Raw genomic sequence first — 72,089 nt, 5'->3', positions numbered from 1 at the left:
AATGTCCTCACCACTGTTCCGCTCTTTTGTTATCAAGTACTGGCTGACCCACAGTGTAATCCAGTCCATTTGTAGTTAATTATCTCTACATTTCTCTGTTCTAAAAGTGGTTAGTCACCGATTAATTCTTGTTCCGTAACTCGCTGAATAGATTAAATCTCTTATTAATCATCGATCAATTCAATTAATTTTCAATCAATTCTTGTTCCACCGATTAAGTTTGATTCCCGCTTTTTACAATACTGCTACATTTTTGTTAATGCTTACAGTTAAATATTCAAACATATTAAGCTCATAGAATTTATTGAATTCGATGATTATTGCATCATACTCATCGTAAACGATAATAATGGAAAATCATGAAAGATCAGTTTCGATATTATTAGTTTGCACTTAAGGGAGAAATTTTTAAATTTTACTTTTCCACGCTTATTATGAGTATTATGTAACAATCATAGATTCGATCCCGACTAGTAAAACCAAAAATCCAAAAAATTTATAAATGGTAAAACATATGTGCAGCTGTTGGTTTCAATAACCTCAACTTGTAAATACAAAAAAAGCCTTTGTTCGTCCAAACAAGTTAAATGTAACCTAAACGTCAAAAATCAAAATGATCCTTTGACGCACAAAAAAATCGAAATCCCCACAAAGCAAATCCATAATCGTAACTTATCGACTCATTTTCATATCTAGAAAAGTGATGCCGATAGCTTATTGAAAGGGTCAAATACACTTCCCCAAGTTTTCACCGCGGACCCGAAACACAGACCATGTGGGCTGGTCCGTTGGGATGGGCAAACCCAAAAGCGTAAGCAAACAGCATCAGGATTCACAAGTTTGCAAGTTTCTCTCAACTGTGTGTTTCTCATTACAGGACTATACGAATACGAACACGTCTCCTCTACGATACTCCTGTCTATTTTTGTTTTGCTTTTGGTACAGTACCTTCCTTGTACGATTTTACTATACGTATCCCACGCCGCGGCCTCACCGTCTCGCCAAAGCGTATCTCGTGATACCCATTTCGTATCTTATGATACTCCTCTCGAATGTAAAATTATGACGATAAGTAAATTAGTTATTGCCTCTCTTCGGACAACGGAAGTTGGTTCTGTCTTTATTGATCTGTTTGTGCAAAGATGTTAGAATTTTTTAAAAAGTCGCGAAAAAAAAGTAAAAAGTGCTAGTTTTTATTTACAACTTCTCCTTCTTTCCAAATATTTCATAATTATTAGGTTACCTTTCACTTCTATTTCATTTCTTTTAACCTTAAGTAAAAAGTCACTTTTTCAAACTAATTTGATCCCATTGTAAGTATTTGAAATTAAATTAAGAGGAATTGTTCTGATTAAAATATTTTTGGTATATTAATGAATTACGAGGTGTAAGTCACTGTCGGATCTACGTAGAACGGCAGCGTTTTATATGTGATTTGTTACGTGTGGTAAGATATGTTTAATAAATTAGTTAGCTAGCGTGAGTGAGTACCTCTACATGCAAATTATAGGCTAATGCTAAAAATAGAAAAACAAAACAGCATAGGACGGCGCTTACGGCTACGGCTTACGTGAATCTGGTGGTCTATGTATATTACCAGCAGTTCGACCAGCGGCGTCACTGTTGCAGTAGCTTTTAATCAATGGTCGCTTTTAAGAGATTCCTGATTTATCGAAATTTTTTGATAAAATTTTAGTTAAATTTTGAAAAATATTTTATCAACTTATCAATTATATTGAAATTCTGATAAATTCTAAATCGATAGGTTAACCGATTAGTTCCGGTTTTCGATTATTACAATCATGTCTCTAATTAAAAAATGCTATACTAAGTTCTTATAACTTAAAATAAATATGATAATTACTGCATGACCAGAACAATTTTTAAACTTAAATTAGTTATTTATTTTAAAAAATTTGAAGAGAATATAAAAGTATTTCACATAATGTGACAGAAAAAATATACTCCTTCTGTCCCTCTCATCTCTTTACGTTATTTTTTGGCACGTTTTTTCATACTCTTTTAAAGTATAGTTACATAAAATATTTTTCGAATATTCTTTCTCTGAATAAAAGTTTAATGTTTAAAATTTTATTATAAAAAAAATATTAAAAAAATTATGAAACTATATTTTACAAAAAACTGAAAATGCATGCAAATGAACGTAAACAACCACGACGAACGGATAGAGTATATTCTGAGCGGTTGGAAGTGAATGTTGCATGTTGCGGCAGTTCTCAATCAAAACGCCTAATTAATAGGAAGAAAGAGGCGTTGAGGTTAATTAAGTAATTGGCGTTGCGTTTAAACATGGATTTCGTAATTAATTACATCCGACTGGTAATATCATAGATAGGTTGCCTTGGCCTGAAGCAAGGTACTAGTAGCTTTTTTCCCTTTATTTTTATTGTCAGAAAAGGAACAACTACTACTCTCCCTTTTATTTAAGTCTTTACGGTCGGGTTGACATTTCTGCAATGATGCGTACATTTTTGTACAAGATAAAGACGCCCTGTTACTATTAAATATAGTAATATTTTATTTTTTTAATTATGCTTGTTATTTTAATTACTATAAGCTGCTATGATTATCTCTCGTTTTATCTTGTAATTATAATAAGCTGTCTTTTTAATGATTTAAGAATAATATTCTGGTCAACTTGGAACCCCATGCTTACTTTTTGCTTTCCTTTCGTATTCTAGAAATCTTTTTCTTTACTCAACTATTTGGAGGTGTGATATAATTGAATATATTTTAGAAATGACATGGTTAGATTCCCAGGTGACTCCTCCAACTAACATAATATTACGGATATAATATTAATATAATTACTTATTTTTATTAATTTTGAATAACTTTTTTTTGTTTTGCAAATTTTAGAATAGTTTTAAAAAGCTAATAAAATAATAATAAAATTTTATATAAAAATTAGAAGTAAAAACCGTCTCGAAAATGATTGCATGACTGGTCCCTGAATATATATATCGGACTGGTCCCTGAATATATATATAAGGTCGTGGTAGTGTAGACGCCACTTAGAAGTCGAGCATATTAAAATGATGGCATGGAAAAACAATGGGGGCATAATGCTTAAATCATTGACAGATGCATTTCTTCTCTTTTATGATTTTTTAAATACCAGAATTAGGGCGCATTATTCCTTTATGTTTATTATGAAATGCTAGAAAACACATGATATCTGGTGCTTAGATAATTATTAATTTGCACAGTTGTGGAATCTAACACATAATCCTGAAAAGGTGAGCATATATGCTTTCATGATATGTACCCAGTATTTTGACTATTTTCTCTTAAAAATGTTCATAATTTCCATCAAAGCTTACCAATTATCATTTTCATATTCAGAGAGTGTCGCCGGCAATAACTAAATTCGAAGAAAGTGTATAAAATAAATTATTAATACATGTCTAGACACGATTTATTTTATTTAAAATAAATATTAAAATACTCATAATCATGTCCGAGTGTCGAGAATATTTTTTTAATAAAAATGTCGGATTTCGACATAATGGGGGTGTTTGTCAACAGCTTTTAATCCCGGCTTCTCGGTTTATAAGTTAGAAGCACTTATTTGTACTGTTTGCGTAAGAAGTCAAGAAGTATTTAAAAGAAGTTAAAATTACTAGCTTTTGTTTCAGAACTTCTGCTTATTTTCCAAACAGTTTAATCACCTATGAGTTTCAACTTGCTTCTGACTTCTAGTCCACTTTTTTACTTTAAGCAAAAACATTTATTTTAAGCTCACTCAAACGGTCCCAATATTCGAGAGATAAAATGAACAGTAATATTGTCATCATAATAAGTTTTTGCAGCGCATGTGTTTGTCTGACCTCCTTGGATCCAAATTGAAGAATCGGGAGGGAATGAGAGAAGGGGTGCATAAAGGTTGGAGAATTAAAAGAGAGAAGTTTGTGAAGATGATAAAATAATGAAGAAGAGGAAGAAAGACATGTTCAAGTGAACAACATATTTTACTCAAACAAACAATAATTGCAGCCTTTGACGTTTCTATCTTTCTCTTTAACACCCACACGCAACCTCTTTGACTATCTTTCCCGTCTACTTCCTCCTTTCATTATTTTTTATTACACCATTTAGCTTTTTATTCCGACTATGTTTCGGCTGAAAACGATTTTTGACAACTATTTCGTATTAATTTTTTTTTATTCAATCGCTTTTCATTTCAAGTTGTTCTTGTGAGTGTAATATTCTCATATCAAACATCGCTTTTTAATTACTTATCATGAATGTCCATCCATTGTTAACACATACCATCTTTTTATTAAATTATTAATTTATATTTTATTAAATATTTAATTATTATTATTATCAGCAACAACAATACCAAACATATCCTAGGCTTGAATGCCCACAAACACAACAACATTACAACTTGTCCTTGGACACTGCTCAAGTGGGCGTTGCCAGCCGATAAGAAAGCACTTCGTTGCTTGTGGGAATCTCTTCTTCCATTATTATTGCATTTCTATTTTGATTGTGATATATATTATATACATTTTAGATTATCATTCATAATTTTCTTCTTTATAACCCGTACGAAGAACGAACGATGATCAGCCGATCCTTGATATGTCGCATGAACTTTAATATCGATTGCGCTTCTTTGGTTAAGCATGAACTCAAACGAAAGAATTAAACAAACAGAAACTTTAGAAAAATAAAACAAGGAGGGGCAGCGAGGTCATAATCGAAAAATAAATGAGAAAGGCGGAGAAGGAAAGAATAGAAAAGAGGAATCCCTTCTCCCCACGAAAGGTGATAATGCAGTTGCAGGCTTCTTACAATGTCAATGTTTGAGGCTCCCGTTTAACTAAATCTCAACCGTCCCACGTTATACCCCACCTCTAGATTTTGTTCCATTTCCGTCCCGCTTTTGCCCTCTCCTTTCTATTGTCATTATAATTCATCATCACTTGGTTTACATATTAATTTTGATATTTTATAAATGATACTATTTCTCTTCTTTTATTTTTTAACACGATTAATAAATTTCGTATAAAATTATTAATTTAAATTGTTTTAATCTCAGCGACGGAACTAAAAAGTAAGAACCTAGCATCAGAGTAAGTTCATATCCTTAAAGAAATTTTAATTTTAAAATATTTAAAAATTGCAAAAGTTTAAAACAAATTTAAATCGGTCCATCTTAATATTTTTCAGATATTTCCATATCAAAATCCAGATTCGCACCTGTACCCGGACCAAAAGAGGGAAGGTATGCACGTAAGTGTTAAAATTATGAGGGACCCCAAAATTTGTCCCCAAATTATTTTCCCAAACGACGTGGCAAACACATGGCGGAATTTGGTTGGGTGGTTTATGTGCATACAGGGGGTCCCATTATTTATTAGTACTAGTTGATAACCCGTGCCAAGCACGGGTTTAAATAAAATTTTTAAATTTGTTATTTATTGAAAGAATAATATCTTTTTTAGTTACATTATGATATTTTTATAATAAAACCTATTTAAATTATTGTTTTTAAATGATATTTAAATTATTGTTATTTAATATAAAACTTTCTATATATATTAAAATTTGATCTTTAAATTTATTTCATAACAATATGGGTCCATGTTCTATGGAGTCCACAAAATAAGAGTATTGGCGTCCAAAATTATTTAAAAATAATCTACTCGTTTCAATTTTAATTTTTTTAGGCTACAATATTTGTAAACATCTGACAATTTGCAGGTTATGTTCTACAATATAATCGTTGCAATCAAAAGATAAAACAATTATATTATAAATCACTAAACACTATATATATTTTAAAATATAACTCATAAGTAGAACAATGATCTTAATGATTGTAAATGTTGAAAGATGTTAATGATTAATTGATAATTATATATTTAAAACTACTTAAAGATGGTAAATTATATATAAAATTTGAATAATTAAAGATATTATTTATGATTAAACTAAAAGATTATGACTGGTACTTACTGCGTACTTTATGGAACTTAACTCTAACAATATAGTTTATTTTAGTAAAATTACTATGTTGTTTGATGATTTTTAAATTGTGAAAATAATATTCACGATCAACACATATAAGTTCGTTTACAACGTCTTTAATCTCGAACAAAAATTCAAAAATTTTAAGTCACAATTATTTTATTCATTTAATAGGCAAACATTATATATAATTCTAGTTGGAGTTTTTGTGTAGTTGTTTGATAAACTGATATTGTAGTTTGACAAAATTAATTAATTTTCCAAAAGTAATTTAATATCAAATATTTTGACGTGTGTGTAGAGTTTTGGTTCTTTTATTATATGTTGCAATATGGATAATGACTTCATTTTCTTTGAGTTTCTATTTGTTAAGTCGGTGTTACCACCGCCTTATTCGTCTTTATCGCAATCTTCTAAAAAAACTCAATGATAACAATTATTATTATTAAAAAAATATGACCGAGTTTTTTGGTACTTTGGTATCAATATTGAATCTTGTTTGAGTTTCTATTTGTCAAGTCAGTGTTACCACCGTCTTATTCGTCTTTATCGCAATATTCTGAAAAACACTGATTGATAACAATTGTTATTATTAAAAAAATATGACCGAGTTTTTTGGTACTTTGGTATCAATATTGAATCTTGTTTATTTTAATTCTGAAATATGATAGAAATTTTATAGATTTGTTTCGTAAATTAAATTGTATGAGTTTTAAAAATTAAACGAATATTTGATGTATGTCTAGAGTTTCGGTTCTTTTATTATATGTTGCAATATGGACAATGACTTCATTTTTTTTTGAGTTTCCATTTGTCAAGTTAGTGTTACCACCGCCTTATTCGTCTTTATCGTAATTTTACGAAAAACACTAAATGATAATGATTATTATTATTAAAAAAATATATGATCAAGTTTTTTGATACTTTGGTATCAATATTGAATCTTGTTTATTTTAATTCTGAAATATGATAGAAGTTTTATAAATTTATTTCATAAATTAAATTGTATGAGTTTTAAAAATTAAAACGAATAATTTTGTTGACATTATTATTCTATTGATAGGATATTATATTAATATCAATATGAACTCCTTATTTATTTGAACTCTGAAGCATGATAAAAGATTTATAGAGTTGTTCCGTATATTAAATTATTTGAGTTTTAAAAAATTAAAACAAATAATTTTGTTGGTAATATATTTTTATTAGTGAGATAATTGTTATAATACAAAATCTTGTCAAATATAGAAGTTTTTTGATAATAGTAATAATTGTTAAATAAAAAATAATATGATGATAGCCAAATTTTGATATGAATTTTATAGAACTGTTTCATAAGTTAAATTGTTAGCGATGTAACTGTGCGAATAGGATAAATGTTAGATTAAGAAGTCCTAAACACCATGGAAGTCTTTTTATAGTAGGATAATAATCTTAATCAATATTGAAATTTTTAATAATAAAATCCGAATCAATATAAAATTCCTTTCGTAATTGTATAATAATAATTACAAAATCATAAAAATGTATAATAATAAGTATAAAATCCTAACAATATGAAAATCTTTTCATAATTCTATAATGATTATTGTTATTAAATAAAAAATTTATATAATATTGTCCTAATCAATATTGAAATTTTTAATAATAAAATTCTAATCAATACAGAAGTTTTTCACTGTCCTAATGAATATTGAGGTCTTTAATAATAAAATTTTATTCAATATAGAAGTCTTTTGATAATAATATAATAATGACTATAAAATCCTAATCAATATGAAAGTGACCGAATTTTGGTACTTTGGTACCGATGTTCCACCGAAACGTGGTTTCGCTTATTAATAAAGGGTATTGATGAGTATAACCAATCACAACTTGCCACATAAATTTGGGAACAAAATTTGGGGTACTTAGCATTTTCCTAAAATTATATATTTTGTCTTTCCTTTTGTTTAGTTTATTTGGGTGCGTGTATGGTAGTGCACCAGTGACATGGGATCCAATCAGGCAATCACTCGGTAAGCTTATAGTAGTTTTATATATGGCACGTTCGATTATTAAGTTTATTTAAATAATTACTTTTAACTCATTTTATACGAGTTACTCTTTTATGCGTTATTAGCATCTATGAACGAGGTTTTTGTAAGTAATATTATTTTGTATAACATATTTCAACGGATTACAATGTGTTTTAAAATTAGAAGTTCACTCGATAGAGACAAACTAATTAATTTCAAAACGGACTCATACTCAATTAATTATAAAACTGATAAACAGGGACGAAGCTACGTAGGGGTCATGGCCTCCCTAGGGTTTCCGTTATACTATAATTTGTATTATATAATTTTGAAAAAGTTTATATTTTCTCTTTATATTTATATAAATATAAAAATTTGGCCCTTCAAAAAAATATTTGTTCACTCTTAAGAGATAATTAACATTATAAGATGAATTGTTAATTTTTAGATTTCTCTAATTTATGTATTAGACCAAATTTATAAATAAAAATAAACAAATATATATATATAATTATAATATTTAAGAAAAAGATTTATGTGATAAAGGTAAACGTCAATATAATTCTTTTACAAAAATAAGAATTTTTGGTGGAGGACTTTCTTATCCGAGAAACTTATACCCCACTTATTCATTTTCGTAGAATAAAGTTAGTTTTTGTGCATTATCAGTTTTTTAATTAATTTTAATATTTTTCTACTCATCGTCAATTCAAATTTCATCATCCAGGTAATATTTTTACTTGTTTAAACTATAGTTTGTCATCTTGTAAATAAGTATAATATTTTTTTTAAGGTTAATAAGCATAATATTTGGTTTTTGAGATATTGTAAAAATTTTACTTACTCTTGTTTAAAATACAATATCATTTTTTTGAAGTATAATTTCATTTAATGTGTGTTACTTGCTAATTAAAGATTATCGTATAATTTAGAGTTATTATGATGAGTTTCCTCATATTTTATACTCTTATATATCTAAAGACAAATAGCTAAATATTTTAATTGACACAATTATATATTTGATTTCCTGGTTTAAAAGAAGGCAAGGTTCTACTATAATTTTTTTACTAGTATTTTTGTATTTATTTTATATTGAATATTTTACTGTGTTGAGGAAAAATTTCATTGTGTTGAAGAAATTTTTTTGATCGTTTTATGGATATTTGTTGGCTTTGTCCCTGCTGATAAAGAAAGAATATGATCTAAATTATGTCTCTTACTCGAAAATTGTTGAATTTGACAGAATGGGTTACTTGATACATATCAGTTATCACTGGTTCTGAAAAATTTGTAATATTTCTCGTTCATTAATATCACTAGCTATCTATAGATCAAGATTTCCATTTCATAATTGAAAAATTGATCGAATACTAAATAAAAACAACAAATCATTCAATAATCCATATTTCAATTTATATACAGATTTTTCAAATAAATCAATATAATTTGAATTTTTACCTAAGATTTTGAAAAACGATCACTTTAGAGCAAGTCCAATACTAAAGTTAAAATAGATGTAGGTATTGATATAATATAAAATCAAAAAATATATTTTGATGCTAAAATAACTTTCATATTTCAATGCATGATTTTAAAATAGAACAAAAAAATGTAAAACATGAATACAAGTACGAAAAGTTAAATCAAAATTGATTATTTATTCATTTATCTCTAAATTCTCACTTGCATTGTCCATGTGACAATTATAACTATATCTATATATTTTTTTTGGAAACTAATAACTACATCTATACTTTTTTTTTTATATAAAAAGGAATCAATTCATTAATTAAAAGTCATGTGACATTTACAAAAACAATCGAAATTAGACATGACATCTATAGACTATACTTGATTCTATATTTACAATCGAATGTAATATTTTTTTTATTTTAACATCATATATAATATTACATTGGAGCGCTAAATTCTAAGCGATATTATATTATGAGAATACCATCTCCTAAAACATTGCATTGGACTTACTTTATAAACACTCAATAATATGTCAAATTTGAAGTTGCTAATACAAGGAACATCTCAATTGCAACTTATTTATAAATGTAACGTAGAATAAGCAGAGTTGTCGTAGGGTGAATCTGTAATTTCAATAACGTAAGAGGAAAAATATTCTTCCAGATTTGTGAACTGAATGATACTTTGATGATAGAGTTTTTGTTCGTTTTCCCGTCACAATTCAATTGCATTGGTAGTGCTCGTCGTTTGGAAGCATGTAGGTCCCAAAACCTTTATTTCCTTCACCCACCATTTCTATTATTCCTTCTCACTTCTCGGTAAGCCCACGAAATGATACTACTGTCCCTTCACCAAATAAAGAAATCTTACATTTGTGGTTCGTTTTGTAAATTTTAAATCTATTACAAATATTAAAATGTGATATTTATTTATATAAAGATGAGTATAACTACTTTTCAAACATTAACTATATAATTTACGCTTGATAATTTGTCTAAATTTATGAATATTGGTGGATCATAATAATTCAATATTAAGAATATGATACATTATAGAGTGTATTTTATATATATTCTATATGATTTTATTCTCATATTTAATTATATTTCGCATTGATTTGAATATTTATAAGTTTTAATATTTTGTTGTAGAGTGTAACGAATTCCTAAAGGTGAAAACATTTTAAAAAGAAAGTTAAATCGGACTCAAATTTAGATGAAAATTCGGATTTACTAGACTACACATACTATTACGTTGTTTGGGCCGTATTTATAATTCTATACATCAGAACTTACAGCCCACACAGAGCTAGATTATTTTTCTAATTCATCAAATGGTCCGGTATCCGAAATCCAACTGGAACAACCCAGAAATTGGGGAGAAAATAGAGTTATGAATTTTAATTTTAGAATCATATTCAGTTTCGAAAAATGTCCTGTATATTCATTAAAACATTAGATACCACTTATTCAAGGAGATCAATTAGTTTTTGATGAGAGATATATGCATACAGAGAGATAAGAGAAAGACTTTCACTTTTCTTCTTGTCCAAGGATTGAAGATTGAATGTTGTTTCTTTATTATAAATAATAGTTTAGTTAATTATGTGTTTTTGTTATATCCAGTGTTTTGTTAGACTAATTATGAGTGAATAAGTGAGTAGGTTTATAATTTGGGATTAAGTTAAACCCTAGCTATGATAGACGAATGATTCCCCAACCCCAATTTGATTATGTCAATTACTCTATTTTTTTATATATAAAAGGGAATCAATTCATTAATCAAAAGCCATACGACATCTACAAACATAATCGGAATTGGACAGACGCTGAATTATATTGCTGTTGAATCCTTCTTGAAGAGGCAACTAAGCAATTTGAAGATAATTTGAATATACGTACTCGTTTTTACCTGATTGGTTTTCACTTGATTGGTTTTCACCCGATTGGCTTTCACTCGATTGGCTTTCACCTGACTGTTCTGAACAATCGACCATAGATGTGATTCTATAATAATCTTCAAACCTGAATCAAACCCATGAAAATCATGCCGATCTATAAACTCGATCATGGAGAACATCAAAACACACCAAAACAAAAGCCAACTTTCACAAGAAGGAGAGACTAACAAAACCCAAATGAATTGAGAACTTATTGAAAGGAAAACAAGATTTCAAACAAACGGAAAAAGAAATCGGGGCTTTCCACCGGTGAAAACTGATGGAAGCCCCCTCCAAAATCTTTAATGGAGACTAGGGTTTGAGAGGGGGAGAGAGAGATGATGGAGATGTTTGGCGGAACTTAAAAGAAGTTGCTTATTACTTAAAGTTGAGAAGTGAATTATAAGTGATAAGTAGTAAAGATATTATAAGTGTTTGAAGTGTTTGGATAATTTGACTTATAAGTTAGTAGAGTGTTTAATAATTTATATTATAAGTTAATACTTTTAAATAAAAACTAATTTATATAAGTATAAATTTAATATATGAAATTTAAATTACATTTAATTTATTTAAATATAAATTTAAAACATCACATGCTAGTTACTTTACAATATAGCGGAGACTTGCAAAAAATAAATTGAGGAAGAAGCTACACTTCCTAACTTCTGGATTCTGAACTTAAATCAGCAAAGAAGTCATGTGGACTTCTGCACTCAAACAGACAACAAAAATCATAAGCCAGCTTATAATAAAAAGAAGTGCTTAATTTAGTGAGCCAAACACCCACGATATGTGCAGCTTGCTTATTGAGTTGTGTTAATTAACAATTACATATTAGACATAATGATGATGATGATGATGTGTATTGTTTGAAACGATATCTATTTATCAACGAAGATTGGATTTAGATGACTGTGAAATCTACAATAAGGATATGAATTTTTTTCATGAAAAAGATAATAATTTTATAATATATAATACACTTTCTAATAAAACAAACAAACTATTAACTCGTAATATACTAATAAAATGATATTATCCCATATTTTTAACATCAAATCATATTAAAATTGATTTATTATATAAATAAATGATAATTTTAAAATTATTAAATAATATTTTACAATATAATAATAATCGATCAATAAAAATAAAGATTATTTTTTAAATTTTAATAATATTATAAAAGATATCTATTTTTTTGAAGGAAAAAAATATCTATTTTTAATAATATATTTAGTATAATATATATAAATATATTATTATTTACATATATAATCGGGATCGGGGATCAGGATCGAGGAGACACGAATCCCCACCCCCGTCGCGATCACCCAATTTTTTATAAAATTTTCCCATCCCTATTCGCTGGACCTATGATCCAGACGTGTGTTAGGACCAAGAGATCGATTCGAGACTTTAGCATTTAGGGCAGCATTCCGATAAATAGTACCATCATCCGATTACTATTGTTTTTATTTTTTCTCTTACTATTAGAGCAAGTCCAATGATGATGTTAAAATAGATGTAGTTATTTTCATAATTTGAAATTAAAAAGTGATTTTTATACTAAAATAGAATTTATGATCCAATGATAAATGTAAAATAGAACCAAACATATTCAAATAAAACTATATTCTCATTACATAATCTTAAAGTACATAACTATATTTGTCACTATTACTTTATTAATGTAATTTGTCACTTGCATACTTATGTGGCAATTATAACACCATCTATACTTGGTTCTAAGGTTCTATATTTAAGACTAAGTATAGCATTTTGCTATTTTACATTCAAGTTTAGCATCCCATTGGAATTGAGTTTTGTGCTTGGGTGCTATATTATAGCAATAGCACCTACTTTAACACCTCCATTGGAATTGCTCTTATGATACAATTTAACACTGTGTAGTTTTATACAAAAAAGTCTAAATTAAATTAAAATATAATATAATATTCGAGTAAAGTTCCTTGTAGACCACAGTTTTTATTGTAATATTGTTGAACAACATCTTAGCCATTCATTATTTTTAATCTGACGGTCTTATTATCCTCCTTTTATTATTTTTAAAATTATGTTTAGTGGGTGAATGCTAGATATATATTATACATACCACTGATTATAATCACGAACATTAGTTATGATTTTGTATTTTTATGTATTTCTCCGTACTATACAATAGTTTTGCGCATCTATGTAATTATTTGTCCACTTTATTCATCATCGATTATCGTTTTTCTTCTCCATCTTCAAGTCAACAATCTCCATTGTACTGCACTTTTATTGCATCTGGTTAATTTTTGTTTTTAAACATAGGTGAAGAGAATGATGGAATTACAGCGATCGTTCTGCAACTACAATGGATTGTTCTGCAGGACGATGATGACAATGGATTATTGTCATCATCGTCTTGCATTTTCATTGTAATTGCCATCATCCTCTTTAATTATGTTTAAAAACAAAAATTAATCAGATCTAATGAAGGTGCATCACGACAGAGGTTGTTAATTTCAAGATGGAGAAAAAAACGATAATCGATAATGAATGAAGTGTACAAACAATAACATAGATGTGCAGAACTATTACATTGTACAGAGAGATACATAAAATACAAAATCATAATTGATGCCCATGATTATAGCTGGTGGTCCGTATTTTATACTGTATATCGAACATTCACCCACTAAACATAATTTAAAATAATAAAAGATAAGTAATAAGGATCGTTAGATTAAATATATTGAATGACTAAGATTTTGGTCTAAAATACTACTCCCTCCGTCCCCTTTTACATGTCCATTTTGACTTTTGACCAGTCAAATTGACTATATTTTGACTGAAATTTACATGTATCAAATAATTGAGAAAAATAATAAAAATTATGTTGGAAAAAAATAACAGTGAATATCACAGCAACAATGTGTAGAGCAGTTATATTATATAAGCAAGAACAAGCAAACAAAATCACAACTATATAGCATGCACGAAGATCATATACACAATTAATCAGCGACTGATAATTAACAAGAAAAGACAAGAAAGGCGTACCTTACACCGACGCTCGAAAAAGAGCACTGAACAGCTAAGTCACCTAGCCCTTAGACCGTCGCTCGAAAAAGAGCACTGAACAGCTGAGTCACCTAGCCCTTCGATGAAGACTAGGATGTTCTTGAAGTGATTATTGCCCCACTCCGCTGTGATGGGTGTCGCAATATCGCTCCCAGGATAAAACAGCACAGACCGAACCGCTCACAGACACGGAAACGATCAACAACGACTAGCACCTCAATTCGCCCAAAAAATCTATGCAACTCATATACGTTTGCAAGATAGGCACTTAGAGATCCTACTTAGAAAATTCTCAATTTGCCCAAAAAATCTTTGCAACTAATTCACGTTTGCAAGATAGGCACTTAGAGAATTCTCCCTTAAAAAAAATCTCAAGTGTCCTTCTCTTTATATAGGGACAAGTAGTTGCTCTCTTACTATTTTACTCAATGTGGGACCAAGTCACAAAATAGTAAAAACAAAACAAAACAGGTTTTGTTCATTATTTATATTGTTCAAATTACTTAATATTAATATTTTATAATATATTCAGAGTCTGATTATTTAAAATAATCTCGACTCAATATATTTAATATTAATAATAAAATAATCTATATAAATAAACGTGAAAAAGATATAGAAGTTTTTACTAGCACTAGGCCACACAAGCATTCCACTTGTATTAGTAGTTGTAAACACACTTATACAAGATGTTATATAAACTCCATAATATCCTTTTACAAAATCAATGTGGGACTAAATCCACATAACCCATTTCAACTGAGCAACTTTGCCTCAATATATTTATGGATTTCACTAAGAAAATATCTTAGATCCAAGTACGAAAGTTTAAGTCCTCATAGCAAGGAACAACCTCCAACTATTAGCTTCCGGAAATTACATCAAGAACATATATAAAATATGACTCAAACTTTTCCATTTTCTAACAAATTATACCATTAGAAAGTATATTTAGTCTACTTTAATATGCAACTTTCAGATTTTAAAAATAATAAGTAGATAATTTGTAATATTTAGTCAAAAATTGGTCAATTTGACTCCTCAAAAAGCAAAATGGACATGTAAAAGAGGACGGAGGGAGTACAATAAAAATGTAATTTACAAAAAACTTTACTCTATAATATTCAGATATATTGTTTGAATTTGCTGAAGCTCGTTTGTCCAAGTATATTTTCACTTGCTTTTCTAATATGGATATCAAGATTAACCTTTGACGCATTACCAAGCACGACAACATCCGACGCAACAACACTCTGTCATTTCTAACTCTAAGTCCTCACCGCATCTATCACCCACAGAATAATACCTCATATAAAAAGAAAAAAAAAAAATAAAACCCAAATTCCAAACTCGACTAGACTAGATTCGTAACATAAAACAGTACCGAATTCGACTCGACTAGCGGGGGTGTATTCGATTGAGATTTTAATGCATTGTTTTTAGTCTATGAATTTTAATGGATTGTATGTGATTTTGATTTTTTGCGGATTCTTGATGAAATGTCGCAGAGTTGATAGGATTTAGCTACAATGCTTCAAAATCCCATTGAATTTGGTGGGATTTCAAAAAACTTTGGTGGGATTTCAAAAAACTTAAAATACACTGAAGAATGCCACAAAATCCATCATTTTATGAAATGAAAAAAAATCCATCAGCATTTGAATACCATCAGATTTTAATGGATTTTAAACAATCCCAATTGAATACCATCGGATTTTAAAGCATAATTTAAAATCCCAATTGAATACCACTAGATTTTGTAGCATAGTTTAAAATCCCAATTGAATACCTCAAGATTTTAATGGATTTCAAACAATCCCAATCGAATACCCTCGGATTTCATGAATGCAAAAAAATGCTTTAAAATCTCAATCCAATACACCCCTCTAGGTTCGTAACACAAGCCAGTAGTGTGAAATCTAAAATACAGAAAGATAACAAAAGAAAACGTCTGTCCTAAGTTTTAACACCCACGGTTAGTCTGAAAAGCTTAGTTACATATGCTGGGAAATGAAGTGGTAGTGAAAAAGACAAGAAAGGTGATCCGACTTTTAAACCTTTGGTTAATACAAATGGAGAAGCACAAAAAGTAAAAAAACACAGCCGATTGAGTCTCGTTTACGCCAACTGCCTTGCTTCAATTCCTCTTCGTCCAACTCTTTCTTTCTTCAATATTCTATTCTCTCGACACACTATAAAGATGCAGCCCCCTTTCTATTCTCTCTTCGTGCGCCCCTCTCCTCATCCTACTCTGTTTCTTCTTTGCAAGCTTCACTCAACCATTAAAACATATCCTACCATGTTTAGCTTCCTTTAAGTTTTCAACTTCTCAACTTCAGCTTCAGATTTTTCATTTCATTACATTAAGATTTATGGAGAAGGTGAATTTTATGAAGAATGGTGTGCTGAGATTGTTGCCGGGGTTCAGGTTCCACCCCACTGATCAAGAGCTTGTCCTCGATTACTTGAAGCGCAAAGTGTTCTCGTTTCCTTTGCCGGCTTCCATTATTCCTGAGGTTGATCTCTGCAAATCTGACCCCTGGGATTTGCCAGGTATTTAACTGACTAGTTCTCCTAAAATCTCGAGACGTTATTATTGGTAAGTAATTTGGGCTGATCATTTTTGTTATGAAACAGGGGATATGGAGCAGGAAAGGTACTTTTTTACGACACGAGAGGTTAAGTACCCGAATGGCAACAGGTCGAACAGGGCCACGGCTTCCGGGTACTGGAAGGCCACTGGACTCGACAAGAAAATTGCGAGCAGCAAAGGAAACCAGGTTGTTGGAATGAAAAAAACCTTGGTTTTTTACCGGGGGAAGCCTCCGAGTGGCTCAAGAACTGACTGGATCATGCACGAGTATCGTCTCGCCCCAATTCAATCTCAGCAGGTAATAATCCCAACAACAAACAATGCATCAAGGCCCGATAATTTACAGGAACAATTGCTGAATTCCATTTTGTGTTATGATCATTCTCAGGGACAAATGGAGAATTGGGTTCTTTGCCGAATATTTCTCAAAAAGAGAGGCAGTGCCAAGAATGAAGATAACGAAGTTACTCAGCCTCAACCGAAGCTACAATCCCAGAACATTAACATAGCACCAGCAGAAGCAGTAGCAGGTCCAGCTCCGAGTTCACGGAAGAAGAACAATAGTCCAGTTTTTTACGATTTCATGACCAAGCAGAGGACTACTGATTTGAATCTTGCCCCGGCCTTATCATCTTCCGGTTCCAGCGGGATCACGGAGGCCTCTTCCAATCAGTCCGGGGAGGATCACGAAGAAAGCAGTAGCTGCAATACTACTAGTCTATCCAATTTTTTGAGCAAACGTTTGCCTTAGTACTACGACTACTACCACTACTACTACTACGACCCCTCGATTTATTTAATTAGTGCCTTGCCATAGCTATTGAGTTCTTTTCAATATCATCCATCCATCCAATCCCTCTGGAATAACTAGTTAGGAACCTGAAGTTTGCTTCGGCTGCAACTGTCTCTCCGCGATTTCGAACCAGAGACAGAACTAGTAGTAGAAGGGCAAATTAAACATCAATGTGTTTAAGTTGTTGTTAACAGATGGTTGCTGTGTTATGTACTCAGGAGGATGATTCCTCAATTTACTTTCAGTTTAGTGAAGATGAATATTTATTAATCCTTGTTAGCCTTGATGAATCAGATTAAGAGCTGTGTGATTAACGTTAATTGGTATCACTATCGAAGATGTTTGAAAAGGAGTTTGATTTTTAGGGGGAATAATAATAGTGAAAGAGGACTTTTGATAAAGAAGAGGAAGCAAAACATGTGGCACACAAACGTAAGAGCTTTGTCAAAAGATAAGAGAATCCTTGTGGGAAGCACAAGAACAAGGAACATAATCTTCCCAAAGATCACCTTCCTAGTAGTATGAGGTTCCTTTTGTTGGACCTTGTTTGCAACTTGTAAAACTAACCTACTTTCTTTTTCTTACTTTGCTACCGTAACAATAGACTAAATACATAAAACTACGTATACTCCAACAGAACCCATACGTGACAACTTATTTCTTATTTCGTACGTAAGCACTCGATTTATCTCGTGTTTGGTCTAAATCGGGTAAATCATACACTCCGGAGTCTAACTTGCCGGAGAAATTGTGAAGATTCGGTGTTAAAACAAAAAGGGGAAATCATTTAATCAATCCCTGTTTAAAAAATGGGCAATCATTAAAGGCAGTGGGAAGCCACTATTTATTTGTGGAACAAAGTGGGTTTTGTCAAAGATGCCTAAAGTTGTGCAGGGGAATTTGTTCAGATATGAAAACAAGGGATTTTGTAAATACGAAAGTACTATTACACTGTACTGTATGCTGAAAATGCAAGTTAAGATGTGTATTTTCCTCAGTATACGATTACTTAATACTTAATACAGTACAGTGTTGAAAATTGACAGGGGAGAGGGCAGAGCTTTGGAGCAATGCCAAGTGTAGACCGGGGAAATCAGGGACGGCGTATACAAAGCCGAGCTTACGTGACTGTTTGTTTACACAAATAATTAAACGTACTGCCCCATGCAACAAGAAGAAATACACAAAAAAATACGTAGTTTTTGCATAAACTTAACCATCCACTAGTCTAATTGGAAGTGACATGATGATATAAAAATTGCCGACCACAGTTTCTTCTCGCACTGGCCTATATTAATATAAGCTAGAGCTGTTTTAGTTCTTCACGTCTCCCCCTCTCTTATAGACCTGGCAAATCGTTCGTGTCGTGTATAAACGTGTCGTGTACTTTCGTGTTTCGTGTATTTGGTGGGTATACACGAACACGACACGAATTCAATTCGTGTACACGATTGTAAACACGAACACGACACGATTTAGAAACAGGTAAAAACGACACGAACTGTAGTACACGAATTTTTTCATGCACACGAAAACGACACGATACGAAATAGTACATGAAAACACGAAAACACGAAATATACACGAAAAAATACACGAAACTGGTAACGAATTAGTACACGAAATATTAATATTTTACAAATATTGTCCAAATTCAGGCTTAAACATAAGCAAAGTTACATAAAATAAAGGATAATTGGGAAACTTTGAATTTGTCCGCGACCAACTCTTAATCTGAAGGGTAAATATATATATATATATATATATATATATATATATATATATATATATATAAATATAAATATAAATATATAAATATATATATAAATATATAAATATATATATATATATATAAATATAAATATATAAATATATATATATATATTTATTTCGTGTACCTCGTGTCGTGTCGTGTACCCGAAGGGTAAACACAAAACCGACACGACTTCTCAGTCGTGTATTTCGTGTCGTGTACCTTTTCGTGTCGTGTACCCAAAATGCAAACACAAACATTAAATTTTCGTGTCGTTTTCGTGTCGTGTATTCGTGTCGTGTGAAAATTTGCCGGGTCTACTCTCTTATACTAATTCTAAACATTTCACAGCTAGTCTCTGAAAAGATGTCATATATATCACAATCCAAACAAGTACCGACTATATTCTAAAAAGTAAAAAATATCTCGTGAAATCAGCATATATAAGAGGTTCGACAAATATAACATCGAGATTCGACATATATAACACCGTAGACGCACTCGATACAGTATCTCGAACAAATATTCAAGACCGCGATGTTTTGGACTCAGGCTTGAAGAAAGAGCAATATGAGGGATTACTGGAACTGTGGTTGGGGCTTTCATATATTAAATCACGTGGGCACTTTAAAAGCCTCGCAACTCATTAGGTCAATCACAGATATAGAAAGGAAAAACCCCACAGCTTGTCCTACCAAGAGCCGTATAAGGGCGTCCATGTATAATAAAGAGGTGAATTATTTGGTTGCACAGATAAACAGAAGGCAAGATGATTGCCCAGGGGACAGGGAAAGTGAATGGCTTATCAATTTACATGAAAGTTGACCACTTCCAACACCAACCACTTCTAATTCAGGTTTGTTTAACCAAAATTGAGTTTATGGGGTTGCTTAATATCTCTGCAACAATGACCTCTCCGGTTGATTCAAGCTGTGTTTACGGGTTCTAATCAAGTTTAAAAATGTAAACTTGCCAAATAAGAATAAATGTCGACCGGTCCCATGATCCTCAAACAAGTCATTTGGCAAACTCTATCCTGCACCAACCATCACATGCGAAATACCAGAGAGTTACGCAACAGACCATAACCAAATTTCCTCCTGCATCCTTCAACACCATATTTATTATGTCAAATGCCCAGCAAAACTAAAATAGAAATACTGAACCTAATGGTAATAAACAAGTAGCCCCTAACTTGAACTCTGGTGGCCCAATTACTTGGGGGTAAGTAATTGAGTTTGAGTGTGTGTGTGTTGGGGGGGTTTGTTTGTTCAGAGTTATCAGCAAGTCTTTTATATTGTGCAAAAATTTGGATCGCTGAGCTCACTAAACAGAGGAGGTATATGGATTCATAACAACCTCCATAATGATCCATGAAGTCTACAATATCTGCATGACACAACCCAACGAGGAGAACAAGTAAAGGAGGCATATGGAATCGCAACAACCTCCATTATGATCAGTAGAGTCTACGCTATCAACAAGACACAGCATGAATTATGATCAAATACAGTCTACAATATTAACAGGACATAATCCAACAACGAAAACATATTGTACATTTATCAATAATGAATGTGCGGCCAAGTGACGTTCATAGGAAATATAATGTGCTGAAAGGATCCCAACACTCCCAAAATATTGGCAAATTGGATGTCAACAGGATTTTCCAAACTTTAAATCCAGTAAATCCAGCACAAATACCAGAGAACCCATACCATAACTGTTCCTTTAGCGGAAACACCTGTCATAGACAGTAGAATATGATAATTCTTAGATACAAGGTGAAAGGTATTCAAAATATTTTTCATCTAAATTCATTGGCATCGAATAGTGGTGCAGTCAAGATAGGACATGAGAATTTCCCCTTTCAGGGAATTCCATGGCCACATACATATACACATAAAATTCCTGTTTTCTCTACAATTAAGAGTGGACCACGCTATGCTATCAGCAATTTTGGTAGAATCCTTCCCCGCTGTATTGAAAGTTTAAAACATCCTTTACAAAATCCCAGAAATTTACCTCTCTTTTTCACTTAGGAGCTCATGAGTGATACCAGGGCAGTGGGAATAAGACTTGGAAAATAAAGTCAATACTGCTAAAGGAGATCCAATTTTTAAGATCAAGTCAAATTTTAGTTCTGAAACGGCTATAGTTATTGGCTTATTGCTATAGTTCAACAACAGATATTGACTTTACGACTTAAAACAGAACCATTCCGATGCTTGATTCCAAAATAGAATTATCTAGTTTTTAATTAAACCAACCTTTTACCTGAGTCTTTAAATCATCCATAGGTTATAGATGCAGAAAAGATAGTATAACTATCTTCGTTTTTATCTTTAAAACAAATCAACCATTTGTGCTATTTCCCATTCAATAATAGACAAGCATTGGATTGATCGTATCACGAATCTAGTATCATATTTAGGCTATATAACCAACTATAGCTCTACATTAGACTTGCTCCTACAGCATCTTCAGCATAACCTGATAACCCTTTTGTGAGGTTGAGGGTTTGGTCTAGTGATAAGGCAATCTTCCTCCACGAGACAGCTCATGTGTTCATTTCCTCACTCCATCCCCCTCCTCAATCCTCATACATATTTATATAAATTATTATATAATATAAACAATTACTCATGCATATGCAGTAGACCAAAAATATGGCGAATTAAAGAAATGCAATTTTTTTTGCAAGTTCCAAACCAGAAATTAAGCGTGAATTCAGAAGGGGCAAAAAGGCCAGTTCCATTGAGCTTTTTGATCGTTATAGGGGAAGAATAGGATTGGAGGACCAAAAGATCAAGGTAACCAATTCTGAAGCATGCTGATGTCAAGTGACCTATTTCTAGTATGTTTAAGATGATGCGACATGCTATTGTACTGTTAACTACTTGTACTAGGATTTTTTAATTTTTTTTTGAAAGTGTGTGTTCACGCGTGCATTTTCAGAATAATTTTCACTAGATCTGCTTGTAGACTTTTTTTTTTCAAAGGGCATGTTCAACCGTATTTGTGAGTCGCGCACGAATCAACTCCTGTGCTTTCTGTGAGTTTGCGTCTTTCTGATTCAATTTTACACATATATATTTTATAGTCAACCACCTTATACAAATACAAATACTAGTAATAAGCAAATAAAATTTTCTTCATAGCCTGATTTAAGGTTCCATATTTACTAATTCATTAGTAAATTGTTTCTGCTACATAAAATAGCCACACAATAACTTCTCAGATCCCACCCTATTAGCAATAAGGTTAAAGGAAGGGATACCATTAGCTTAGTGCCTTTTGGTTTCGCTCCAATTGTTGATTACTACAAAATACATTTTATAGTAGACCTATTTTACATGTCTAGCCAACGTAAAAAGGCCATCCATATTGCCTAGCAAAAGATAACACCATACTTCTAACTGGGAATTCAATTAAAAAAAAAAACAAAGTTCAGCATCATAACAATAAGATGAAACTGAAAAGATATTAATTATGGTACTAATCAAGGTGTAACACTCGGTTCAGGCTTGTTTAGCATTCTTACAACTTATTGGCTAATCCTGGCTGTTCAATCTTTCTTTAACTGTGATCCCTCAGCGTCCATCTGTGCAGTTTTCTGAAGAGGTGGCTCAGCACATGCCTTTAGAACCGCGTCATTCTACAAAACAGATGTTTCCAAAGTGGACATCAACGTGGTCAGCAAATAATGATGATATGCACAATTATATATAGAAAATTTTTGTAAGCTACTCAAGCATCACATGAATCGAAAACTTATTTTAGCATGAAAAGTGTACAGCAGAACATAAGTGATCATCGACCTCTTACAAGTTCAAAGGAAAGGTGAAACAACTATTCTAGAGATCAAGGAAATAAGAAACTGATAGGGTACAGTAGAAGCAGCAACAGTAAATTCTTTTGTGTGTCTATCCTGATATCTAATATCTGCTTCACAGATTTTATTGCATCTGAATCTATGTCTAGCAGCTGATTAGTCCAGCTTAACTTTGGCTTTATTATACTGATGATAGGTGGGATTTAATCAAGAACCGGAGAACTGGGAAACCAAATGTTCTGCCTTCAATACCAAAGTGCAAAACAGTACATTACAACATAGATAAAAGAACAGAACTTTTAAGTTCTGCATACTCATTTGAACCAGAACCTATCAATAATAATTCTCATATTAGAAAACAAACCCCAACAAGTCCCACCAGATACCATGTAAGGCCAACGCCATCAAGGGGACTGAAACACACAACACGCTCCTATATATAGTACCTTGGCTATTAAGAAGTTTCAAGAAAGAACTAAGGCCGGGCACAAAAAGAAGCAGCAACGTACAGAAAGTGGACTAAGCCATAGAAACCAGAGAAATGACCAAGAATATAAGAGCTTGACCAATGCGGGTTTAACTATACCAATTTAATGATAAATGATGATTAAGCATTATTACGGAACAGGTCTGACAAGACCTCAAAATACCATTTTCCACAAAGGCCTCACCAGAGTGCACAAGACCCCAACTACATACCGCAAATAGAAACCACCAAAAAATAAGAACTCGAAAGGATCATGGGTCAAACAATAGCATGTGACAGCAAAATATCTTTTTAAACAGGGGAGACATTATATGATCGCAACAACACACACACTCAATTGGACTAAAGAAGAATGAGGATAATGGAATAAACAAAAGGAGGCAAGAGGAACACAATCAATATGAGTAGAATAAAGGGCAGAGCTCAGGAGTCCGTCTTCACAGGTACAGGTATTAAAAGGATAATAAATAAATTACACAAAAAACAATGAATCAATCAAACTCAGCCCCAGAATGACAGTCCTCTACCATTTCACAACTCTTGTATTTTCAATATTATACTATAACAGCTAACAGCCCGAGTTTGTTGCTTGTATCACGCATACCACAGACCCGATACTGACAGGTTCCTAGTGCTGCAAGTAACCCATGAACGGATGACATTATAAAAAGGGTTTATCTGTTCCTCAATAAGTATGCTTGCAATTTCTAACCTATTACAAATTACATCAATCTTTATGTACTTATCAATTTAGATTCACAAAGAGTAAAATGCAAAACAAAATAAGTATCCCATACAAAAGGAGGTCTTAAAACATGGGTTTAAAATAAGAGTAAGAGCAACATGATGTTCTTAGCCCTAGTAAGCAGCATCCCCATACAAATTAACATAAGGCACAGTAGATTAGGCAAAAAAAGATGAAAACTTTATAACAGTACATTGAGGTAATGAGAAGAAGCACAAATCTTGTAGTGTAAAGTGTACCTGCCAGACACGAAGTATGCGCTTCTTGGCGTTGGCTTTGCGAGTGGTAGTGAGCTTAATTCTCTTCCACAGAAGCCCAGACGAGTCGTGCTTCTTTACGATCTCCATCACTCTGCTCCCCCAAAATGCACCCATCTTTCTCCTCTCTCCTCCCTCTCTCTCTCTCTCTCTCTCTCTCTCTCTCTCTCGTTGATCTCTCTGACTTCGTCTGCTCCGAGCCTCCGACTGCCTGCTGCTAAACCTTTTCTGACTGGACTGGACTTACCGCTCTTTCCCAAAGGCCCATTATGAACCAGGATAATCAGTGTTCCTCAATTTCACTTGGCCCATCTTCACAATAAAGCTGACACTATTCAATATCCAGTTGGGCCTCAAATAGAAAATAGAGACATGAGGATGAGGTTTTCAAATCCAGTTAACTTGAATTTTCACAATTGATTTTGTGAACAAATGTATTTGATATCCTATGACAAAAAAAAATGCATTTGATATCCGTTCTCCCGAAAGAGTTGATGTAATAATTTATTAAAAAAAATTTAAAGATGTTAAATCAAATTTTTTGACATAAATAAAGGATGTTACAATATTTATCAGCGAGAAATTGGCTTGTTTTAAAAAAAGTTTGACATTTTCTATCACAATTTCAAGCAATATGGGCTCAAATATGATATCGTGGAAAAAAGTCTCAAATATCACCTCATCTAGTATTTTTATTCAAATTGAATTTTCAGCTCAAAACGTAATTTTAAATTAAGTTTCTAGTTAAAAATTTAAATTTTGCGCTATGGTCAATTTTTATAAAATAATATATACGATGAGAATTTTTATATGTAGTGAAAAAATTGACCTGCCATGTCTCTTGTATTCGGATATGCAGTTGTTAGATTTGGCTAAAAAGTGAGTTGGCATATTTAAAATAAAACAATTTAGCCAACAGTTCCAAAAACTCAACTCCAACCATGCTCACCTGTTGTCTATAAATTTAGCCAACCTCCTATGGATGGCTAAATTTGTCGAACCTCTACACGTCTGCAAGAAAATCTGTAGGAAAATTGGTACATCATTTATTACCATATTGAACTGATATATTCTATTTTAACAATTTAAAATATTAATAACATACTATTTTTAAATTATAGCCAACCAATATAACCATCACCATTGAAGCAAAATGTCTTACAGGTTCAGCAAATTTTACATAATGTCTTACAGGTCCAATTTAGCCAACCATTATAGCCAACGCCGTTGGAGATGCTCTTAAGGGTGTAAATTGCACATAAAATTCCTAGTATGTTCGAGACATGCTTCGAAATAAAATAGTAAAGCACGCGTTAAAATGAAAAGCGGGAAGGCTAAATCGAGCACACATTTCCCATTAAAATCGTGTTTACCCGAAATAAAAAGTAACATCTCTCTGTTGCTTTGCGATAGACCAGAAATGTTGAATTTTAAACGGAGGAGACCGGAGACGAGACCAGAATTTGGCAACTTGAATTTTGATTTTGTTTTCTCACTGGGGATGGATACGATATCTGAATCTGAATAATAATACAAGCACCAAAGATAAATTTAGTAGTTGTAGATGGTCAATATCTGGAGGTGATATTTCGGGAATTAATAATGAAGCAACACACCTAATAAATTCATAACCCACGTTTGCGTTCCATTATTATTCAACTACATGCGACCGTGATAACAGGGACAATCAAACTTTGCATCTTCCCTTTATTCTCATTTCACTATTATATTAGTGAAAATACATTACTTTCGAAGGTGGTGAAGATCTGAAATAACTCTTCATTTTCATTTTATGAGATTATTAGGATTAAGTAGTTTGTATAAATCCATCTCCCTTAATAAACTTGGATTAGAGCTGTAAATCGAGTCGGGCAGCTCGCCCGGCTCGAACTCGTTTAACTGAGGTCGACCCGTTAAACGAGCCGGATTTGGACAAAGGTTCCAGCTCGTTTAATTAAACGAGCCGGTTTCACTCGACTCGTGAAATTAAACAAGCCGAGTTCGAGTAAAGGTTTAAACTCGATTAAGTGTAAAATTATACGAGCTGACTCGCTCGACTGGTTAAAACCGGCTCGTTTAGCTAAACGAGCCGGTTCGACTCGACTCGTGAAATTAAACGAGTCGAGTTCGGATAGAAATTTAGGCTCGATTAGTTAAACGAGCCGGCTCGTCTCGTCTCATATGGATTAAACTTGACTCAAATTATGCTCGGTTCGAAACTCGGTTGTCTCGGTTCGAATTACAGCTTAACTTGGACCTTAATATCATATCATGTATGTTGTTACATAAACAAAAATTTATTAATGTGAAACCTCGTAATTTAAAGTTTTTCTGTCATCAAAGAGGTTGCTTTTTTTTTTTTGAATAAATAAGTTCATTCAATAATAAAAAGTCATACGACATCTACATAAACAGTCGCGTCGAACAAACAAAACACAGAGGTTGTTTGATTACTTGGTTTAAAAAATTTGGGATTAGATATCAGTATAAAATCAACCAAATTCAAAGTCGTGTTTAATTTACCTTTTTTTATTCCTTCCGGTTTTCATATCCAAGTCTTTATTATTGAAAAAGGGAGGTGAGTATGAAATTGTGACATGAATATCATTTTTAATGTTAATTTATATTTTTTAAAAAATATTAATAATAACAAAAAAATATTTATATGTACAAATAAATGTTAGCAATAATTAAAGTCTAATAAAATAATTTAATCATTAACATAATGATATTTAAAATTAAACGGATTCATTTCATCACTAAACCAAACATATAATCAGAAATTGTAATCTCATGCCAATTTAATCTGCCATCCTAATCTCATACAATTTTTACTCGATTTTTTTATTACAATTTCGTATCGTTTCACGAACTAAACGATCTTTATCAATATCTATTTATAATTATAATAAATCATTTTGACATTTATTTCTGTTAATATTCTTTTATTATATTTTCATTCTTTATTTCGATTCTCTCCGTTGTCCTAACTAAACCCGAAGTATCACACGTCAAGAAATTCGAGAAACGGTCGGGTTTCAACCAAATAACGTATGTTGATTTGTTTTCCACCCCAGCGTCACCGAGATGCAATACTAACAATATAAAAATATAGTCCACCGAATAAAAAAGAAAAATAGGGCGGGTTTACATATAAAAAAGAAGAAGAAGAGAATAATGAAATTTCCGGTTTGACTGAGAATAAAAACGGAGGTAGACTTTGATCCATTGAATTGACCCACTCCCTCTTCTTCTTCTTCTCTGTATTTTCTAGGTTTTGCACAATCCAACCAATCCTAACCTGCATTTTGTTCACCCGCTTCTAGTTATAATCCAATTGAAACAACAACGAGCTTCGAATTATTATTATTAATTTATTTAGCAGCAGCCGCAGCGGGGGAAATGAAAAATTCACTCAAGAAATTGAGAGGATTGGCCTCCACTGCGATTCCCAAGCACGGACGTCACCACCACCATCTCCGCCAGCCTCTTTCGAAATTGGATGACGTCACTCAAGCTTCTCAGGTCCTGAAAGATTTCATTTTTATCATCATTTCCATCTTTTTTTTAATTTGTTTGATTGATGATTGATTGTGGCTTCTTCTTTGACTTTGATTATCATGTCATTGTTAATCTACGATTTCGCGTTTTTTACTAGATCTCATTTCTTGTTACTCACTGCTACTGATTATGAATTGCTTGTTTTGCCTGATTTTAGATGCCCTCTGATTTTCTGCTGTTTTTTGCTTACTCGTTTCTCGTGTTTCGGTCTTTGTTGCAACTGATTCCTCGTTAAGTATAGTCGCTATGTGCTGTGTTATACTGGTTATTAATGAAAATGTTAAGTTATTGTTAGCTTTTAGAATTTAGACTACAGAATTGTTATTGTTTAGACTACTAGCTCTTTTTGTGAGTTTGGGACTTCATCTTATCTTAGTGTTCCAAGGCAGTATCGAACCCGATTTTAGATTTGTTTTGTTTTCTTTGTTGCAGGACATGCAAGACATGAGAGATTGCTACGACAGCTTGTTATCTGCTGCTGCAGCCACGGCCAATAGTGCATATGGTTTTTACCTGACTTGCTCTCTATGTTTCAGTTTTTAATATTCATCTCTTTTTTTCTTTTGCATAATATGTGTTCCTCCGAAGCGATATTGCAACTTGCGTTACATATGAATATTTTTATTGCGTCTAAATAGTAGACGCGTGGGGCCTATTTAATGTCATTGATTGTAGGTGGCCTGGTTATGCCAGCTACAAATTAATCAGAGGATGGTTTTTGTAATTGTAAATAATCTGTAAATCCTGTAGTGACTTGTTGAAGATTTGGATATATATAGGTATTGAAGTTTCTGGTCTGTTTTGATTTTGAATGTCACTACTAAGTGGATTGTTTTATAGATATCTCTTTGTCCTCTGTTATTGCTCAAAAGTATGCTAATTCCGGATAATTGCACATTCAGAATTCTCAGAATCACTACGAGAAATGGGAGATTGTCTTCTTGAAAAAACTGCATTAAATGATGACGAGGAAAGTGGTGAGTGAGCAATCAGTTCTTTATTATTTTTATCTTTAAACTTCATTCGGCAAGCTGCAATCGTTTTTGCGATAATGTTGACTTGCTACAAGTTTGTTTCTTTTCTGTGAATTAAATGTGCAACCAACATTGGTTATGGACTACATTGCTGTGGAGATAAAGTAACTTCCATTTGGGTGTTCATTTATTAATCCTTTTTATAAAAGTCAAGTGTTCTTTCTTATATGCAGGTAAAGTGTTGCTGATGCTGGGAAAAGTTCAGTTTATAATCCAGAATCTTGTTGATCGCTATGTGGGTTACATCTATAATATATTGCAGTATATCTTAGATTCCTTAAATATATATGTTTTATTAATAAGTTATTAATATTTTGTTCAGCGCTCCCATATCTTCCAGACGATCACCATCCCGTCAGAGTCCCTTCTTAATGAATTGCGTACTGTTGAGGTTAGTTCCTGTAAAGTAGTTAAATTCACAGGTACATGGGAAATTAGTATAATATGTTCTCTGTACCTATGTTGCTGGTATGCTTTTTAAATCTGGTATACCATATACCCACAGAACCAGTTCCTTGTCTTGTTACAAATTAAAATAAGAAACTGATTAGAAGAGGAATTAATCATCGGAACATATAGTTTTCTTAGGTTTTTTGTTTCTCTGCGTGTTTCTGTGCATGAGGCTGTGAGCCATGTGCGCCGGTAAATATTTAAAGCACATCGTCTGTTAAGTTTAAATCTCCCAATAAAATGACTAGATTTCAACACCAAATTTGGAGAAGTTACCCAGCTACATTTATAATTCTGATCTATAAAATGCATTTATTTATTAAATTACAGGACACCCAATGTTCAAATGGAAGCATGTCTAGCAATCAAAAAATTATCCTCTTGAAATCCTGCGTGGAAACTTTTTTAATTCACATTCCTGTGCTTGTGTTAGTGTAACCTTTTCGCACTACTGTTTAGTGCTTATCTTCAAGTTTTTCAATTAGTACAGATTGCTGCTTTGGATGGATTTTAAACCTTGTTAGATGGTTAGATAGGCATAACACTGCACGGAAATTGTCAAATTGATTTCTATCCCCTCTTATTTGCTCTCCTATTCTTGATGCAGGAGATGAAGAAACAGTGTGATGAAAAAAGGTTCAAGTTCATTCTTATAGTTGATGATATTATGGTTGCAATTATCTGACATTTTTAATAATGAAAGGTCTTATCCTGTATTAATGACTTGCAGAATGATTTATGAAGAGATGATACCAAAAAGCAGAGGGAAAGGGAGGTCAAAAAGCAGCAAGGGAGATGGCTTCTCTGTTCGCGAACTGCAAGCAGCTCAAGATGACTATGATGAGGATGCTAGTATGTTTGTTTTTCGTATGAAATCTCTTAAAGGTGGACAATCCCGAAGTCTTTTAACACAGGCATCTAGGCACCATGCTGCTCAGGTTTTTTAATTCTTTCCGAAAAATTAATCAGTTCTAACATACTGATATAGTGATATAATATAATTATAATCTAGTCACTGTTTAACAATCACATACTTATACTCCATTATTGTCAGCAGATGTCTTTTTTCAGAAAGGCTTCCAAATCTCTTGAAGCAATTGATCCTCAGGTTGAATCCATCACTGCACGGCATCATATTACATACCACTTCGACGGACTCAAAGATGAGGATGATGCTAGTGGTGGTGATGATATTGATGAGGATTATACTGATGACACTGATGATGACTCTGAAAGCTATGATGATAATGAGCTTAGTTTTGATCATGGCCATGCTAATAATGGTCAGGATGATTCTAAAACAAAAGACTCAATGGAGGTAAGTATTACATTGTTCAAGACTTTAAGTGTTCTACTGCTACTGACCAACACATTCTTGTATCTTATATATTGAGTCAATGCGGATCTGCATCTAATACATCATAAACATGGTGCTTTAGTGATGCAAGACAAAACAGCAAAAGCATAGATTGAAATAATTTTTTAATTAAATTGCAACTTAATTGTGATCCCAGTACATCCCCCTAAAATTATCAATCGCAACCAATATTATTCCCAATTAAAGATTGTATGATCCAAGCATACCAAAATTATTTGTGTAATGTGATATGAATACCAGTGCAAAAAGGACTCGATTTACCTGATGTTGGGTCTAGTAGGGTGGTCCCGGGGTTTACTTTTAAAGGTTCCCCGTCAAAATAAATAAATAAAATAAAAATTACCGGAAACAGCCCACTTACCCTAGTGGGCCAATGAACTAAAGCCCAAAACAAATGAAGTGAAATAAGCAATCCAACTAATAATTTAATTGCAACTTAATCACTATCCCAATATGTTTCCCTATAATTATTCAATCATAACAATATTATTCCCACTGATAGAGTGTATGATCCAAGCGTAACAAAACTATTCTTATAAGGTCATTGAATATTGGAAACAACCCTAATGTGCCAATGAAGTAAAGCCCAAAACCAACAGGCCGAAATAACCAATCCAACTAATAATAAACTAGCCTATATATAATATCAAGACTGGGGACTGATCCCCATAATTTAGTTTAGGCATTGAAACTCTTGCAAACTGTGTGCTATGTTGGCCTTGGGTCATATTGTTAGTCGTCCTGTTTGATGCAATTATAAATTTCAACTTGTAGCCTACCACTTAGAATAGTGGCTGCCTTTTCATTAGAAATTATTTGGTTTAAGAGCTATGAACTGGTGGATATAAACTGTGGGATACTACATTAACTTCCTTCATGTCATTGCAGTTGGATGAAGTTGATATTACATTTCCAAAAGCTCCCACGGCTGATGTGAAGGTATGAAAAAGTCATCCTAGCATAATGTTTACCTAGTAACTAATTAGGAAAAACCTGCTGATATTTGAGTGACTATCTAATGATATATTGTACATCGTTTTCTTGATGTAATCCTATATATACTACTATTTTAGTAACTTGCTTCTGTCTACAGGCCAGAGTATTGCATTTTCATTTTTCTAGCTTTTCAAATTGAACTTTCTTATACAATTACTGTTTGTGGAGGCTTTCCTTTCCTTCACATTCTTTTCTGCTTGCTTAATATACTCATAATTTGCATAAATTTCTGTTTCTTTTGCAACAGGAAAATCCAAAGAGGAAACCTGTTGACAGCTCTTTACTTCGTAGAAATCTTGATCCAAGCAGCAAATCAGCTCCACTTTTTATTGGGAAGGATTCTGACCCTGCTGAAAGGTATGTACCCATTCGGCAAGCTTCCTCTCGGAAGTTCTCCACCTATGTGCTGCCCACACCTGATGAGACAAAGTGTCAAGTTTCATCACGATCAGATGCACAAACACCTCAAGGACGTGTAAGTGTGAGCGGAGGTACAAGTAGTCCGTGGCATTCATCCCCTTTGGAGCACAAAAAAGTATTAGGAAATGAGAACTCAAGTCCAGTTTTATCAAATATGCAGTCAGTACTGAAAGATAGCAACAGCAATATTAGACCAAGTCGATCACCACCTCATTTAGCAGAGGGGCTCTCGTCACATATTGATCGTCATGGCGATACCAAAAAAGTTAGAAGGCAAGCTTTCTCTGGTCCGTTGATGGGCAAGTCATGGTCAAGTAGGGCTAATACGTCTGCTAGTGGCCCTATTGCCTCAACAGGAAATGCTCTCCTGTTTTCTGGATCACTAATGCGCACTCCACTACCAAAGCCAACATCGTCCCCAGTATTATCATCAGGTGTCTCGCCAACTTTCACATCGTCCCCGAAAATTAGTGAACTACATGAGCTTCCCAGACCCCCTGCTCATATCAAAACAAAGGGAACTTCAAATATAAGTCATTCTAGTCCCTTGCTTCCTAAAGGTCAGGAGCTCTCTGGCACAAATAAATTGACAGCGACAAATGCATCTACTCTTCCAAAGCCTCCGCAGACCTTCAACCGCAGTTACTCAATACCCTCAAGAGGTCAAAGGGAAAAAGAGTCGCATGCCCCGAAAAATTTGGAATCTCCTAATTTCAAGATGACTGAGGATATCTCTTCGCCTCCTGTTAAACCAATTTCCTTATCAAACACATAGTTGACCACATTTGGTGGTCAATCTGCCACCGCCGCTATCCAGATTAGAGGTATTTTGAAACCCTGCAAGTAGTTCTTTTCCAATTTGACCGATTACAAATAGTGCTCGTATACAAATACAAGTATATATTATCATTTGCATTTGCATAACGTTTGGCCTGTGCATATATTTCTGTTCACTTGTTAAATTGTGTTACATCAGCCTCTTCTTTCTCCCAATGTGTTTGCCGACCTCATCATAAACCGACTTTATACTCGATTTACGAAGAAGAAATTACATTTTATATATTATGAATTTATGAGAAAACAGGAAATGAGGTGTACCTCACCTTCCAGCATGAGGTTTGAACATAATACATGGATAGCATAGAAGTGCTTAGGAGTGAACTTACAACCTTATCCTCTTATTTGTGGCCATCTACCAGTGCATCTTTGATTGCATATCTGAAAAGTCTATTAGCACATGGTTATTTATTGTTCACATAATTGGTTGCTTTCTAGTAACCAAATATATTGGTGGTTAGTGGTTACTTTTTTTAATTGCCGTGGTCCCTAACATGGTATTAGAGCTACAGTTCGACATGATCCTGGACAGAAGTCATCATGGTTACTTGCAATTAGTCAACCTCATCAGGGAAACTTTGCATGTGGATAACTGTAACTTTGGGTCTACAGATTAAGCTGAGTATTGGTCTTGTAGGTCATGACCTGCTTATAATATTAAATTAGATATTATACTAGAAAGATATAGAGACATGAAAGGTAAGAAAGGGCTATGTTAGAATTGAAGTTTCATGGGGAATGCATCAATGCCGAGTAAGAACCAGCTTCATGCCTTGTGAAAATATTAGTCTAATTTACTGCTTTACTGCAGTCCTATCGGAATGGTAGCAAATTGCTTTGTGTACATCACAAGTGTTTGTAAATTCTTGTTGCATTGATATTTGTTTATGTAACTTGAGAATTCATATACCATAAGAATCTAATTAGACATTCAAATTATATGGATCCCTTCATAGGGATTGGTCTGCATCTGTAGCATATGTGACCAAATTTACTTGTTGTGTTATAGCGTTACCTTGCCTTTTTTATGAATTAGTTTTGCTCATTGCAGGCGCAGAATAATTTGATACCAGTTGAGCTAGGACCATTATCTTGGCTGGCGAATGCTCATATCCTTTGTCAGGTGAAAGAACCTTTGTCGAGTGAAGATGTTGTGTACATATATCTATGGTCCTAAATAATTTATCTCCTTGCACGTTCCAGTGAGGGCACAAATGCTTAGGTTCTAACCAAAAATGTTGTTAAATATGAGAAATTTTGTTATATCTTGCATTATGGCAGTGGTACAGACGTTGGAAAAGTTCATTTATGTGTTAGCTCCAGCCTCCAGTTATTCAAAATATGTTGGTGTAGATTTTTTTATTTTTTTGGTCAGAATATGTTGGTGTAGATTACAACGGTTGTTATATATGAATTTTTAATGGAAGAGCCCAACATCCTGACTTTTCAAGTTTTCTCTAAATTGTTTCGGTATTAGTTGATTAACTGAACTGAATCTTCTTTTATAATCTTTGGTCTCTTGTTGTACTCAGAGGACAGGAGGGGGTGTTTAGTTTCTAATTCCAGTTTACTTTATGCATGGAGCTGAGGCTGATATCACTCAATGGCATTGTTGTGTTATATTAAAATTGAAGGGTGTGAAGTGTGAACCTTTGTACTTCTAAGGATCCTGAGTGCAATCGGTTGGCCAACCTCTGTTGCTAGTTGCTACACAGCAAAATTAGTGGGAATTTTGTGCCAGAGCCTAGAGTTCTCAGGGCATCTCCAACCCCAACCTGTACGATCCATAACTAAAATTTATTCATACATATAAAAAATTTACAGAGGTTATGAAAAAAATTCAGACTCCAACGGGATATTATTGTTATTGTGATGTCTGTAACTTTAGCAAAGCTCTCAGTTATATTTTGGCCAATCTTGTTTATAATTTTAGCCAAACTCCTGATGTTAGCTATATTTGACTGACCTTTAGTTATATTTAATCGACCTTGGATACTCATGACAATTGGAGATACTCTTAATAAAAAATCTCAATATTTATTTAGTAATAACATCGTAAATCCTTTTTAGAGTAAAAATAATATATGTATTAGTATATATATATAATCTGTAACATCTTTTTTTTAGGATGAAAACGATTAATAATATCTATAAATGTTCTTAATCTGTACTTGATTTATTTTAGGCAGAGTTTCACAAAATTTTCAGAGTCCCACATGATTTACTTAAATTTTTGACAATTTTTTTTCAAAATTCTTATGGATTTTAGCTTGATTTTATATATTCAAAATCTAAGAAAAGTTCGAACAATGAGCATGTTTATATTTTTCAATTTTAATTGGTCTCCGCAAAATGTTTTAGAATAATTTGAAAATTGATTAAATACTTAAATATCAATAAATATTAGTTTTTGATCCTTATTCAATACACCTGAAATTTAGAAAAAAATTATTCGATGTAATACAACCGAGATATATAACTTTAACTGAAATACTGAACTAATGGCTCTTTTTGAGCTTGGAATACAAGGTCTCCAAAACTACCACCCTGTTGGGGCACCTTTCAGTCAACTAATTACACGCACTTTATATTACATGTCAACCCTCACCATCACCACAAGCTTATAGCTTAAAGCTTACAGCAGCATTAAAACAGTATTTGGTTTACAAAGAGACGCTACATGATTTAGCATGAGACGGGAACTTCAAGCAAAGACAAATGTCGAAATTCAGGAGCCTGGAGCTTCACTGGCCTTGACAAATCTACCCTTTACACGCTTTCTGGTATCAGCTCTGGCCTTTCTCGATTCATACCGGATGTGCTTATCATATCTATACATAAAATATTCCAAAAGGTCGTGATTTTGCATTGTTTTCGGAAGCATATTTAAAAGTATAAAAGGGCAATATATGAATAGCGACTCTACCTCCGTGTTTTCTTCTTCTCCTTGTACCGAAGCATTGCATTATCTCTGTTCTTTGCCATCAACTGTAAATCAGTCTTTATTGTTGCTGGCGCTGTATTTTCACATCTCAGCATCTGCTGCACATAATGAAAATCTTTAGAGCCACACAGTATTTGGGAATACCAAAACCCGAACCTGATGATCCCCTTACCATCGGTAAATTGTTGCTCTCACATGATGTTGGCCCAGCTGCTGGGTTATTTCTGTCATTCTATCATTTTTAAAAAGAGTCAAAAGAGCGTGTCAGTATGTACAATGATACCGGCTGAGAAGAGTGTAAGGGTAACTAATTTCTTAACCATACTAATAAGTAAGTACAAGATTCCTCCCGCATAACCGGTGGATGATGATGACATGCATCAAATTGCATTTGTATTCCAACAGAAACCAATTTAAGTTCAATCAAAAATCAAGGAGATTATTATAATTTTTATTCACCCTATTAAATTGGTTTCATTAATCATAGACCCCGCTATTCCTTTTGAAGGCCTTCATTTGATGTGGTCACTTGGTATTCTTATTTTTATGTCTTTGACTTGGTGCATTATAAAGAAGGGACACTTCAGCTGTCTAGCTACTGTGTAAACAGGCTATCACCTTAAAAGTAACAAGATTCTCAAGTGTCGCAGAACTATTCATTCCGTAAAGTTCTCTTATTCCCTTTGTGTCGTCCAGAGAAGCTTCAGTTAGGAGTTCACTATAACTTCTCACAGTAAACCCTGCATCATTCGCACCTTCACCCAAATCTAGTGGACCTGAACCCCTTAGACATCCCAGATTAAAATCCCAAATCTGCGGAGAACAACCATTTACAGTCAGGTGCAGAACAAATCCATAAGTTCATCCAAAGATACAATAAAATGCTTGTGGAAACGGGTATTAACTAAAAAAACTAACAGATAGGAAAGAATGTTCCAGAAGAAGAATTAATAATAATGGTTCACAAATTGTTCTGCAAATTACAGCACACGGGACTAAGTGGAATTCACAACTATGTAATCTGCCAAATCACCAAAGAGACTAAAAGAGTTAGCAATTAAGTAGCAGAGCTATATACAAACTAATAATTATGTAGTTTTAGGAAGAAAATATTAGCTAGACAAGAGGTAAGTAGGAGAGCTATATACAAAAACTGATGCCTATTTACTGCAAGAGTGGGTCATAAAATTGGTGCCTTGGTGGTTCTAAAAGAGAGTACTAATGAGTAATTGTTAGCGGATTAAAAAAATAGAACACGTCAGCAACGAGAACTTAAGCTGGTTGATATCGATATGAGTATCTAAATCCCAGACTATGCGGTTAACATCCTAACAATGAAACCCCTTGTTAATTCTTAATGAAGAAACTTAGCTGGAGCCTGACATGGAGAGAGTTGGAACTTAGAAAAGAGAAAATCCATCTCACTGTAGAGTGGATTAGCAGGAAGCCCATTTCTTGGTGTAATACTCAACATTAGTGTGTAAACTAAAAATTTAAACACTAAAGAAATCTCATAAAAGTGGCTCTAATAGCAAGGTTAAGTTAAGGTTATTTGGTAAAAGAGCTTAATTGATTGATACATGCCCAAGATTTTAATAATAAAAGAACCATGAGATTATGTAGTAACAAGTTAGTGTGTAAAATTTCAATTGTTTCCAAGCTAGTACAAGTGTGCATCATATTAAGGCCAAGCAGATAATCAAAAGCTGTGAAATGCCGGACTAATAAAAAACATACATATGGTAACAAGAAAAAACAAACAAACAAAAATCGGTTGAATACGAAGCTAGGAGAGAAAACCTGAGTGCCCTGATCAGAGGGATGAGTATTCCACAACATCTGTCCGCTCTCGCCTTGCTCAAAACCACCCTGATCAACCTCATTCATCACATCCAATTGACCAGTACTCGTGCTCGTACTTACCTGTTGCTGCATCAGCAAAGAGGTAAATGGAAGCAATTGCTGCTGCGGAGTTAAAGACTGCGCCAATAACAATGAATGCGCGTCTTTGTCATCATCACCATCTACACTATCCATAAATCCCCTCCTCCTCTCTTGTGCATCCTCCTCCTGCTGCCTAATCTGAAAATGCTCGTCTCCGTCTTGTTGTTGCTGCTGCTGTTGTTGTTGTGTGTGAAAGAGATGAACCAATTGCTTGAGCACCGCGTGCTTCTGGTTCCCCCCAATTAAACCAGCACTCGACGATTCGCCTCGGCCTTTCCTATAAACCTGGCCAAACAAACTACTACTAGGCACCATGAATTGATCATCACCACCCTCCTCGTCATCACACTGGAACCCCTTAATCACCCCAATGTTCACATCACAATGAACCAATTTCATCAAATCATGACCCAAATGCGCCGCGAGCTGAGCCGGAGCCGGACATCCACTAAACCCCTGCACACTCTCCCGCCGATGATTCGTCACCGACGAGTGAGCATCGGAATCACATTCAATACAAAGCATCAGATTATCCGAAACACAGTGAACCGCAACAGGCTGGGAGGCGCAATTATCGCAGATCTGAGATCGAATATGCTTCAAAGAAAGAGGGTTCGCCGAGTGGACATGTTGATCACAAGCCACACAGAGCTTGGCTGAATCGGCTCTGCAATAGAGTATAGCTGTCTCTTGGTTGCAGTGGTCACAGGCCACGCCCATTTCTCTTCTTCTGATGAGCCGTCGTTCTTCCGCCGCCTCGTCGTCGCCGCCGGCAGCCATGGATAGGGGGAGTGATGGTTTTCTCTTGGTTTTATCGAGTCAAAGCAGAGATGTCAAGTGGAGCTGAAGCTTCTCTCTTTGTTTTCTGTTTTGGGGAACCTTGCTGTCTAATAACTCAATTTACTCTCCCTTTTTGTTGTTTTTTAAACAAATGAGGGAAAGCTTGCTCAGCTTAACCGAGGGTTACCACCTAACTAAATTATTAGTGTTGTGTCAGGATCTCACAAAGGATTGTTGCATTATTTTATTTATATCTTACTCCCTCGATTCCCTCCGTTTGTGCACACACATGTATTTTAATATTTGTGTTTTTCATTTATCTTTTATATATTCTTTTCTAAATAAAAATTTAATATTTATTTAGAAAAATAAATTTTATAAGAAGTATGTGCTAAACAGTAAAAAGACATAAAAAATAGAACGTATAGAAATGAGTGGTATCGAGAGAATATGTTTTATGTTTTAAGAATGATCGTAGAAATTGGAAATCAAAAACTAATCGATTAATTTTGGAAATTTCTATGAGGTCTTTCAAAAATAATAATATTTAGTTTTCTTATTTTGATAGTCGACTTTCGTATGAGGGTTTCCGTCATCACTCTCCGCCATCCAGATCTCCATCTCCCTACCAATTAACTAACTTCGCTCTCTCATCTTCTTCTATTATTTTACCAGTTTTTCAATAAAACTCAAATCTAATCTTTTTGGATCAGATCTTATTGAGTACCTCGTTATCAAGGTTATTAATCGTGCTGTTTTTTGAGATGCTAATGTGTGCCCATCTTTCTGGGATGTCAGTGTGTTATGTTTTGTTATTCTTATGTGTTTTGGTATGTCTTTCGGTTATTATTCTGAAAAGGGTTTATATAGTATTTTGAGAGATCTATAAGACTGCGTCGATTTTGAGACGATGGTGATACCGCAAGAGCTCACCATTTATAATAAAAAATTGTTCATGTTTTGGGGACGTTTGCTGCTTTTGGATCAATTGATTTGATTGATAATTCTGGATATTGGACTACATATAATGCTTATGTACAGGTCAATTACGATACTACTAGTTTCATAACTGATGTAGGCTGGATTCACCGAGATATGATTGTAATATTTTTTAGATCAAAGAATATGAATATTCTATGTGTTAAGCGATCTGAAAACAAAACGACTATTTGTTTAGTTCGTTTTTTGTTTCACAATCGGATTGTAGTTGACAGTTCGAGGGTTTGTCCCGGCTGAATTTAATATATATCTTATTAAACGTTTCGTATTAATAAAATCATTTGTTTGTAAAAAAAAGAGTATGATCAACAAATTACAATATGTTTTTTATTAACTACTAAAAATTATTTTAAAATGTTGTGATAAATAAGAAAATTTTAAAACATCATAATCATCTTCATTATATTTATTATAATTATAAACTTTTAGATATTAAATTATTGAATTTTCTATGGTGTGCTCATAGACACACAATAGTCACTAACTTTTTTAAAAATATTAATTTTTAATTGATGGATAGCTAATAAATGTTGATGGCTCTCTGCATTCACACCAATTCCACTTGTAAAAAACCATTTTCACATGAGTTCACGTTAGAAAGACCGTTAAATTATTTCATACTATCTCGATGGGCTCCATTTAATCCCAAAATATCTACTCTTTAAGTCCTTGCCGACGGCCCCGCAAAACAAAATATCTCCGGCCTCATTCTATCGATCCCATCCGTTTCTTTGACCACCGTGTTGCTCGATACAATCTGGTCATTACCAACTTGGCGCTTCACTTTATGATGCGCCCCAATAAATTATTACAAATTTCAAATAATATAAGTAGCTGTGCTGCAATACAACGTGCAAGCAAAACACACCATGAGGCAACAGCAGGAACCAACAGCAGCCAATTATTATCCTCTATCTCATTCTCATCTGCGGAACCTAATACACTGCATTTTAAAAATATCTATTTTCTAGTTTTACTTTTCAAAGAATTTCCAAGCATTTGGTTAATATACTAGCGTGAGAATTATGAAAGACCATCTCGGATACTGAATCATATCCGTAACGATCAATACGGATAATTAATCGAATTTATTTACTAGTTTTCAATATAATTTAGGTCTAATTTTTTATTATTATATATTCTTGAGTATCTTATTGTCAAGATTGTTAGTCGTGATCATATTTTTGAAATGATAGTATGTTATATTTTGATATTTTCATATGTTTTAGTATGAGGTTCGTTAATTTTTTGGAAATGATTTATATAATATTTTGAGAGATTTGTAAGGACTGTAATGGACACCGCGAAAACTCACCCTTTTTAATAAAAAATTGTTTATATTTAAGTGATAATTATGAATACTAGCCTACAAATGATATATATGTGGATGTCGATTCCGATATTACTAATTTTATAGCTAATGTAGGTTGGATTGCTCGAGATATCATTGCAATACTTTTTAAATCATAAATTTTTGAATATTTGATATGTGATAAGAAAACAAAATAATTATTTGTTTAATTCGTTCTCTATTTCACAACAGGTTATAGTTAACTTTTGATACAAGCTATTATATTACTACTTTTTAATAAGAGTTACTCCATCCACCTCCTAGGTAGTTTATCATTGGGCACGAGAGTTTGACACGCATTCGAATGCTCCTAGAAAATATATAACTTATTTTTAAAATTTTTTTTGAATAAAATTTGATGTTGCAATTTTTATAAAAAAAAATCTAAAAAATAAATTACAAGATTATGTTTTACAAAATTTTAAAATATATGTCGAACAGTAAAAAAAACTATAAAAAAATAAAAAAGACAGAGCGAGTATATTTTTTATACTTCGCACAGAACACCTCACGCTTTTGCATCATGGAAAACATGGCCATTGCCCATCTTGTCGTGCTTTGGGCACGGGCTTCAGATATTTAAGTATTTTGAAGGGTACATATATGTCAGCCCATTTCCGCTCAGTGCCGGGACGTTTGGGCTACAAAACACTGAGTTTGTCTCGCCTTTATATATTAATCCATGTGGTCTTGCGCAATATTTACAACTTGCGTTTTTAAAAGGAATTTTTTTTACAGTTTCCATATAAAAGATATTTAATAATATAAATTTCAAAAATATGAAATATAACTTTGAATATTATTGATGTACAATTCATTTACTACAGGCAGTAACTAAAACATAGAAAGTCCATTTCACTTTAATTAGTTTATACGGCCGTTAATTCTTTAGTTAACGAAGCCATGGTACTGAAGGTGCTCAAATGATAAATTTCAATTATCATATTAATTAATAGAAAGTTTATCTACTCCCTTGTACGCAGTTATATCAATTTCTTGTCAATTTTGTGAAATAAATCAACTTTATCAGAAATCTTATCTATCTAAAAAGATAATATATACAATTATAGAGTATATATAATTTGGTCAATTACGTAAAATTAGTTATATTAACGAAATTCTAGAAACTTGCATGAATATTACACATAATCTATTATCATGTTAAAGAATAAAATTTAATTTAATTAGGATGTGATACGTAGAAACCTTTTTCTCTGGAAAACATAATTTCCTTAATATGATCAATGCGAATGCTCTTAATAAGAATGTTCTAAGAATATGTGACAAAATTTGGTTAAATTCGAATACTTTTTATCGTAACTTGCCAATAGAATTATTGTAGAACTTTGGTTGTAGCATACATGCTATAGCGGTAACTATAATCCTTTAGCATGTGACATCACTCTCGGCAGTCGACTAATAGAACCAGTATGGACGCGAAATCGTAATCATTATTCTACAAAACATAAAACAGACACATTCATGTTAATCGGGTTAGTTTTAACTTTTTCCTGAGAATTCAAGTTGCTTGGAATTTTCTTATCGCACAAATACTTGTCAAGTTTTAAATCGTTAAAAATTTGAAGATTGATCACTCGAGTTTTATAAATGAACAAGCTCGAGAATAATTTGTTAATGATATAATTGAACATGATAAATAAAAAATCTAAATCCACTTAACCCAACTAAATAGTATTAGCTTTCACATAGAAGTCAAACATAAGCAACAATCTAAAAAATTTTGTAAAATATTGCAGATTGGAATTGGATATTAGTTTTAAACTTACATGTATCTAATAAAATCAAGATATATCTGATTTTTCTAGAGCTTTCACAAAACGTGTTCAACCGGTATCCAAAAACACATTCTAAGAATAACTCGGTTCATATTCGTTTTACTGACCATATTTTTTTTTCCAAGCTAAACCGACCATATTTTTGTGTTCGAACTCGATTTAAATTTTCAAGATAGCATATTGAACTTCACCCTGAGTCAACCGAGTTTGAACTCGAGTTTGTTCTTATAAATAACGTATAAACATGTAAGCGGAAGATGGGAATATCGCAGCAGCAGCATGCAGCAAGCATGTATATATTGCGAGTAGGAATGAAGATAATGAGGAGATCTAAGGAACAGGTAGAGCCAAAAGAAGAGGAATAAAAAAAAGGCGAACGAACAGCTATATCTATGTACTGGGGACTGCCAAGTTCAGAGAGCGCGGGTTCTGATTAGATTCCACCAGCGTCAGGTTAATTCACCCAATATCCCCTCTTTTTGAAAATTCCAAAACTCTCCTACCATCTCGTGATCATTTCTCATCCACCAAACTCCATCTCATTATCCCCTTGTTTCTATAATCCCCTCTTTATTCACTTCCACGGACCAACATTAACCCATTGAGCTTTCACTATCTAACAAATCTCTTCCAATTGATTATATGCGATCCCTTTTACTTGTGTCTCTTTATTTTGGAATTGGACCGCTGCATGTACTGCTATCCTGTCTTCAACCGCTTGTCTCTTCTGCTTTCTTTATTCACTATCCCATATCCATCCCACATTCTGTGATTTTTGTCATCATCTAAAATCTTAAGGCGAAGTATTAGAAAGAGGATTTACTAAGATCATATTATATTCTAATATTCTCATTTCTGACGGAAAGTTATTTTTGGGTTGAGAGTGGATCACTGACGTCCAGTTTTCGGACACAAGTTTGCCTTCATGTCTATGAATCCGAGCTTTGATATCATTTCAAGAATGGACCATCTAATATCTTATGGTATTTGGAGGAGAGCTTACCAAGATCATATTATATTCTAACAATTTCCACTAATAAACTAAATGATTAGTCTAATTATGCAACTTAGTCACCAATCTCTTACCTTAAGCGGTGTCACTGGCTGGTACAGTTCAACTAATCTGTGACACTTTTTTGATGGACTTTCGAAATTTAAAGGCCTATGATCAGGGGTATGATGTAAATATCAGACACGACCTGAACCCGATCCGAACCGCAACCTGATTTACTGAGACAAAACCTGAAAATAACCCGAAAATCACCCGATTGACACGAAATAAACCTCAAATGACTATGATTATTGTAATGCAAAATGCTACTCCCTCCGTCCCCCTGAGTTATATACATTGAGGGACGGGGACGCGGCACGGACTTTAATGCTCTCGTAAAGTATAGTTCAATAACTGATTTTTAAGATTTTTCTTTTTTGTATAAAAGTTTGAATGTTATATTTTTATTCAGAAAAAAAAATCTAAAAATAAATTATAGAATTATGTTTTATTAGAGTATTAAAGTGTGTGTCGAGCAGTGAAAAAAAAACGTATAGAATTAAATGGGACAGAGGGAGTACAATTTAAAATTATTTCGAAATTCTGATTCCGCGTACCCTAAAATTATTTCGAAATTCTGATTCCGCGTACCCGCGAAACAGTGACAGATGATGGATTACAGGCATCCAAAATTTAATGCAACGCAGATCTTATATATATCAGCCTGCCTCCATGTATATGTCATCCCCCTCTCACGGGCAACCCTAATGGCAATAATTTCAGGTTTTACAAAAAATACTTAGTAAATTTATAGTTGCTTGGTGGGGACTGGGGAACAAGAAGAATAATAGAAATAGTGTTGGCATGAAAAGGAGGCCCGACTAATTTTGTAATGAAAAGAAAAAAGAGAAGAATGAAGAAATGTTGAAGAAAGTTCCAGCATTCTCTTCGGTAAATGAATAATAACAACATGCTTTGTAATGCCTCCCACTATTCTATTCCTTCACATGCATTCCCCGCCTTTTTCAATACAATTAGTCGGAGATCGAACCTACCACTGTCCACTCTCCACTTATTCTCGTTTTCTTTCTATATTTAATTATATTAAATATTTATTTACGAGATTTTCCTTATTTAAAATTTAAGTTTGAAAATAAACTCAGAGGGGTGTATTGGATTGAGATTTTAAAGAATTTTTTTGCATTCATGAAATTTGAGGGTATTCGATTGGGATTGTTTGAAATCTATTAAAATCTTGAGGTATTCAATTGAGATTTTAAATTATGCTACAAAATATAATGGTATTCAATTGTGATTTTAAATTAGGCTACAAAATCCGATGGTATTCAATTGTGATTGTTTAAAATCCATTAAAATCTGATGGTATTCAAATACTGATGGATTTTTTTGGATTTCATAAAATGATGGATTTTGTGGCATTCTTCAGTGCATTAAAAGATTTTTGAAATCCCACCAAAATCAATGAGATTTTGAAGCATTGTATTTAAATTCTATCAACTCTGCGACATTTTATCAAGAATCCGCATAAAATCAAAATTATACACTATCCATTAAAATCCATAGACTAAAAACAATCCATTAAAATCCCAATCCAATACACCCCATCAGATTTGGATATATGTTTGAATACATTATAATATAAATGGAGAAAGATTTCAAAATCACATGATATTGATTATTATATTAACATACAAATAGTTACTTAGCGATTCATTTCATTTATGACTTTTTTTGTCAATATTTTATTTATGTCTTTTGTGTTGATTAATATGTGAAAATAGTACTCAATGCATGTTTATTTGCGTCTCAGCGGATATTACAAGTTGAATACAGAGGAGTATATGACTTGCTTAAAATTTAGGTCGAAGAGTACATGGGCCTCGCACAGGTCTCCTTATAAAATTTAAATACTAATTTCTGAGTCAGACTATGATGATAGATAAATAAAATGATATTACACAAAATTTAGATGAACATTAATTAGGATGTCTTAGTTTTAAAAACAAACATACTTACTTCGATTTTTTGTAGTAAAAGATTTTGATAGCTGATAAGAATATGAAAGTTGAAGAGAAAATAGACTTTTCGAAATGGAAAAGCAATGAAGAAAAGAATTAGTAGAAAGAGTGTATCAATTAATTACATAATTACACATAAACAACAATCTTAGAGAAGTCTGTAAAAAAAGAAAAACAATCTTAGAGAAGAATGAGCCATAAGCACATTAAAAATGATCTATGTCTAACTTGTTATTTAATTTAATTAAAAATTAAATTGGTTGAATAGGTAAATATCATATAATATAGAGTAAATTGTATTTTGTTTACATGCATTTTTAGAGGTAAGTGGTGTCTCGCTTAAAGTGCAGGTACATAAAATCACTATACTCTATAATATATGTCTAAATAATTAAAATTTGTAACTCCTAATTTTCGCTCAAATACACGTAAGTACATATCTTTTCTTATGACAATTTGCAATCCAAATTTTATAATCCTTGCATTTATAATTGAACTCGCTTTTTCATTAAAAATTACAATTAATATTATCAATTTGTATTTTTATGGTCTTGTTTGTGTTACCTTAACTTTGAAATATAAGTCATTTATTTTATAAAAAATATGTATATTTGTTCAAGTTCACCAAACACACTCCGGATAAACGCTTTTCATATTTTTCGAAAATACTTTCTTATTGAATTATTGTTTGGGAGGTGTGTTTGGGTGAACTTGAAAAAAATAGATACAAATTTTCATATTTTTTATAAAAAATTATTTATTTTAAAAAAATGAAATAAGACAAACTGGGTCATAAAAAGACAAATACATAATATTGACAACAACTTCCAACAAAAAAGCGGTTTGGAATTACAAAATGCAGGAATTATAAAATTTAGACTACAAACTGTCACAAGAAAATATGGCAAATACTCATATGTGTTCGGGTTCAAAATGAAAGATTACAAACTGTAATTAACTCAATAATAAATTATTAGAAATACGTAGAAAACAAACCAATAGACATCGTCATAAAAATTGTATATTTTTTAATTATAGTTGGGCATCATAATTAAATAAAAAATGATTATATACTCTAATCATCGTAGAATATCAAAAAAGAAATAGTATTTAATTATGAAACAAGTATTCAGAAATACAACCGATTTTATTAAAAAATGATAATCTTAATTTTAGTGCATGGGAGAATCGGCATTCTCAACATAAGTCACCTGAAAACCAACATTGGAAAAAAAGATATGATTTTACAAATTATGAACATGATGACATAAATATTTATATAAAAATTATAAATTTAAAATACTATTCTTATAATTTAAACAAGTTGTTTAATAAAAACATGATATACATGGGATTCTCATCTTGATACTCAATATTTTTCAAGTTTTGAATAATTTCACGAACTTGAAATTCACGCAAACATGAACATTGTTTCCATGTCGATACATACTTTTGTCACGCGGGTATAATAATACGTCGCTATATAGAATAAGAGTTTGGATTCCACTAAAACTCCCTTTTATTAAAAGGCTACGGCATCATGTCATGGTCTGTTTCATATCCAGCTAAAGTCTAAGCTCACCATTAACTCGGTCATAGTGGAGGAATCGTGGTCATCCCCGTCGTGCTAGCTTTGTATTGGAAGTCAACCACGATATTATCACCCCAAATATTTCGCAATATATTCCACCATCCATTATTCCTTAATTTCAAAATAATTCAGTTAAATAAACCGAATAAAAAATTCAAGTCAGCTTTCATGAAAAGGAGAGAGCATTATCTTATGCAGAGAAACCTGTGTATAATCTAATACCAGCATAGTACAACCACCCCTCAAACAAAGCGTTAGCTACTTTGCTTTTGTTTGAACTCGTCAAATTTAACCCTTTCAAATATTCTTTCTCTCATCAGCCCCTCCCTTCTATATATCCGCCTCTCCATTTATTATGATCCGAATTTACACATTTCCACTTTTATTAATTTCTACTTAGCTGTAGAAATTTATACAATGTCGTCAGCTCCCAACATGGCCACGATCACGGCTTCCCTCGAAAGATCTCTCCAGAACTGCTCCATAAACAACCACCACCAGAGGCCCGGCGCCAACGGTCATGGACGAAGAAGCGGAAGCGCCGCTTCTTCGTTCATGACTAATAACGAACCAGAATCCGCGGAAAATCAAAATCAGAGTCATCGTGACTACGTCTATTCTAATTCGAATAGTTTTTATGCTCACCGCGACGACGACGCTGCCCTGGACCTCAATTCCCATCTCTCTCTTCCTTATCAGTGGGAACAATGCCTCGATCTAAAGGTTAGTGTAGCTTTTATTTTTATTCTTGGATTTTAATGAGTGAATGTTGCATGTGATTTGCATTTACACATAAAGTCTCTTTGATTTGGTGAGATTTACTATGTTGTACTACCTTTGTTTTGTCCTGCGAGATCTCGCTGCTGGATGTATCAGCTTTTGTTATTTCTTGCATATCACAAAAAGTAGCCAAACTTTTGGTTAGATTAGAGATGTCGTTAACTATTAACACTGATTCACTAATCAGAATCACTTGTTTTGATTATGCGAGTTGGAAAAAGATAAATGTAGCTTGGATATAATTTTTCGAAAATTATAATATAGCCGCTTTTCTTGTACCAGCTACGAAGATCGGCTACTTTATAATGCTTCATTCATAAGTCATTTCTTTTATAAAATAAAGTGTATAAAAGGATTGTTTATTATTAATTTATTAAGCCCTAGCTAAGAAGAATATTTGTCTGGCTTTTTGTATTATATTGGTTATGTGTGTTTGTAATTACTTATGTTGGGGTTGTTAATTGATTGATAGAGTGGGGAGATATATTACATAAACTGGAGGACTGGAATGAAGGCTAAGGAGGATCCGCGGACGAGTCACCGAGAAATGATTGGTGATCATCATTATGATAACTACTACACTGATGAAGAAGAGGACGATGATGATGATGATGAAGAAGACGAAGAAGAAGATGATAGCAGCAGCAGCAGCTCGAGTGAAGTGTACTCACCACCGGAAGTAGAAGCAGTATCGGAGTCAGCTTCTTGTTCGTCATCATCATTATTATCGAGAGGCGAGGAGCTGAGGAATAGTAAGGATGAACGAAGCAGGCAAGTACTAGTGGTGGCAGGATGCAAGGTGTGTTTGATGTACTTCATGGTCCCTAAACAGGCCCAGCTTTGCCCCAAATGTACCTCTGCTCAACTTCTTCACTTTTAGTTTTATTCATTCACATGTATCAAACTCTACCTAGCTGGCTAGCTTCTGTTCAATCCATTTCTCTCCCCCTCCCCCTCTTGTTTCATCATTAAATGTCAATGCCTCCTTTTCCTGATTGCTATGTTTTAGAGGTTTCATCTGGTCGTGTACGAATTCATGTTCAATTTAATGTCACTATTAATTACGCAAGAATTAATAGGACGATGATTAATCGATGCCTGTTCTTATTATTACTATTATTATTGTTTCTCTCGTTCTTAATTACTCTTACAGCAGCATTTGCGCACCTCTTTCTCTTGTTTAAGTCTCTCCATATTATTTAGTTTTTGATGCAATTTGAGATGTGCAATAGAGAGCCTCCCTCTTGTTTGTGCCAAGATTCAAATTTGTATACCAGTGCTTAAACTAAGCCCAACATGGCGTGATCATGTAGTAAGTATTAAATATAAATTCTCCATTTACTTACAAGTAGAAGCAGTAGTTTGAATATTTAAATTAAACACATCACATTTTGCTTGTATTTTCTCCGACATGAGATACTGAACTACATGTATATTCCTGGAAAGTGGATTAGCTTAGGAGGCGTTTGGATTGTGAGTGAGAATCGGAATGAGAATGAATGATGAGAATGAGAGGTATGGCAACGGGTATCTCAAGGGGAGGGTTAGGACCAAAGTGTATTGTGGTTCTCCTTCCGTACCACAAAATTGATAATCCGAACATCTACGAATGGTTTTGAGGTCCCAATTCCTGTTAACCGCGAGCTCTTTAATCATGAACCAAATAATTCCTTAATTGATACAAATGTAATGAAGTCTGCTGGGGGATTAGGGTTTCATAAACAAAAGGCAGAAACGTGAGTTGTATAGTAGGGAAGAGAGGGGTCCAGGGTGCCTAGAGAAGAGAGATGGGATAGAATGTGGAATGGCAGGAGGGAGAGAGAGAGAGAGAAAGGGAGAGGGAGCGAGAGAGAGAATGAGAGAGAGAGGGGAATCTGCTTTTGAGTTGTTACTGGAGGAGGACGGGGGAAAAAGGAATCTAAGCAGAGAAAGAAAGGCTTTCTGCACGTCTGCACCAACACTATGTATATACTGCCCCTGCATTCATATATACATTATTGTATGGAATATGTTGTACAGTGAAGAAAAGATAGTTATAACGACATATTATTTTCTCCCCCACAACAAACAAATGTGTCTTTCTCTTCTTTCCTTTTGCAACTGTCCCTTTCTTTCTCGGGTATTCGCCAGATACTCACGTTCATTCACTATGCTTGTTCAAACTCTCCATATAATAAATTATTTATTTACGATAGTACACCATGATATAGTACAGTGGGTATATATTGGACTCGGGATCAAATATCTTGTTTTTCAAAAATTATACCTAGTAATTATTTTTCACATATTATGTTTCAGTTATAATACTTGTATTAAAATTATAAAGGGCTGTTATATAGCCACCGTTGTATAGAGAACCACCAGATCGGGTCGTTGGATGACAAAGACTCCCCGCAATGAAACATTGCGGGTACTTAAGTCCTTGCAATGAAACATTGCGGGGAACTCTGAAATATATTACTTCTCCAAACTATCATTCCACTACTAGTTTTAGTTAATATTTTTACTTTCATTTTAAATTATAAATTATTTTCATTCATTTTGAATATACGATTATCTTCATTAATTCAAGATATATATATATATATATATATATATATATATTAAAATTAAAATTTAAAGATTTTTATTCAAAATAATTATATCACTAGAATGTATAATTATTTTATTATTTGTATATCACAAATAATTTAAAATATTAATTGTTTATAATTTTAAATTACAAAATTAATTTTTCTTACTATTATTTGAAAATTTTAATGTAATACATTATGTTTTTGTTTGATATTATTTTATTATGATTCGAAATCATTTGAAGTTTTAAAAACTTAAATAAAATATTAATTAAATTTTTATGTTTTTTGTTTTGGAATTATTTTATTATAATTCGAGATCATTTGATTTATTATTAAAATAAAATTATATTATTAATTAAAGTATGTTTTTAATTTAATTTTTAATGTTTTGGTATTGTTTTATTATTATTCGAAATCATATGAATTATTATTAAAATTAAAGTATATTATTGATAGGGATTGGGTTTATTAAGTACTACGACCCAATCCAATAAAGGCCCGCATAGCCGGTTTAATCATAAGAAATTCCGTCCTGGCCCAATGACGCTCCGAACCAGATATGTATGGGCCATTAGGAAGACTCGGATGGGCTCGAGGCCCATACAAAGGTCCAGCTACGAAACTAAGTCCTACGATACCACTAACTCTCGTGGATAAACGTCCCGGAGTTCTTGGAGAGATAAGAATTCCGTCCTATCTATTACTCCGAAGCATACTTCGGTACGAAGTCTGGAACGTGGAATCATACTTCCATCCTACTTCTGACTCCGAAGCGCCTATATAAAGGGCTCTACCCCTCATAACTAGAACTACATTTTGGATTTGATTCTTCTCCTAGCAGAGGATACGTAGGCATCTCGCATCGAGACCAGTCCAAAACACGAATCGCTCACCCCCTTCGTTTTCTGTTCCATAACATTTGGCGCCGTCTGTGGGAACCGAAACAACAACCATGACGAACCCAACCGGACCACGTTCTGAAATCCATGTTCCACGCAGCAGAACCACCACCGGAGTCTCGACTGAATCAACCCCTGTAACTACCTCCCTCCCGCTCGGTACGACCATTGCTCAAACTACCGCTCCCCTGACTTTTGGCTCGCTGCCCCCTATAACTCGAGTAATTGCAACCATCACCGACGCCGGCACGCATTACTCAACTGTCACGACAACCACTCGTGGAGGCACGGGTGATGACTATGTGCACGTAACTGATTACGACTCCTCCGAGTCGGAGCAAGAGCGTGATACCCCCCCTCGAAGGAGAAGAGATACCGATCATACTCGACACCGTCGACGCCGCCATAGGCAGGAGGCTAATGAGCCCCGAGGAGCAACGGACCAAGCCTATGAGGATCGAATCCGTGCTTATGAGGAGGAAATTGCACGATTAAAGAGGGACCAGGCAAGGTTACCGCCTCCGGAACCAAGGGATGAAAACCCTCGTCAGACTGTCATGAATCAGATTCACTTGTTACCAGCAGGCGATCCCGATAACCCCGTTCCCCCTTTTACGCAAGAAATCATGGGTGCAAGAATTTCCCAAAAATTCAAGCTCCCAACCATTAAAGCTTACGATGGCACGGGTGATCCCGCTAATCACGTTCGGACCTTCATGAACGCTCTGTTACTCCAACCCGTCACTGAAGCGATCAAGTGTCGTGCTTTTCCTCAAACCTTGAGCGGGATGGCCCAGCATTGGTATAGTCGCCTTCCCCCTAATTCTATCTCTTGTTTTGCCGATTTGAGCAGGGCTTTCATAGGGCAATTTGTTGGAAGCAAAACGCATGCTAAGAGCTCTGCCTCTCTAATGAATTTGCATCAAGGTAAGAATGAATCACTCCGGGAGTATATGAATCGTTTTACCAAAGAAGCCTTGAAGGTCCCGGACCTAGATCAGAAGGTAGCCATGATTGCACTCCAGCAAGGTACCACTGATGACAATTTTCGCCGGTCTCTAGCCAAAAGAGCCCCTGATAATATGAACGACTTACAAGAGAGAGCCGGGAAGTATATTAAGGCAGAGGAAAGCCTAAGGAAATCCCAGAGTAACCAAGGGCCGAACACTAACTTTAAGAAACGTGGGAATGATGCCGAGTATAACGCTGAGAATAAATATGCCAAAAAGGATGATGATGAGAAGTCGCCTGCTAAAAAGAAGGTAGGACCAAGATTCACTGAATATGCTAGGCTCAATGCCCCAAGAAGTCAAATCCTAATGGAGATCGAAAAGGATGAGAGTGTCCGATGGCCGAAGCCCATAAGGACCGACCCCGAGAAACGAAACAAGGATTTGTATTGTCGATTCCACAAAGACACGGGGCATAAAACCGATGATTGTTGGCAGCTGAAAGATGAAATTAAATTCTTGATCCGAAGAGGCAAGTTGTCCAAGTTCACCAAAGATGGAGACAAAAATTATCGGGACAATGACAGCCGTGGAAGAGACAATGATGATAAGAGAACCCAGCCTCGAGGGCCTGTGATTAACGTGATCTCCGGAGGGCCTACAGCTGCCGGAGCCTCAAGTAATTCAAGGAAAGCTTATGCGAGGGAAGTGATGAGTATAGTTGGAGAACCCCCGAAGCGGGCAAAAATTGACTATGCAATGGCATTCGATAACGTCGACCTCGAGAAGGTAAAGTTCCCCCATGACGACCCCTTAGTAATTACACCAGTGATTGGAAACTCGTCCGTAAAGAGAGTGCTCATTGACAATGGAGCCTCGGTGGATATCTTGTTCTATGATGCCTATGAAAAGATGGGATACTCCGATACTCAACTAACACCCTCGGATATGCCTATATATGGCTTCAACAACGTGGAAACCAAGATTGAAGGCATGATCCAACTCCCTGTAACTATGGGTACCGAACCTAGACAAGCCACATGTATGATAAATTTCTTGGTTGTTAAAGCCTCGTCGACCTATAATGCCATCCTTGGGAGGACGGGGATACACGCTTTTAAGGCAATCCCGTCCACTTACCACATGAAGATTAAATTCCCAACTAGGAACGGAGTTGGAGAGGAGTTGGGAGATCAGAAAATGGCCCGAAGTTGTTACATCGGAGCGTTGAGATCCGGAGGAACTGAGGGGCAAGTGCTGCCCATAGAGGACCTTGATGTCCGAGAAGAGGAAGAAAGAAGAGGCAAGCCAGCCGAAGACTTGATTCCAATCCCATTATATACTGAGGAACCCGAAAAGATCACCTATGTTGGAGCGTTACTCCAGGAAGATTTGAAGCAAGAACTAGTAAAATTCTTGAGGAACAACCGTGATGTTTTTGCTTGGACAGCGGCTGACATGCCGGGTATTGATCCCTTATTTATGACTCATAAGTTGAATGTGAATCCTGATAGGAAACCGATTAAGCAAAAGAAGAGGAATATCCGCCCCGAAAGACAGGAAGCCATTAAACAGGAGGTCGATAAGTTGTTGGAAGCCGGGTTTATTGAGGAAATTCAATTTCCCGAATGGCTAGCTAACCCTGTCATGGTCAAGAAGGCCAATGGAAAGTGGAGAATGTGCGTAGACTTCACTGATCTGAATGATGCTTGTCCCAAGGATTGTTTCCCTCTTCCAAGGATAGACATGCTAATAGATGCCACTGCTGGCCATGAGATGCTAAGTTTTATGGACGGGTTCAGCGGATATAATCAGATTCGGATGAACAAAGACGACGTCCCCAAGGTATCATTCATTACCGACTTTGGTGTCTTCTGTTATTTGGTTATGGCATTTGGACTTAAGAATGCAGTAGCTACATACCAACGCCTAGCAAACAAGATGTTCAAACATCTGATAGGCAAAACTATGGAAGTATACGTTGATGATATGCTGGTGAAAAGCTTAAATAAAGCAGATCACCTTGAACATTTGAAAGAAGCTTTTGAAGTCCTGAGGACGCATAAGATGATGTTAAACCCGGCCAAGTGTGCCTTTGGGGTTGGTTCCGGGAAGTTTCTTGGTCTAATGATCTCCAAACGTGGTATTGAGGCCAACCCTGACAAAATAAAAGCTATCCTCGACATGGAACCTTCCAAGAGTGTAAGGGATGTACAGAAGTTAACAGGAAGGATTGCGGCCCTGGGAAGATTTGTATCCAAGTCGGGAGACAAATGCTTACCTTTCTTCAAAGCCTTGAAAAAGGTTAAGAATTTCGAGTGGACAGAAGAGAGCCAAGTAGCTTTTGAGGTTCTGAAGAAGTACATGGCAGAGCCACCTCTTCTATCGAAACCCATTGATGGTGAGACCTTGTATGTATACCTAGCTGTTTCAAAACAAGCATTGAGTGCTGTATTAGTTCGAGAGGAGTTCAAAGTTCAAAAACCGGTATACTACGTGAGCAAGGTTTTGCATGGAGCAGAGCTCAATTACTCGGTGATCGAAAAATTTGCTTTGGCCATGATTACGGCCTCAAGGAAATTAAGACCCTATTTTCAATCTCATAAAATAGAAGTCTTGACAGACCAACCTCTTCGTAACGTTATACATAGCCCGAAGGCTAGCGGAAGATTAATTAAGTGGGCGATTGAGCTCGGGGAGTTTGATATCCGATACAAGCCTCGAACGGCGATTAAGGCATAGGCTTTAGCTGACTTCCTCGTCGAATGTACCATAAACAACGAGGAAGTCGGGGGGCAGGAAGACAAGGTAGAAGAGCCCACCAAGGAAGAGAAACCTAAAGAATACTGGTTGCTATTTTTTGACGGGGCTTCAAAAAATTTTTGACGGGGCTTCAAAAACAAAAGGTAGTGGTGCAGGATTGGTGCTCCAAAGCCCTGATGGCTTTACGGTGGAATATGCTATTAAGCTAGACTTCCCAACCACTAATAATGAAGCTGAGTATGAAGCACTGATAGCTGGGCTTGGTTTGGCTAGAACCTTGAGGGTAAAAAACTTGAAAGTCTGTGGCGACTCAAAGCTCGTAGTCTTCCAAGTGAATGGTGAGTTCGAAGCTCGGGAGGAAGCTATGTCAAAGTATCTAAGGATTGTGAAGACCCAGATGGCACTATTTGAAGAATGCCTAGTAGAATATGTGCTGAGGGAGGAAAACACTAAGGCTGATGCCTTGTCGCAATTCGCATCCTCTGATGATGAGGTGTGTTCAGGAAGCGTTTATTATCAGGTTTTGAGAACCCCGAGCATCGAAGCAAAATTAGTAGCTCCCACTGATACAGGGGCAACCCGGATGGATGAGATTAAGTTATATCTGGAAAAGGGACACTTACCGCCGAATGCTGATGAAGCACGAAAGTTGCAAGTAAGGGCCCTCAAGTATGTGCTCATTGAGGGGATCCTATATAGGAAGTCGTTTGTTATTCCTTATTTGAGATGTTTAAGGCCGGATGAGGCTAGGGAAGCCCTTAGAGAAGTTCATGAAGGCGTGTGTGGCCAGCACCTTGGAGGAAGGGCACTGGCCCATAAAATACCCGTCTTGGGTTTTATTGGCCAGATATGCTTAAGCATGCCCAAGATTATGTGAAAAGGTGTGATCGCTGCCAAAGGTTCGCACCAATAGTACGGCAACCTGTTCGCACAAAATCACGCAAGCGTACGTGGTCACAAGTAGTATAGAATCAATTTCAGTTCGTTCCCACAGAGACTGGTGTATTCAGAAATATGCACTTATGCACCAATGTATGATTATTATTCAATGCTTAGACAAATATCAAATTGGGTTTGGTTTTCTACTTAACTAATCCTATTCGAATTATGAAACTAAGAATTATCAACTAAGAGAATAACGATTTACTAATGAGAATAAAACATGGGATTCTAGCTTCATTAACAACTTCATCCAGAGTTCTACCTTATTCGATTGTAATGGTTGATAACTAATCAGATAACACGAGACTGATACACGCTAACTGTCGTTATACGTGCACCATACTGCTACACATCCAAATTAAGATAGAAGGTAAACAGACACCAATTATGCTTAGACCCTATATGTCTATAGAATTTGAAAACATAACGGTTGAAGAGCAAGTTATCTATCAAGATTACATAGGGCGATGCAAGATGGGTAAAATCACATCACAAGTCATGTTATCGAACACGAAACCTATGCTCGCATGGCAAGTTCTAAATCAATATATTCACTGTCGCTTCAATAAAGATTAACAAGCAATCTTAGATGTTAGCTACGCATCCAAGATGAATAAGCACAACCAATACGAGGAAATCAAACCATCACATATGAACAAGGCAAATTAACTACTGAAATTCATCGATAAATCTGCTAAAATCCCATGACAATGATTAGTTCATAATGGAACTTCTCATCATCATGGGTTCGAATGTAAACATGGTACTGAATAGGAAAAACAAAGTCAAAAGAGTAAAACAAGAGTTTCGAAACAAATCCGAATGAGCATCCAAAAGTATCGCCTAATTGGAAGAAGACAAAAGAAAACTATGAATCTAGATCTTCTCCGTAGCCGTCACGTGCTCCTTAGAATGTTTCTAGGTTATTGCTCCTCGCTTTTTCTTCCTTGTATATTTTGTATTTAAGTGCCCTAAGTTGACCGGGTCAGCAGCTAATCCAAACGGGCTTCAAAAACTGAATTTTTCACCTTCGGGAGAGCTCGGGCGCTCTCCAAGGCTGCCCCCAGGGCGCAGGCGCGCGCTCCAGGGCGCGGGCGCTCCACAAGGCTGCCCCCAGGGCGCAGGCGCGCGCTCCAGGGCGCAGGCGCGCCACAAGGCTGCCCCCAGGGCGCAGGCGCGCGCCCCAGGGCGCAGGCGCGCCACAAGGGCAGACCCCGGGCGCTACCAGGGCGCTTCAGGGCGCAGGCGCGCTGCAGGACGCCCCCAGGGCGCAGCTCAGCCGCTTTAGGGCGCTGGTGATTTTCTTTCTTTTCGCTTCATTTCTCGACTTCCAATTCACCGTATAAGCTTGGAAAAGTCCATCCTCCCTCCATCTAGGTTCTCTACACACATCAACACAAAAACACATAAAAAATACCACATACTTGAGAACGATCCATCAATTTAAGCATAAATGAAGGCTTCCAAGTGGATGTAAAATCCACTTATCACACCCCCAAACTTAAATCGATGCTTGTCCTCAAGCATAGACACATAACACTACTAATGCAATGCATGAATGCAACTAGATGCCTACACTACACAAATCATGAATGGTCAACCTTGTTAACATGTAATCCTCAGAATATGCAACATCCTCGACATTCGCCTATCTCACATACTAGCCAAGTTCTCTTCCACCACAAGTGTGAAGTGCATCGTGTGTGTAACATGCTCTCTCACGAGACAAAAGTAAGACTATCAAACTTCAACAGAGTCCTCACTACGAGCCGTTAATAAGAATAAGGTTTAAACACTTCATCACATAAAGAGCCCACTACAATTTAGGGTCACTAAAGAATTCCTATGCCCCTCCTATTTTTTTACTATATTTTTTTTTTCTTTTTTTTCTTGCTAAGTCTAAGGTTAGGACGCTTCTCAGTGTAAGTGAGTCACGACCGCCATTCGACTTTGCTTTTTTTTTTTTTTTCTCTCTCTTTTTTTCTAATCAAGTAATTCTCCAGTAATCAAGGGTTGTGAAAAGTCACCAAGAAATTGCTTATTCTAATACAATTGCACTTAATACCAGCACAAGTACATGGATCGTCCCTTTCACATGACATTGCATTTTACCCATTGATCTCAAAGGAGTACTTGATAATTTTTATTCTCTTTTTTTTTTCTTTTTTTTTTAGAAAGGCATATTCATCCCTTAACTCCCCCAAACTTAAGATTTACAAACTCTAAGTTCAAAAAGGGAATAATCCTAACTCTACGCCCGACTCAACGCGAGGACTCAAGAAATAAGTTAGTCTAAATCTTATCTCTAGAGCATAAGTGTAATTATAATTTTCACACAAGCAGTTTCCAGGCACAAGGCATCACATGTAATCAAGACTACTAGCCAAGAAATTATGCACATAAAATCATCATCATAGGAAATCAACTTGGAAAACAACTTCATGATTCATACAAATGCAACTATATGAATATATGAACTACTACACATACTAAACACAAGCATATATATAAAAAAAACTACTAACATGCACTATATGAGATAGATAATACTCTAAACTATATGCATCATGCAATCTATATGAACACACACTACTACTAGTCCTTAGATTACCACCCCCAAACTTAAAATCTTCAATGTCCTCATTGAAGGTGATAAAAAGGCTCAAATGTACCTAGAAGTCGGGAGGATCACCCTCCTCGGGTGGAGGATCAGGTGGTCGAGACACCATGCCATCTCCAAACACTGGCCAATCAACCTCAACACCAATAGCTCGAAAAGCACTCCCAAGAGCCTGAGTCAAATCCTTTGCAAAACGGCGGTGAATGTCATGCATGTCATCTATGCGCCGTGACAACCTTCTAAACTGCACATCACTTAAGAGATCCGGTGGTAGTTTGAGTTCGAGTATGGGAGCTTCTTCAATAGATGGTTTAAGATGCTCCTGAATATTTTTAAGCTCTGTTACTCCTTGAGACTCGAATGGCATATAAACCTTCCTCTTCCATGGAGATGCATTCAAGAACTGAAGTTGCTCTGCTTCCTCTTCACCTCCGAATTCAGCTTCACCTGTTAGAACCCTTTCCAAGATGTCAGTTTTCAGGCTTTGGTCAATTTCTGGATGAGCTGCAGCGTCTATTGGCTCCACCTTAAAGCATTCTTCTTCGTCAGTTGAAAATTTCATTGCGTTGAACACCTTAAAAGTGACACTCTGATCTTGAACTCTCATTGTAAGCTCTCCTTTTTGCACATCGATCAAAGTTTGGCCTGTAGCTAAGAAAGGCCTTCCCAAGATAATGGGAATCTTCTTATCCTCCTCGAAGTCTAGAATGACAAAATCAGCAGGGAAGATGAGCTTATCCACTTTAACCAAGACGTCTTCCACTATACCTCTCGGGTATGTGATGGACCGATCAGCCAGTTGTAAGTACATGTTTGTAGGTTTCGGCTCCGGCAGACCAAGTTTCTTGAAGACAGATAATGGCATCAGATTAATGCTAGCTCCCAAGTCACATAAACACTTGTCGAATGACAATGGTCCAATGGTACACGGTATTGTGAAACTCCCCGGATCTTTCAGCTTCGGAGGCAATTTCTGCTGCAACACCGCACTGCACTCCTCGGTCAAAGCTACAGTCTCCAATTCCTCAAGTTTAAGTTTCCGAGATAGAATACCTTTCATGAATTTAGCATAACTCGGCATCTGTTCTAGAGCTTCCGCAAAAGGTATATTGATTTGTAATTTCTTGCAAACCTCTAGAAATTTAGCGAATTGTTTGTCGAGCTTATGCTTCTGAAGTCTCTTCGGAAAAGGGGGAGGTGGATATACTTGCTTGACCCCATTATCAGATTTAGGACTAGACTTCTCAGCTGATTCCTTGCTTGCCTCCTCGTTGATTTCTTTCTTGTCAGCGTCAACAACAGTTTTTCCACTACCAGACTTAGATGAGAGCACGGGTGTTTCAACCTGTTGATCACTCTCATCCTTATTATGCTCTGTTGCTGACTCTTTTTCCTTTGTAACCTTTCCGGACCTCAAGGTGACAGCCTGTACCTGTTCCTTCATCTCTTTCTTGCCCGGATTGGCCTCGGTATCACTAGGAAGAGTTCCTTGTGGTCTGTTTATCAACGCGTTAGCAATCTGCCCAATCTGGTTCTCCAAAGTCTTGATTGATACCGCTTGGCTTTTAACCATTAGTCTTAATTCTTCCACTTCTGATCTTTCATTGGAAGGCTGTCCAGCCACCCCATGATTTTGTTGCTGGAATCCCGGTGGATGGAATTGCTGATTCGGTGCAAACTGTTGTTGAAAACCAGAAGGGTTAAAAGGTCTAGATCCTTGCTGCTGAAACTGTTGCTGCTGTTGTGGCATGTAGTTCTGATTATTGCTCCAGCTGAAATTCGGATGATTCCGATTATTGGGATGATAAGTGGCAGGAGCTGGCTGTTGAGACCTCTGGAAGTTGCTCACAAACTGAGCAGATTCGCTCGATATAGCACACTGATCCGAAGAACGTGCACCCGCACAAAGCTCGCAAACATTAGGTGGTGGTTGAAGTCCCAAGTTAGCTAAGGAATCTATCTTCATAGTAAGAGCCTTAATTTGAGCAGTCAAGGCTGTAGTAGCATCAACATCTAGAATCCCTGCTGCCTTGCCCTGATGAAGACGCTGAGTATGATTCTGATATTCGTTCGCAGCCATCATCTCGATCAAATCATAAGCCTCATCATAGTTCTTAGCCCATAGAGCTCCACCTGATGCTGCATCGAGCATTAGCCTCGATTGAGGACCCAAGCCATTATAGAAGCAATTAATAATCATCCAATCAGGCATCCCATGATGTGGGCACGTTCGAAGCATCTCCTTGTAGCGTTCCCACGCTTCACATAGAGTTTCACCAGACAGTTGAGAGAATTGAGTGATAGCATTCCTAATTGCAGCTGTTTTGGCCATAGGGAAGAATTTAGTAAGAAATTTCTGAGCCAGAGCTTCCCATGTCTTAATAGATCCTGCAGGAAGAGAATGCAACCATCCCTTAGCTTTATCCCTCAGAGAAAATGGGAATAGCCTCAATTTGATAGCCTCGTCAGTAACACCATTGAACTTGAAAGTGTCGCAGATCTCAATGAAATCCCGAATATGCATATTAGGATCCTCTGTCGGAGAACCCCCAAACTGCACTGAGTTCTGTACCATCTGAATAGTGCTCGGTTTGATCTCAAAAGTGTTGGCCTCGATCGCTGGCCTGACAATGCTCGACTGAATATCATTGATTTTAGGCTCTGAGAAAGCCTTAAGAGCCTTAGTATCATTCGCAACTGGTGGTCGATCACCCATTGTAGTGTTCACTTTCGTTTCTGCTTTTGCCAATGCTTCTTTACGGGCCTGAAAACGTGTTCGCATACACGTCACTCAAGTACCTGAACACACACAAACGAAATACAAGTGAGAAAAGGATCCAAGTCACTGAACTTTAACGACCACTAATGACAAGCACATAAACTAAATAAAACACCGAGTCCCCGGCAGCGGCGCCAAAAACTTGTTCGCACAAAATCACGCAAGCGTACGTGGTCACAAGTAGTATAGAATCAATTTCAGTTCGTTCCCACAGAGACTGGTGTATTCAGAAATATGCACTTATGCACCAATGTATGATTATTATTCAATGCTTAGACAAATATCAAATTGGGTTTGGTTTTCTACTTAACTAATCCTATTCGAATTATGAAACTAAGAATTATCAACTAAGAGAATAACGATTTACTAATGAGAATAAAACATGGGATTCTAGCTTCATTAACAACTTCATCCAGAGTTCTACCTTATTCGATTGTAATGGTTGATAACTAATCAGATAACACGAGACTGATACACGCTAACTGTCGTTATACGTGCACCATACTGCTACACATCCACAATTAAGATAGAAGGTAAACAGACACCAATTATGCTTAGACCCTATATGTCTATAGAATTTGAAAACATAACGGTTGAAGAGCAAGTTATCTATCAAGATTACATAGGGCGATGCAAGATGGGTAAAATCACATCACAAGTCATGTTATCGAACACGAAACCTATGCTCGCATGGCAAGTTCTAAATCAATATATTCACTGTCGCTTCAATAAAGATTAACAAGCAATCTTAGATGTTAGCTACGCATCCAAGATGAATAAGCACAACCAATACGAGGAAATCAAACCATCACATATGAACAAGGCAAATTAACTACTGAAATTCATCGATAAATCTGCTAAAATCCCATGACAATGATTAGTTCATAATGGAACTTCTCATCATCATGGGTTCGAATGTAAACATGGTACTGAATAGGAAAAACAAAGTCAAAAGAGTAAAACAAGAGTTTCGAAACAAATCCGAATGAGCATCCAAAAGTATCGCCTAATTGGAAGAAGACAAAAGAAAACTATGAATCTAGATCTTCTCCGTAGCCGTCACGTGCTCCTTAGAATGTTTCTAGGTTATTGCTCCTCGCTTTTTCTTCCTTGTATATTTTGTATTTAAGTGCCCTAAGTTGACCGGGTCAGCAGCTAATCCAAACGGGCTTCAAAAACTGAATTTTTCACCTTCGGGAGAGCTCGGGCGCTCTCCAAGGCTGCCCCCAGGGCGCAGGCGCGCGCTCCAGGGCGCGGGCGCTCCACAAGGCTGCCCCCAGGGCGCAGGCGCGCGCTCCAGGGCGCAGGCGCGCCACAAGGCTGCCCCCAGGGCGCAGGCGCGCGCTCCAGGGCGCAGGCGCGCCACAAGGGCAGACCCCGGGCGCTACCAGGGCGCTTCAGGGCGCAGGCGCGCTGCAGGACGCCCCCAGGGCGCAGCTCAGCCGCTTTAGGGCGCTGGTGATTTTCTTTCTTTTCGCTTCATTTCTCGACCTCCAATTCACCGTATAAGCTTGGAAAAGTCCATCCTCCCTCCATCTAGGTTCTCTACACACATCAACACAAAAACACATAAAAAATACCACATACTTGAGAACGATCCATCAATTTAAGCATAAATGAAGGCTTCCAAGTGGATGTAAAATCCACTTATCACAACCCCCTGAGATGTTGACATCCATTAACACCCCCATCCCGTTCGCAATGTGGGGAATGGACATACTTGGACCATTTCCACTCGCTAGTGCGCAAATGAAATTTTTGTTGGTAGCAATTGATTATTATACTAAGTGGATTGAGGCCAAACCCCTGGCCAAGATAACCACCAAACAGGTTGCTCAGTTTGTATGGGAGAACATTATCTGCAGGTATGGAATACCACGAATCATGGTTACGGACAATGGGACTCAGTTTAACAATGCTGAGTTTAAGAGTTATTGCGAAGATTATTCAATTGAGCTGCGCTTCACCTCGGTTGCTCATCCTCAAGCTAACGGACAAGCTGAGGTGGCTAATAGGATAATCCTCGATGGACTGAAGAAGAGAGTTGAGAAGGCCCTGGGGTCATGGGCCGATGAGCTGCTCCCAATACTTTGGGCGTATCGAACAACTTGTAAAGTCTCTACTGGAGCAACCCCTTTTCAGTTAGCTTATGGAGCTGAAGCAGTTGTACCCCTTGAAATCACCCATACTTCCTCAAGGGTCCAGCAGTATGAACCCGAAGCCAATAAGGAAGGCATGAGACTTGCACTCGACATGATTGATGAAATCCGTGATGAAGCTCATGCCAAGGTTGTGGAAAACCAGAAGCGAGCTTCCGACTACTATAAACCTACGGGTTAAGGAACAATATTTTCGAGAAGGAGATCTGGTACTTAGAAAGATTGAGGCGTCTGGGGTTGGCCCCAAAGGCAAGATGGCTCCAAACTGGGAAGGCCCATATCAAATTAAGGCTGTTACGGGCCATGGCTCATACAAGCTTCAGACCCTTGAAGGAATTGAAGTCCCAAGAAGTTGGCACGCGACCAACTTGAAGATATATTATGTTTGATACATATCCTATGATAGTAGAAAGTAATAGTTATCATAAGAATAAGGTCATGTCGACCACTGCCATGTAGCTGAATTCAAGAATAGTTTATCTCTTTTACTATGATATTAATGAAAGTCCCAAGGATTTTTAGCCTTGATTTTGTTAAAGTGTTATTCATGTTTACCTTCGAATAAAACATCCTGAACATGGATGAAGGCTTGAAGCTGAGAAAAATACTAGGTAAATTCCAAGTTCAAATATGACGATTAAAAGTCAACCGACCTGGAAGGGCTATCATAATCATTACGAGAATCCAAGCTGTAAGCCCAACTTAATAATTGGGAGGCACCTTGGGGTTTTGAAATTCTAAGTAAGAATTACTTTGAATTAATCCCGATTCATGAAAGTTAAAGTTCCTGTGACTCTTTCGAGAGTTGAATTAACAGATCTTACGAGAGTTAACCTAAAATATTCTAAGTAAAGATTATTAAATGCGCGATATGCAGGAAGATAAAAGATGGAATAAAAAAGAACTTAGATAAATAAGTTAAAACCCCGAAGGGTTTAAATATCCGAGTAATTAAATAATTACATAAATAAGCCACGCAGGGCTGAAAGAAAGCCTAGCCTAAGGGAGCCCATCGTCGAAAAGCTCATCTTGGGCCTTCTCCTTCTCCTGGTCTTCAGGGTCCTGGGCCTCCCGCTCCTGGGCTTCATCCCGGGCTTCATCTTGGGCCTCCCCTCCTTTCCCAAGGTCCCTCTCATCCTGGTTGGAATCTTGGATCATAAGATTCTCGGTTGGAATCTCTAAATTTTGAGAGTCCACAGGATGCGAATCCCCGAGGTCCTCGACCGCCATCGGGGAAGGGGTCTCCTCCCCAGGAAGTCTCGGGACGGGGAATCGCTCCAAGGTGACTCCCTCAATTTGAGCCCCCACCTCATCGATGATCCTTTCCCAGCAGGACTTAAAGGTCTCGGGAAAGGAGGCGTCGTACTCCGCCGCAAGAAGATCGTCAAACTCCGGCGATGCCTTAAAATCGGCAATCGCCTCCCGGCGCACCCTCTCCAACTCAGCCTCCAATGACCGCACCTTCTCCTGCTCGGCCACCAGTTCGGCCTCCACCTTCCTGAACTGCTCGAAGTTGGCAGTTGAGGCTTCGAAGTAACGATCACGGTCACGTTCCGCGATCGCCTTCTCCGCCCTCACCGTTTTCAGGTTGTGGACGGCCGCCTGGATATAGGTGTTCATCTGCGAGAAAGCAAACAAACAATCCCTAAGTAAGAAAACATCTAGGTAAAACAAAAAGGAAGAAAAATTTCTAAGTAGAAGAAATGACATAGAAAGGGAAATGGGCCTTACCGTTGCCACGGCCTGGGCCCCCTACATTTCTATCTGGAGGTCTTCTGAGGACTCCACAACGTGGGCCCTATCCTGAGGGGTGACCACATTCTTCGACCACTCAGCCGTGGCCCGTGCATCACCCACAATAGTGTCTTTGTTAAGAAGACCCCATTGGACCACATATGGGCTGGGGTCCTCATCCACGGTTGGGGCCCTTGGCGTTAAGAAAGCCGGGACTTTTTCCACGACCTCCTGGGCCCCGCTCTTCCTGGGCCTCTTGACCCTTTGGACCTCGGCCGGCACAGCCTTTGCCGCGGCCTTCTCCCTCTTCGCAAAAATGGTGTTCAACCTTTCTTGGGCTGCAAACACAAAATCAAGAAACAATTAGAACAAATAATGAACAAATAAGTGAGGCCCAAAGAATTAAGGGTAAAAGCAAATTACCCTCTGGGCCCAAATCGCTTAGCCCATGTTCCTAGAGCGAAGCCTCAGAAACGAGAACGGAGCAATGGTGGAGGCAATCCCCGGTCAAAATTTTTATTGCGGTCTCTTCCTCCACCCCCAATTTTAGAGACCTAACAGGCCCGTCTTCGGCTCTACTAAAGTCCGAGTAAAAATAATCGGCCCAATTCCCCTCAGTCAAATAAAGGTAAAACCACTGTTTTTTCCAGTGGGGAAGTGAATCAGGGGCGGTGCCCGAAACGAAGATGCTACGGGCCAAGGTCCTATATTGGATCTTGACCCAACCCTCGTCGTTGGGCGCATTAACGAACTTGAAGAGATATCTAAACACCGAGACACTGGGCTCAATGCCGTGCTTTTTGCACTGGACTAAAAAACAATAAATAAACTTCCAGCCGTTGGGCTGGAGTTGGGTTGGACAAACGCGGGCCTCGGCCAAAAGTCTAAAAACGAATTCAGGTGGAGGTAACCTGAAGCCCGCATAAAAAGTCTCCTTATAAATACGAATGGCCCCAGATTTTGGGTAACAGGCTCGATCATTTGGGCCTGGGGCCTCGGCCCTATAAGGCCCGTTGATGCCAAACAGATAGGCTATGGCATCAACGTCCTTTTGATCATATTTAGAAGGAAATTTGTATGCATCTAAATGGAGCAAATTTGGAAAAGCTTGGCCAAACTCAGAAAGAAGATCACGAAGAGAAAAAACACTGGCATGAACAAGAGATTTTTTACCTCGATTGGCCTTAGGCTTGGCCACAGGAGGCTGAGATAATTGGGATTGCTGAGATGAAGAAGAATCCGCCATTGATATCCTTCCGATGAAGGTTTGAAACCCAGAAAGAGATGAAGAAAGGATGAAGATTGATCGGAATCTGGGAAAATCTTTGAAGATCGCCCGGAAACTGGAAAAAGTCTTGAATATCGGCCGGAATCTGGAAAAAACTTGAAGATAGCCGGAGATACGCCTAAAAACTCGCCGAAAAAGTAGGAGATATTTGAGAGTGTTTGGGAGAATTTTTAGCTCTTAAACTTGAAAACTATTGTGTGAAATGAGAAATGAAATCTCAAGTCACACATTATATAGAAAAAGCTCAACCCGTTCACTTGCCGGTAAACCCTAAAACGAACTGGCTACAGCCAGTAAATTGGGCTTTGGGCCGGTCACCGAGCCATGTCACAGGCGGGAAGCCCATGATTTTGAAAAATTCGAACCTATTCTAGAAGGATCTCTAGAATTCTGGGAGACACCCACAAAAAATAAAGGAATAATACACAATATAGGCCTGACAAATTTATAGACTAAGGCCCACAACATATAACGCGACAGAACTCCCAAGTATGTCTTCTAAGCGTGGTACGCACAATGTCTCCCTGGCGGGGCATGCCACGCCTAGGGCACATTCACTTGTTGAGCAAAAACGTCGTTTATTTTAAAAAAATAAATGATAATTTCATTAAGATAATGGCTACGTATTTCTTGGCGTCGGTTAAAAACTATGTTTCCTAGGCGCAGCATAGCACGCCTAGGGAACAACAACTTCTTCAACCGGTGACGGGCATCACCAACCCACGCCCAGGAGACATATCTCCCAGGAGACATCACCAACCAACGTGCCTCCTTGGCGTGGCAAGGCACGCCAAGGAAGCATCATCTTAATCAGCCAGGACAGGCCTTATCCATCGACGCCCAGGAGACATGTCTCCTGAGCGTGCTAGCAAACATATCTCCTTGGCGTGCCCAGGCACGCCAAGAAAGCATCAATTTGGAGGGCCAAAACAGGCATCACCCGCACACGCCCAGGAGACACATCTCCTAGGCGTGGTGTATAACGTGCCTCCTTGGCATGGCTAGGCACGCCAAGGGAGCATCATAAATGTCAGCCACGACTGGCTTATCTCATCCACGCGCAGGAGACACGTCTCCTCGGCGTGGCAGATAATATGCCTCCTTGGCGTGCCTCAGCACGCCAAGGAAGCATCTCACTCACCAGCCTTGGATGGCTTACTACAACTACGCCCAGGAGGCATGTCTCCTAGGCGTGGTAGTGAACACGTCTCCTTGGCGTGGCAAGGCACGCCCAGGAGACATATCTGGTTCACAGATTGCTTGATCAAATTAAAGAGTTATTTAATTCTTTACTCAAATTCCGAAAGTTTCAAAAAATCTGAAGGAATAAAGAAAGTTGAGATTTAATTCTCAAAAATTATTTTGAAAATTATTAAAAGGCTTGAAAAATTCTAAAAATTGGAATTTAATCCCAAAAATTCCAGTAAAATAGAATTTAGCCTCGAAAAATACGAGAACACCCAAATACCTCATCTCGATAGGAAATACGGCAAAATACACGATGTATGATATTAAAACCTCTATAAACTTTCGATAAATTACTACGATATTTGTCGAAAGTTGGGGGGCAAATGATAGGGATTGGGTTTATTAAGTACTACGACTCGATCCAATAAAGGCCCGCATAGCCGGTTTAATCATAAGAAATTCCGTCCTGGCCCAATGACGCTCCGAACCAGATATGTATGGGCCGTTAGGATGACTCGGATGGGCTAGAGGCCCATACAAAGGTCCAGCTACGAAACTAAGTCCTACGATACCACTAACTCTCGTGGATAAACGTCCCGGAGTTCTTGGAGAGATAAGAATTCCGTCCTATCTATTACTCCGAAGCATACTTCGGTACGAAGTCTGGAACGTGGAATCATACTTCCATCCTACTTCTGACTCCGAAGCGCCTATATAAAGGGCTCTACCCCTCATAACTAGAACTACGTTTTGGACTTGATTCTTCTCCTAGCAGAGGATACGTAGGCATCTCGCATCGAGACCAGTCCAAAGCACGAATCGCTCACCCCCTTCGTTTTCTGTTCCATAACAATTATTAATTATATTATATAATTAATTTGATTTCTTTTTATGAAATTATTTTATTTATTCGAAATCATTTGACCGGTGTCTTTTAAAAAGTAAACTACCCGCAATGACTCATGACCGGTGTCTTTTAAAAAGTAAACTACCCGCAATGACTTATGGCGGGTGTCTTTTAAAACAAATAAACTATCCACCTCACTCATCCACCTTTCAAATGAAGATTTAACACCCCACAATGATTCATTACGGGGTACATAATCCCCACAATGTTTCATTAGATAGAAAAATATTTATATATTGTACTAAGAAAAATCAAAATTTTCTCACTATTTCTAACCTTAACAATATTTTTAATTTAATTTAAAAATGTTAAATGATAACAATTTAATATAATAAACTCTACAAGGCATATGATACGTGAATGGATGGGTAAAAGGGTCCAGGGAGGGGTATAAGAGTCCAGGAAATAAAAAGAGACTTCCAACAATGAAACATTGCGGGGACTTGTATACCCGCAATAATTCATTGTAGGGTCTTTCATATTCGCAATGTTTCATTGCGGGGAGCCTTTTTTTAGCCGTAGGATCACATAATGGAGGGACGTGATCTGGTGGCTGGAAACCGGTCCTTATCCATCGGTGGCTGTGGACCAATTTCCAAAATTATAACTATAAAGAAGATAACTCTTTTATTAATAAATAGATTAATGAAATTTTTTATATAACATGTTTTCAAGAGTTCTTGAGTTCAACATTATCAGCTAAACATGAGTATGAGTTATTATGTTGGCCCTGTTTAGTAATTAGCGGTTAGTTGTTAGCGGATTAAATGAACATTTTGACTAACTGATTGAAGTAGATATTTTGGCTTGCGGATTGAATTAGTTGTTTCTCGTAAAACTTTTTGGTAAATACCGATTGATTAGCTATTTCTGACACAAACTGTTAGGTCCAATCAGACGTAGAAGGGGGGGTTGAATACGTCGTACCAATTTCTTCGATTTAATTTAATTGCGGATAATCTTGTTTCAGTCCATGTTAAATCAATCGTAAATAAATAACTCCAGCAAGTCGGGGAATATTCTTGTATTAGAAATAATCCTCGGGTGCTACAAATTCCAACACAAGTGTCGGCTGCAGAGACTACAATCACTCTATTACAAACTCTCGATAAAAACGATATTCTAATTTAACTCTCGAGAATGTGTATAGTGTGTGCACTTACAAAGTGTGTAGTTGTTTTCAAATGAAAACATCAACCTCTATTTATAGGCTTTCCAACAACTAACCATGGTTAACGAGTTCGTCCTGGACGACTTGAGTTCGTCCTGGACGGATTCGATTTATAAAAATAAATCTAACTCCCAGAACTTGAAATGGAAGTGGCGCCAGTTGTATATATATATATATATATATATATATACATGTATCACAAACTTGCGCTTGAGGAAGTATATACATATATTTGTGTGTGGTCAAAGATTGCGCCTCAGGGGAGTCAAACATGGCGCCACAGTTCATCAGTGTACAGACTTAGAAAAATTCTAAGTGTAGAAGTGAAGTTGCGCTTGTGTTTGGTCAGAGGCGCAACAATTGACTTTGGTCAAATGTTGCGCTTGACCATAGACAAACAAGGCGCAACTTCATGTTGCTTTGAGTACTTAGACAAATCTTCAACTTAGTTACACTGTGAAGAAGGGAAGCGCAGGTTTTGACTTCAGTCAAACCTGGCGCCTCATTCCTCCCACAGTGCAAATAGCAATGTTAGCGCAGGTTTTGACTTATGGTCAAACCTTGCGCCACATAGAGCATGTACACTGTCTATGACTTAGACATAATTCACAAGCCTTCCATTTACACTCATATATATGTATATATATATATATATATAGTTAATTGTTTTTATTTAATTACTTGAATTTAATTGTATTCAAGAAATTCATAATTAAAATATATATATATATATATATATATATATATATATATATATATATATATATATATATATATATATATATATATATATATGGCAATTAAATCCATTGTCTTCTTCTGAACTGTTTAATTGACTTGATCAATTAATCCGTTGATTAAATCCACTGAATTCTTTCGTACGTCCTGACGTCCTGTGCACTGGTCTGGTTCACGAACGACTCGAACTGAAATGATTCCTTGAATCCTTTGCTTGATAATATACTTGATCAGTCATTCCGGGTTAGATTTTGCTTCGATAAATTTGATTATAAATAATCAAATTAAATATACTGGAATCTTCTGGTCTTTGATACTTGATCTTCAGGCAATCTTGATAGCAGAAACACATTGAACTTTATTCTTCACTGAGGCTTGAACATGTTAATGAACTTCTTCCAGTGGACGGATGCTTGTCTCAGATATCTTGATTGTCTTTGTCTGTTCGTATCGAATCTCCAACCTGTAGATTCCTGTAATATACTTACGTATTGTTTCCTGTCTTTTGTT

At 35.8% G+C, this 72,089-nt stretch overlaps 6 protein-coding genes and 1 non-coding gene across 8 annotated transcripts; 4 read left to right on the top strand and 3 right to left on the bottom strand.

The window, feature by feature from the left end:
• Positions 1-16,535: 16,535 nt before the first annotated feature.
• Positions 16,536-18,167, top strand: LOC108193277 (NAC domain-containing protein 83). Its single transcript, XM_017359867.2, has 3 exons — positions 16,536-17,064; positions 17,149-17,402; positions 17,493-18,167. The coding sequence occupies exons 1-3, from the start codon at positions 16,884-16,886 to the stop codon at positions 17,853-17,855; spliced, it is 798 nt and encodes a 265-aa protein (XP_017215356.1). The 5' UTR covers positions 16,536-16,883; the 3' UTR covers positions 17,856-18,167.
• A 2,980-nt stretch (positions 18,168-21,147) lies between these two features.
• LOC108193977 (uncharacterized) lies at positions 21,148-25,208 on the bottom strand. The gene is made up of 3 exons (XM_017360844.2): positions 24,957-25,208; positions 23,195-23,308; positions 21,148-21,394 (listed from the first exon to the last, which is right to left on the bottom strand). Exons 1-2 carry the CDS (start codon positions 25,089-25,091, stop codon positions 23,219-23,221), a joined length of 225 nt encoding a protein of 74 aa, XP_017216333.1. The 5' UTR covers positions 25,092-25,208; the 3' UTR covers positions 21,148-21,394; positions 23,195-23,218.
• Positions 25,209-28,112: 2,904 nt separating this feature from the next.
• LOC108196679 (uncharacterized protein At2g33490) lies at positions 28,113-35,100 on the top strand. Its single transcript, XM_017364077.2, has 11 exons — positions 28,113-28,499; positions 28,968-29,040; positions 29,438-29,512; positions 29,743-29,804; positions 29,892-29,960; positions 30,627-30,655; positions 30,750-30,957; positions 31,077-31,337; positions 32,286-32,336; positions 32,641-33,637; positions 34,702-35,100. The coding sequence occupies exons 1-10, from the start codon at positions 28,377-28,379 to the stop codon at positions 33,586-33,588; spliced, it is 1,899 nt and encodes a 632-aa protein (XP_017219566.1). The 5' UTR covers positions 28,113-28,376; the 3' UTR covers positions 33,589-33,637; positions 34,702-35,100.
• Positions 35,101-36,124: 1,024 nt separating this feature from the next.
• Positions 36,125-39,503, bottom strand: LOC108196522 (zinc finger protein CONSTANS-LIKE 15). Of its 2 annotated transcripts, none has more exons than XM_017363842.2 (5): positions 38,395-39,503; positions 37,213-37,407; positions 36,767-36,826; positions 36,577-36,689; positions 36,125-36,481 (listed from the first exon to the last, which is right to left on the bottom strand). In XM_017363842.2, exons 1-5 carry the CDS (start codon positions 39,316-39,318, stop codon positions 36,379-36,381), a joined length of 1,395 nt encoding a protein of 464 aa, XP_017219331.1. In that variant the 5' UTR covers positions 39,319-39,503; the 3' UTR covers positions 36,125-36,378. The 2 variants fall into 2 exon arrangements, with proteins under 2 accessions (XP_017219331.1, XP_017219330.1); XM_017363841.2 differs by having other exon boundaries at positions 36,577-36,692; positions 38,395-39,487.
• An 8,819-nt stretch (positions 39,504-48,322) lies between these two features.
• LOC108194103 (protein CURLY FLAG LEAF 1) lies at positions 48,323-50,006 on the top strand. The gene is made up of 2 exons (XM_017361001.2): positions 48,323-48,808; positions 49,338-50,006. The coding sequence occupies exons 1-2, from the start codon at positions 48,503-48,505 to the stop codon at positions 49,743-49,745; spliced, it is 714 nt and encodes a 237-aa protein (XP_017216490.1). The 5' UTR covers positions 48,323-48,502; the 3' UTR covers positions 49,746-50,006.
• A 9,661-nt stretch (positions 50,007-59,667) lies between these two features.
• Positions 59,668-62,397, bottom strand: LOC135147934 (uncharacterized). The gene is made up of 5 exons (XM_064081991.1): positions 61,893-62,397; positions 61,465-61,754; positions 60,328-61,080; positions 59,989-60,189; positions 59,668-59,799 (listed from the first exon to the last, which is right to left on the bottom strand). Exons 1-5 carry the CDS (start codon positions 62,395-62,397, stop codon positions 59,668-59,670), a joined length of 1,881 nt encoding a protein of 626 aa, XP_063938061.1.
• Positions 61,826-61,932, top strand: LOC135148101 (small nucleolar RNA R71). Its single transcript, XR_010285996.1, has one exon. It is a non-coding gene; the product is annotated as a small nucleolar RNA R71 (small nucleolar RNA).
• Positions 62,398-72,089: the final 9,692 nt, after the last annotated feature.

Source organism: Daucus carota, chromosome 7, assembly GCF_001625215.2.
Source record: "Daucus carota subsp. sativus chromosome 7, DH1 v3.0, whole genome shotgun sequence".
In the NCBI taxonomy this organism is placed as follows: domain Eukaryota; kingdom Viridiplantae; phylum Streptophyta; class Magnoliopsida; order Apiales; family Apiaceae; genus Daucus; species Daucus carota.
The sequence above is the reverse complement of the archived record's forward strand: the minus strand, read 5'-3'. Positions and strand labels throughout refer to the sequence as shown.

What these genes read in the sequence shown, in the direction of transcription:
- LOC108196522 (XM_017363841.2), bottom strand. Translation starts at nt 39,318, where the DNA reads ATGGCTGCCGGCGGCGACGACGAGGCGGCGGAAGAACGACGGCTCATC. An exon ending in CCTCTGATCAGGGCACTCAG is followed by an intron (nt 37,408 to 38,394) that starts GTTTTCTCTCCT and finishes TGTTCTCCGCAG; the next exon opens with ATTTGGGATTTTAATCTGGG. An exon ending in GAGAAGAAGAAAACACGGAG is followed by an intron (nt 36,482 to 36,576) that starts GTAGAGTCGCTA and finishes TTTTATGTATAG; the next exon opens with ATATGATAAGCACATCCGGT.
- LOC108196679 (XM_017364077.2), top strand. Translation starts at nt 28,377, where the DNA reads ATGAAAAATTCACTCAAGAAATTGAGAGGATTGGCCTCCACTGCGATT. An exon ending in ATGAATTGCGTACTGTTGAG is followed by an intron (nt 29,961 to 30,626) that starts GTTAGTTCCTGT and finishes TTCTTGATGCAG; the next exon opens with GAGATGAAGAAACAGTGTGA. An exon ending in CTAGGCACCATGCTGCTCAG is followed by an intron (nt 30,958 to 31,076) that starts GTTTTTTAATTC and finishes TATTGTCAGCAG; the next exon opens with ATGTCTTTTTTCAGAAAGGC.
- LOC135147934 (XM_064081991.1), bottom strand. Translation starts at nt 62,397, where the DNA reads ATGCGAACACGTTTTCAGGCCCGTAAAGAAGCATTGGCAAAAGCAGAA. An exon ending in TCAATTCTCTCAACTGTCTG is followed by an intron (nt 61,755 to 61,892) that starts GTGAAACTCTAT and finishes TGCTCGATGCAG; the next exon opens with CATCAGGTGGAGCTCTATGG. An exon ending in CATCTCCATGGAAGAGGAAG is followed by an intron (nt 59,800 to 59,988) that starts GTTTATATGCCA and finishes CGTTTTGCAAAG; the next exon opens with GATTTGACTCAGGCTCTTGG.
- LOC108193977 (XM_017360844.2), bottom strand. Translation starts at nt 25,091, where the DNA reads ATGGGTGCATTTTGGGGGAGCAGAGTGATGGAGATCGTAAAGAAGCAC. An exon ending in GCATACTTCGTGTCTGGCAG is followed by an intron (nt 23,309 to 24,956) that starts GTACACTTTACA and finishes TCTGTTTTGTAG; the next exon opens with AATGACGCGGTTCTAAAGGC.
- LOC108193277 (XM_017359867.2), top strand. Translation starts at nt 16,884, where the DNA reads ATGGAGAAGGTGAATTTTATGAAGAATGGTGTGCTGAGATTGTTGCCG. An exon ending in TGACCCCTGGGATTTGCCAG is followed by an intron (nt 17,065 to 17,148) that starts GTATTTAACTGA and finishes GTTATGAAACAG; the next exon opens with GGGATATGGAGCAGGAAAGG. An exon ending in CCCCAATTCAATCTCAGCAG is followed by an intron (nt 17,403 to 17,492) that starts GTAATAATCCCA and finishes GATCATTCTCAG; the next exon opens with GGACAAATGGAGAATTGGGT.
- LOC108194103 (XM_017361001.2), top strand. Translation starts at nt 48,503, where the DNA reads ATGTCGTCAGCTCCCAACATGGCCACGATCACGGCTTCCCTCGAAAGA. An exon ending in AACAATGCCTCGATCTAAAG is followed by an intron (nt 48,809 to 49,337) that starts GTTAGTGTAGCT and finishes ATTGATTGATAG; the next exon opens with AGTGGGGAGATATATTACAT.